General features: G+C 41.4%; 1 protein-coding gene across 1 annotated transcript; it reads left to right on the top strand.

Moving 5' to 3' along the window:
• The first annotated feature begins 19,787 nt into the window (after positions 1–19,787).
• midn (midnolin) lies at positions 19,788–53,236 on the top strand. Its single transcript, XM_084722894.1, has 8 exons — positions 19,788–20,189; positions 22,824–23,052; positions 25,037–25,124; positions 26,127–26,189; positions 37,831–38,388; positions 40,349–40,472; positions 41,348–41,671; positions 49,472–53,236. Exons 1-8 carry the CDS (start codon positions 20,114–20,116, stop codon positions 49,732–49,734), a joined length of 1,725 nt encoding a protein of 574 aa, XP_084579020.1. The 5' UTR covers positions 19,788–20,113; the 3' UTR covers positions 49,735–53,236.
• Positions 53,237–72,089: the final 18,853 nt, after the last annotated feature.

Here is a 72,089-nt window from a genome sequence, read left to right as displayed (position 1 = left end):
TGAATTATGGAGCCTTTTGTAAACAAAAAGAATACATTTTTTATATCATGATAATTAAAATTATTGAATCTTAAACCTTTTCAAGGACTCACCGGGGGAACTCTATTTGGGAACCACTGCATCAAACTTTGCAACAGAAACAACAAGACTCCAAAACAGAATTCAAATTACATGTGGCACACTTTGCAAGATGACTAGTGTTACTGTGCTTCCCTTTAACCTTCACCACTCAGGCTAATCCCTCTGTGCTTGGTGACACTTGCCTCCGTCCCCAGAGTGACTGACAACTCACTGTTGCTTCATAGTCACAAGCCTCTTCACTGAGGCACTGTAGGAAAATATGTCAACGAGCTAGTTTCCACCTACTGTAGGACACCTAAAGCAGGCAGAAATAACTTCCTGAACACGCATGGACCGGCTCAGACAGACAGGCCCTGGATTCCAGGCCTGAGGCCTTGTGTTGGTGGCCTTCAACAGCACCCATGGGTGGGGTAGGGCCCAACAAATGAGCTTATTATTTGAGGTGAGGTTGTATAAGGTACTTGTCTATAGACAGTTTATTTAGCACAGAAGATTCTGGTCAGTTCGGCCCCGGCTTGGAGAAGCAGCAGGAGTATTAGTATGGAAGCTAAGCAATGTACTGTTGTGAACAGGGTCAGCAAGGTCCACCTAAAAAAAAATCTAATCAGTTTAAGTGTACATTGATGTTAGAATATTTTCTCTGTTTTATTTTGCCCTCAGTCATCTATGACCTGCAGGCAACTGTTGTTATACAAGCCAAGCAAACTCCATGGCTGAAGTCAGTCGTTTCACCTTGCAGAACATGGAGTTGCTGATCTAACACTGCCTTGATCTGTTTGTTTCTGTTACTTTGTGACTTTGGTGTTTCAAAAGGTTAGTTCCACTTCACCAAAGTCACACAATAACACAAACAAAGAGGCATCATTAGACCGGCATCTCCATGGTTCTGCTAGCGAAAATTATTGATTTTGCCTATGGAGGTTTGGAGAGAGGAGTATTTGGCTAATATAACAGCAGTTTCCCAGAGTAAAGCTGTGATAATCTTGAAGTTTTTTAGGTTGACCTTTTTTGAGAGGCTAAAATACATTAACATTACATGTTGGATACTGATGTGTATCGTTTCTGAGATATACAGCAGATAATATGCTCCATACTCCTGTCTTCTCTAGAAAATGAGGAAATGCCCCTGTAGATTCCCCTGCTGGATTCCTCTCTCTGCTCCACCTTACTCCATCGTCTCCTCCTTTGATCCCCATATTTCCTCCACTTTGGATTTTCCCATCTTTTAGCATCTGGGACAGCACAGCCATGACACTGTCCCACATGTCAAATGTCCACAGTATAGGATTACACACAGAGTCATTTACGCTCCAGAGGAACAAAACTCAATTTCGCCCTATTTAACCAACAACCAGCGTGGCCCTGCTTTTGTCGGCTGTGTCGTAACATGCAGTGCAAACAGCTCTTCTTGCATGAGAGTGTGTTTCACATGAGTTCAGCCCAGGTCAGACGTTCTCTGAATGCAGCTACTGACTGATTCCACACGTGGAGGCTTCATATGTGGGTTTGTTCCATGACTCCAAATAGCCAAAGTACTGTTTGTACGGCAGTGAAAAGGTCAGATAGATGGATTCCAGCAGAGACACACCTCTACATACAGTAACTATTTACAGTCATCATGTTTATTCAAGGATGTAAGTTTCAAAGATTCAGCAAATACTCACAGATGTAATATGTGTCTGAGGAAAGGTGCCATTAAATGAGGAGAATCAATTTGATAACACACACACATTTGCCAATATGTTCAAGGTTATTGTTATATGTTTTGAGATATACTCTTTTTTGATTTCTTGCTGAAAGTTACAGTTGAGAAGATTGATACTACTGCGATGGTTGTGCAGTAAATATGTAGCCAGAGGAAATAGATGGTTAGCGTAGCTTAACACAAATGCTGGAAACAGGGAAACAGCTAGCCTGGATCTATTCACAGGACAGAGCCACCAATTGTTACATCTCATTTGTTTAATGTGTGTAAAAACTGAAGTGTACCATGGCATGTTATAGTATTACAGATGTTTATATGCTGGACTTTCTCTGGGCTAGCCGCAGTAATTCCCTGTGTCCAAATCTTTGCTGTTTGCCTGACAACCTCACAAAAAACTACAAAACTTTAGGAAGTCACTGTACATAAAAAGACTATAAAAACACAGCGTGTCATTTTTACACTTCAGTTTTTGAATGAATTAAACAAATTGGTTTAGACCTTTAGAAATGCTGATAGGTGAATTTTGTTCATTTTGCACACAGCCAGCCTTGCTTTTAAGAGTGAAAGATTAATTCCAAATGAATAGTATTCGGTTTAATATAAAGTTCTACATGCAGTTACTTTAATGATATTTCAGTCTGTAGGGGCTTATTGTCTGCCAGACTGCATTAGCATATTGCTCAGTTTAAGCATTATGCACATCAAGTCCATCGAAAAGATTTTTTAAATATTCTTATGACCCATAAACCAACACTTATCCATTTGGCAAACATTCAGTATTAATTTTAACACAATGTAAAGCGAATAAGCATAAAACAGGCAAACAAAAACAGATGTTCTTCACCACAATGCAGATGTCAAAGGAGCACAAGCTGGCTGTGGTTTTGTTGTCAGAGAAGTCAGTATTTAGCATGTTTCCTTAATCTCTGATTACATATTATAGCCATGTTATGTTAGTATTTTAAATACTAATTACATAATTCTCCTTTCAGTAACTACAAACTGAACAAATTTATGAAGAACTGTTTCTTAAAAATAACAACAACAACACATTTTACTGCAACAAATTCCCAGCATGACTGAAAACATGCCCGTCAGTATGTGTACATAATGTTACGTGACTAACCATCTAGTTAATGAGTATCCTGTCTGCTAACAATTCAGGGGTCAAGAATCATATTGATTGTTGTTGACATCACAGTGAACATTAGCAGTAAAAGTGACAGCAAGAGGGAAGCAACCACTAAATGCATTTGTATTGTCGGAGGCAAAGAGTAAAACGGGGAAACGTGAATGATCTTAGTCATTACCTCAACAAAGATCATAAAGGTCCCCTTCACAGAGTCATGATAATAAGGATTGCTTTGATCATATCTGGACTAAGACTTAATTTATAATTCTTACCAACTTTGACTGACAAAACATTTTACTTAGTGACATACCAGTTAATTATTGCCTCCACACCTGTTTCTTGTCTCAAATTGCCCTTTTAACTTGCCGCTGAACTTGGCACATCACAGCCAACTGTCCAAAATGTGCCTGATTACATCAAACTTTAATCCACATTCTTGCTTTTGTGTGACAAACACTGGTGAATGCTCAATAAACACATCCTTGACAAGCAGTCAACACCAGACGCGTCAGCTGGTACAGTATAAATAGACACAACTGACTAATTAACCGTGAACTCATAGTTGGCCGACTGGCTGTATCAAGTAACATCAAACAGAAAGAATAGACATGACTAAACATAGACAAGGCCAAAGCCTGCTGGAGGGAGCGAGTTGAGCTTAGTTATCATCTGGTTTATACTTCAGCACTCCAGACATGTTGATGAAGGTTAAAACAACGACGGTGATGGTGAGAGACGAGACTGGGATGACAAATAACTGGAGTCAGTTGAATATAAGCTGATGAGTTCGGTCTGTTGTTGTGGTGACTATTTTGAGGCTGAGCAGCTATTTTTAAAGGCCTGTGGTTCAAGATGTGCCATAGTGTCAGACATTCAATGCAGAAGGAAGTGTGAATAAAGCAAATAAAGGAGTGATGATGATTTAGTGCCTCTTTGTTAAAGTAACCTTCCTTTGGTACATTGTTGCTTTTAGCACTATTAATGTGATTATTTCAAGCCTAATATTTGTGTTTCTATGTCATTGCACCATATAGTTTTTACACACTATTAGGGTTACGCACTAATATAAGAGTCTACAGCTAGAGACTATGTGAGGCTCGACACGGCACTAATTTGAGCTAAATACTAACATCAGCTGGCTGCCATGCTCACCCACAATGTTAACATGTTCAAGTTTAGCAGTTGTAAGTTTAGCAGGTATAATATTTAGCAGGTTCACCATCTAGATATAGCTTGCTACCATTTTCTAATTAGCACTAAATACAAAATCCAGCTGAGGCTGATGGAAATGTCATTAGTTTTGCAGGTATTAGGTCACTGATGAAAGTATCAGACAAATTAAAATGACCTGATTCTGATGCCAGAAGTAATCTTAAGGGATCAACAAAGTTACAATTCATCCTGAGGGAGACGTTAAAGCTCTAATATGTGATATTTCCACACTAAAATGACTAAAGGCGCTGTACATAATTTATGTTGTATACTTTGTTGAGTTGCATATTTACATCATCCCAAATGTTTCCAACAATGTTCAAATGCAGAGGAATACAGTTTGTTTCCTGCTACCTTCTGCCAGCTTGTTGCTAGATGCCATAACATACAGTAAAACACAGGGTATGCCAGGCAAGGAAGTTAGCGAAAATGACTAGATTTCATGTGAATAAACTTGGCCCATGGACATGATGTCTGCCTGAGTCATGTCAGATATACTGGTTGGTTGTTTTAAAGTGAAGACAGGAACTCCCATGATCCTACACCACTTCACAATGTCATCAATCTACAACTTTTGACAGGGTTTTAATATGAGAGCGGGGTTAAGTGTCTGTACCATATTCCATCAATAATGTAAAGCTCATGCTAACACTGGAGGAAATTTCAGGGAGTCATGAAAAATGTTAGCATGCATTACCTGAGGAACATGACTGTACAAACATTTGTGTAAATCTACATAGTCTTTGTTAAATATTTTGCTGAATAAATTAAAATACTGACCTATCAGTGATGCAGGGGATCATCAAAGTCATTAGGTGCTGTCTCCTGGGGACCATGAAGGTCTGAATAGAATTTCATAGCAATCCATTCGATGGTTGTTCAGATATGTAGTTTGGAGCCAAAGTGAAATTGCCATCCCTTGATGCCACACAGCTAGCATTGCTAAATAGCTAAAGCTAAAGCATAGCTAAAGAGCAGCATGGATCTAAATTAAGTAGAAAGTGAAAAAACATGGCATGTCTGTTAGAAATGTGTGTTAGAGCACCACAACAATTCTCATGTTGATGGCATTCAGAATGAATAATTACAAATGACTTGGCTGTTTTGCACTGATTTGCTGCAAGAAAAAGACACAAAAAATAGTATAAAAATATCCCATAATGAGTCTAAAACATGAATTTATATGTCTGAATGATTTGTATATAATATGATTTGTTGGTCTGAGCTGAGAGAGGGATCCCTGCTTCATGGCTCTACCTAAGGTTTCTCCTATTTCTCCTTGTTAAAATTTTTCAAATATTTTTGTCACGCAAATCAAACATCTATAACACATGTGTCAAACACGGGCCAAGTCAGGCCGGACACCACATTTTATGTGGCCCACGAGAGTTGCAAAGTATATCATTTGTGCAACAGAATTTCATGCTGTGTTACGAAAGTACAGTGTCCATAAACTATACGACCCAGAATGCTTCTCATTTTTGTTCTCTGCACACTGAACTCTCCGAGCCACTAGACACCATTATTCCCTTGAGAAAGTCTCAGTATCATACAGCTGTTTCCAGTGGTGACACTCAGTCGAGTGGTTGTAACTAGTAACGTTAATAGTAGCAGCCTCGTAAAATGCAGTCATTTCATCTTTAAGTAAATATATGCTTTGGATTTGAACCATTATTGTACTTTTGATTTGATCATTTACTACCTATATCTACTTTGTATGTTTATTTTCTTTAAACATATATTTCAGGCTATGATAGCTGTGCACTTGAATGTCCTCTTGTCATTATTTTTCTACTTCTGCTTTCAGAGTTATAGTTATTAATTATTATGTTATTGCTAAAACCAATAACAAACAAATGCAATCATGTAATATCATAACAAGTATACACACACACACGTATATATATGTATAGATATGGATGTAGATAGATATGATAATGACAGCTTTTGAGCGGTGTCTGAGAGCAACAAGATATCCGTGGCGTGGGTGGTGGAGCTGTCACCACAGAACAAACGCTGCCTTGCTTGTGGCAGGGTTAAACTGAAGCCTCGCCTGTAATCATTAGTTATATAGATACAGAGGGTCAGTGCAGTCTTCCCTGTGTGACTCACTTTTACTTCATGCTATTCCGCCCATACACAGTAAATATTTAACTATGCATAATTGGCAGCATTCAGTTTTCAGTATCCAGATGCAGCTCTTCTCTGAAATGAAGGTGGCATTTTAATGTTTGAATTTTTTACAAGTGCTGGGAAAGTGGCGCGCTGGGGAAGGCCACGTTCATTTGCATGATATCACTTTTTTAGAAGAAACACTGAATGGAGGTTTCCCTGATTGAAACGGTTATGGAGCATATTTAAAATTTCAGGCCTCCAGTGAAGAGATAGCCGTCTGCTAGAGAGCAATCAGCCGAAAGTACGATGAACTCTCTTTTATGGAATTACTGCTGTTATCAAGAAGCACAAACAGAGAGACGGCAAAGGGGAAGAAAAAAGGGAAAGAATGAGGGGGTTGCGAAGCCTGGAAAGTTAGAGGAGGAGGGGGTGGGAAAAAAAAGAGGGCAAAGGGGGACAGTGGGGAGGAGGGGGAGAGAGAGAGAAAGAGTGAGATAGCAAGAGAGCGAAGTGGGGCGGCAGGGCTGGAGGGAGCCGGGAACGGATGACGTCGTCAGTGGGGACGGAGGGCTATTTTAAGAATGTGATAGGGAGAAGGCCGCTGCGCACTCCTCGGGGCTGACGTCACAGATGAGATCAGCTCACTGTACGACCTGCCAGCCCGATCATGTGACTCGTAATGACCTTCGCTATCAGTGATTAGATTACTGCATGTCAACTGTGGAGCAAAGACCTGCCGCAGTGGGGAGCAGATACACACTGCTGCAAAGACAAACAGCAGGAGAAAGTAAGAGAAAGCAAAAATAGAAAGAGCAAGAATGATCAAGAGAGCGCTGAGACGAGAGGTGGGGGTGGGGTTGGGGTGGGGGGGGTAAAAGCAGATGGAGAGATTGAAAAAAAACTAATTAAGCAACAGTGTGAGTGCAAAAGACCAAGGGTGGAGAAGAGAAAGACAACAGGAGAGATATAAAACAGAGGAATACCAGCCAAAATTGAATTAGCCTGCAGCTTCGGCCACCCCTAAGCCTAGGATGGAGGAGGATTAGTGGGCAGGGATTCTGGAGTGTGTGTGGGTGTGTGTGTGGAAGTATTCAACCGTGTGGGAGGAGAGCAGGGCGATTTGGCAAGTTCTGAACTTGCTTGCACCAACAAAGGAAATGCCTGCATCTGGTATTCATCACGGCGTACTGTATACACACACATACACACACTCACACAACTCGCTGCGATTATCTCCTATCTGTTTTCTCTCAGTGTAGAAGTGCTGGGAGTACTAGTGCACATCGTAACATGTTGCTCTTGAGCTGATGATTTGGTGTCCCCTCTACAAGCGCTGACCTCAAAGAGCAGAAATTCTACAACTGATACTACTCAGTGAATGGGCAGAGCTGTTGCAAAACTCGTATCTTTGTTTCACCAGAAGTAATACGCAAGAAGTCCATTCTGCATTGCCAAAACCACCTACCCAGCCACCCACACTTCCTGCCCTGAGTCTCTCTCTCCTCCTCCTGTTTTCTCCAGCCTTCTCTCGCTCGCTCTGCTCTCTTCTATTTTATACACTCTACACTGACACCTAACCTTTGTCGGACCACCAGTCCCTCTGGCTCTCCGCCGTGGGCTGTCAAACAGACAAATAAACAAACAGATAGAGCTAACACCCTCCCAGCTTGGCCGAGTTTCACAGCTATAAAGGTTCTTATCGTGCCCGGCTTGTGTCCTGTGGGTGGATTTCATTAGCTTATTTAGCACATTCAGCCCAGTTCCAGGCTGAGTCCTATTGTGGGCCTTTTTAGCGCGAGCAGACCGGCTCTGTAAAAGGCAGCAATTATCAGGTCCACTTTGTGGGGGTGTCGAATTTACACCATTTGGATTAGGCTGTGCAGTAAGTGGTTGACAGGCCTGGATCTGGGGTATGGGAGTACAGTGCAACGCCGCCAGCGTCCCATGAGTCGTGCAGCATCACGACACAAGTGAGACTGTGAACAAGACAAATGGTACATGGACAGAGTATGGAACGCGGTGTGAAGTATCCTGTTACAAGCGTGATAGGCTAAGGCATAATGGTACATCGTATTCTCATGTGTGGAGGCTCAAATCACAGTGGTGTGCTGATTCACATTACTATGCTACTACAAGCCAATGAGTATTTATAGATATTACATTAAGGAGCGGTTTGACAATTTGGAGAATACACTTACTTGCGTTCTTGCCAAGAGTTAGATGAGAACAGTGATATCAATGTCATGTCTGTATGCTAAATATCAAGGTGTCAAAGCCAACAAGATGAGAGTTGAACTTCCTTCATGCTGCACACACATACAACATATATACAGATAATTAGATAAATTCAGAGTAGAATAAGAATAAATATAAAACAAACCATATTTACAGTTTATATGCATATATACATGCACATATACAGCCAGAAAATATCTGTAATGAAGAGTTTGACTGTGTTTGCTTAGCTTAGCATTCAGGCTGGAAACAAATGAAAATGGCTCATCTGGCTCTATCCAAAATATAAAAAATATCACCGCCATCACCTCTAAAGGTCATTGCTTAACACTTAATGACTCCAGGAAGTCACTGCAGCCAGCCAAGTTGTTTTTTGTATGTTTTTTCAAATAAATAAGATGTATTTAATTAATATTAATTAGCAAGTTTTAGAGGTTGAGGCTTTTTAAACTTTGGATGGAACCAGGCTAGCTCTTTCTCCCTGCTTCCACTCATTACGCTAAGCTAAGCTAACCAGCTCCTCGCTCTTCATATCTAATGGGGATGAGAGTGGTATTGACAAGAGAGCAAATATATCTATTTTTTTATTTAAAATACTTAACTTTCGACCAAACAGTTGAAAGTCAGGGAATCAGGGTGTAGGTTCAGATGTGGACTCAACAGTCCCATGAAGCACAGCCGATACCTCCTGTTATGAATACAATACTTAATAGGGTGTAACGTTTTCTATTTTGAAATAAAGTTTATATCATTTAGTTTAGTTTATACATATTTTCTGTTGGTAAACAATGTTTTTTTTTTTTTTGTAGAGCTTCGGTAGAGACAAAACAGTTACCTAAATGTGTAAGCTAACACTAGCTAGCATGATCTATTGGCTTGTTTCTTAACAACGGCTGAAGAAAATACAAGCTCCTCTGAATATGTACAGTCACTCACTCCTGAGTACTGTAAGTGTTTGAACTTGAAAATGTTCAAATTATCTGATGGGACCACTCTTCAAACCAGTACACGCTCACTCAATGCATGGACGATCTGCCACAGGGTTAGGTGGTTGGATAAATGTATCAGCAACTGGCTTGAGAGTAACGTAGGCTGTTTATTTTCATGAATTCGTAGTCATTTTATTTTGCTCATTTCTGCATGAGTGACAGGCCCTGCTCTATGAGACATTCAGCAGCACAGTACGCGCCCTCCGAGACGGAGGACGAGACGAGAAAACAGCCTGTAGAGTCAGACTCAAGGCACTTAAAGCTAGTCTTAGTTCAGTAAAAGAGAGAAACTTCAGTGCAGGAGGTGATTGGCTCTATTCTGCTGTTTTATAAGGAAAACAGGTATGAGACTGTTTCCTTGTTTCTTGAAATTTTATGAGTTTATTTTGTTTACTTTGTCATCGCTCGCACACATCTCCCAGCTTCATTATATAACATTTAACCAGTTGTCTGGCAGGGGCAGCTGACGTGTGCTTAAACTTAAATTATGAGCCATTATTATTTGAGAACCCCTGCTCTGTAATATACTCTATAATTACAGTACAACTATACTACAGTAAAAAGACAGACAATTATTACATGGTTGAGTCACTGTCTGTAACAGGTGATTAAATCTATTAAGTTGAATCACATTGATCTGCATGTTACTAGTATCAAAACACTCACATACGGAGATATATGAATGACATTCTGATTACACACTCGAGACACAAAGTACGTCTCATTAACTTCAAGCGTCGCACTTAAATGTGTTGACTAAGGATGGAGTGACTAACATGTTCTTAATGTCACACAGACACAAAACACAGGACGTACTGTTACTCATCACTGTATACAAACACATACATGTACACACACACACACACACACACACTCAGCCATATGATGAATGTGTAATCTGTAGAGAATGAATGTGGTTAGTTTGATTGTGAAACAGTTGGAGTGTAGCCATTGTGCCTCTGGGCGCTTCTCAATCCACAGAGAGGCTGTTGCGTTTAGTCATCACTCACTCAGCAACTGGAAAACATAAACTTTACAGAATGTACCCAAGATGATGTCCGCACTTTATTTTACTTTACACTAATAAAACTTATGCAAGCCGTACTTTGTATTAGACAAAAACTAGAAATTATTATTAAACAGGAGTTATACCCTCATTGGACACCTATTAGTACACTAATAAGACATATTAAGCTGTACTTTGTATAAAATTATATATAATATGTTCATTATCAGACATTATAGACTTTTAACTAGACTCTTATTAGACTTTATTAGAGGATAATTAGGAACACATGACAACAGAACTGTACTGTAAACTAAAGTGCATTATTTTCCACTGTTAGACCTTAATTAGACTTTTTAGTTTACAGTACAATTCTGTTGGAATGTGTCCTTAATTAAGTCTAATACAGGTCTAACAGTAGGACACAAAACACTTTAATTTACAGTGCAGTTCTGCTGTAATGTGTCTCTAATTTCTCTCTAATTAAGTCTAATAAAAGTCTAATACTGTATAATAAAATTCTTCTAATTCTCTGCTTATTATGTCTTATTACTGTACTGTTGTACTGGTGTATGTATGACTGTGTTTGTTGACTGACTAATACAGGACATATTATTTCTAATTTTTGTCTAAAAGTACAGCTTGTTACAGCTTGTTATAAGTGTACTGTAAAATAAAGTGCGAGCAAAAGTTTTCAGGACAAAAGTCAGGGGAATGTCGTGACTCGCGACGCTGTAGATGGGGGTCTGGTTGCAAATGTCTGTGACTCGGATGTTCAGAAGTTACTGTACACTGTGACTAAATCATAGCCTGATGCGACACTTTCTTTTCTCGTCCCCTTGCCGTTGCACGTTTCGCACATTTTCTCTCTCTTCCTTTCTCAGGCCGTGGCACTGACACTCTCTCTCTGACACGTTGTCTTCTTTGGTGTGTAAAGCCGTGGAGCTCGAGATGTGTCATCAATCATCTGTGCTGTGAGCCGAGCGAGCAGCACTTCAAACGGGTCTCCTTCTGCAGGTGTGGGATCAGAGGCCCTGTCAACCCTTCCCACTCCCACTCAACTCCTCACCCCTCTGCTCTCTGATGACTCTTTTTCTTTTTCACCCTATGCTGTATTGCGGGTCCTTTTGAACTCCATCCCAAAAATTTAACACTGATCCCACTCCACATTTGCCACAACTATGACCAGATTTCTTCAAGCTGTGGATGCAACAAAATCCTAAGCACTAATTTGTATTTGTAGCAAAGCATACAAAGAAATGAGCATTTTAATTGATATTTATGAACATTTATGTCCTCAGCACACAACAGCATTTTAGAGATGCACTTGATTCAAACATATATTTATAAAGCACATTTCAACCAACCTATAGTCTTATTTATATTCTTGCATCTTAACACACTTATTTAGTTTTCTATATTTTTAGATATTACTTGTAGCATGATGCACTTTTTCAAACATATTATTACATACTTATTATTTCTGTGTATTCTCACACACAAATATATATATCTGTTCTTGAATGGAAGTAATGGTAACACAACCCCCCCAGTTATCAAGAAGGTATTTCTGATTTTCTGTTGTAGTGTCTGACTTGTATTTGTACACAAATCTCTTTGTCATAATATTCTCTATGCATTTGTCATATTACACACATCCACATACTGACTTGCACATGGGCAGACCTTGTCTGTGACATCATGTCTTAACACGTTTGCATGAATACATTAAACTCACTACAGTCACTGACGTAAAGCTGTGCGCAGGATCCTACATCATACAGCTGATGTTTCATCATCACCTGTGATCTGTTGTGTAGGACGTTATGTGTCATTCAGACCAAAGCAACAGCCAATGACTGAACTGTCTCTGCCCTGTTTGCTGATTGACAAAGACTTTGTGATGAAAGGTGAAATGAGGACATAAAAGAACATTTAGAAATACAAATGATTGGAATTAAATGAAAAATATTAACTTGTTGGTGTCCTTAAACATGTTGTAGGGAGTCTTCAGCAAAAGGAAGAATAGAACATTTTAACTTTAATCACATTTTTTATAAGTTGGAACAACAAGGGAAGAAATTGTGTTGGCTTAAGCCAAAATCCTCTCAAACTGGGGGTCTGTGGTCTAATGTGCATCTACTGGAGTACGGATGTCACAGAGCATTAGGGCCAAGCAAGAGAAAAAAAAAGGAGGAAGGTTTTTTTATTTTGTATTTCAAGAATGAAGTGAAAAGGTTGACAATAAAGTTGAAATGTCAAGAATGAAGGCAAACTTTTTGTTATTTTTAGTATTAGGCCCAAGAAAAAATAAATCAGAGAGGGAAGATTCTTTCTACATTTTGAGAATATAGTCGAAATGCTGTTTTCATTTTTATTCTCACAACGGTACTTTAAGGTTTAATTCATTTAGTCCTTCAATGTATTTCATTTTTATTCTCAACATTTTGACTTTATCCTCAAAATGCAAAATAAATAAAAAGTAAATAAATAAATAATAATTAAATCTGCCTCCCTCTGCTTTCGGGAAATCTCCCTCATGCTGTGTGTAAAGAACAAAATCAGATCACGGTTGCTCACAGAACGCTGCAAAAAGGCCAGTTATTGCCTGACTTCTTCATTAAAAACACAGCAATTTGTTTGTTTTGCAGCTCCAGAATTCTCTGACCTGTGGTGTTACATGCAAAAATAATGGTGCGTTTGCATAATGATGTCAAAACTGGCTAAAGCTGGTTAATATTTAACACCAATCAGAACTACATTCTGACATTACAGTCCCGTAATTATATTTTTAAATCATCGCTCCTCAGTGAGTTGCCTCATTGGAGGAACTCTGAGGGCATTTTCTAGTTAGCTATCTATCATTTTTGTAAGAAAGTGAAAATATTAAATAATACACATTTATTTTAGAAAAACTTTTGATGTAGTTAAATGACCCCCAAAATCATTACAATTCCTTTTGTTGTTTACAGACTATTATGACTACTACAACTGTACACACACAAGTATACACTCACAAATCTGTCACATCTCTTGTCTTATAACCTAGTTTCCCTTTATTGCTCACTACCAGGAACATGTTGCCTTTATTTCGGAATCTGGTTTAATGTCTACAATCACAATTCAATCTCGTTCACCAGTCCGTCTGTACAGTCCACTCAAATGTCTGAACGTCCACATAATTCAGAAACTTTATCCACTTACAATAACAGGCACTTAGGCTGTAGTCAATACCATCTCAAAGATAACATGTGAATCAAATTAGAGACACATAAAGATCTGGGCCTTATTTAGTCAGAACCCAGAGTAAAGGCCGGGATAGGAGCGGGTCAGTCCGAATCAATACCAGCACCCCAAGAAGAATGGACACTGCATGTCTGGATATTTGTGTCATTTGTTTGAATTTACAGCAGAATCACAATGGGACTAAAACTTTTCCAACACACACTAAGCAACCAAAACTGGGTGTTTTAAGACTTTTTAATGCCACTATTTGATTACATTTTTAGACCAATTATGCAAAAAAAAAAAGAAAGAAAAAAGTAAACTAAACATCAAATGTGAAAATATGGGTACAGCTAAGGTAACAGGAAGTCTGGTAGGGAAAGAAACAGAGTCTGTAAAAAGGCGTGGGAAGCTCACCTGGGCTTTTCTTCCTGCACTGAGATACATCTGCAGCTGAGACCAGCCTTTGTTTGGTATTTGATTTGATATGATGTTGTCACGAACGTAGCATACAACTTTGAGATACTGCTCAGGCATATCAGCCAAAAAAAACAAAGTATGTTCAAGCATAATGTAGACGTTTTAACATTTTTAATCCCTTTAATTCTTTAATTTCATGCTTGTCTATATAGATTCCAGTCACCTGCGTGTCTCCAACTGGGGAAGGTTTATCAATCTATCTTTTTTTTTTTCTTCTATGTGACTTGCAGAGTTTTGGAGATATCCGTTATAGAGATATCTGCTATCTCTCCGATATAATGGGACTGAATTGCACTCAGCTTGTGGTGGTTCAAAGATACATTTGAAAATTTCAAAACCAGTGCCTCTTTCCAGAAATCATGACCCAGTTACTCAAAATATTCCACAGACCTTGTTATGAGCAGTTCCTCATTTTCTTTCAAGTAGAAAGTAGTTCCAGTAGATTCTGTTTCAGAAACAAAGTATTTCCGACATGGAACTGCTAGAATTCAATAAATAAATATTTAAGGCCTTCCCAAACAGAATTGAAGACTATTTAATGCTTTTTAATTTTTTATCAGTAAATGTAAATTTGAAACTATTTTAAAGACTTTTTATGGACCTGTAGCCATCCTGATTAGGAAACCTGAGTACATTTTCTTCATGATGGTACATAAAATACGTGTCACTGATGGGTAAATAAGAACAAAATGATGACGTATCTTATATCAGAAAGGTTGCACATTAACTGACTGACTGAGTGTTTGAGTACACGTCCAATTATTTCAGTCACCCTCGCATCTGTCAAAAACAGAGACACTCCTTGTATGATGAGTTTTACAAGAATTAATTCACATTGTTTGTATCAGCATGCATGGTATGCAAGCATCTTTATGTGTCAGCTTCCTGCGGTAGCGTTTGTGAGCATAGTCTAGCAATGGCTGGTGAGGTGTGTCTGTCCCACTCACAGCCATTCAGGGTGAATCAGGAGGAAATGGTGGCAGGAGAACAACAGCGCAGGCTGAGTGTGTCGGGCATGGTTCATTTTTCTCCCGAGGCAGAGGGCGGCCCACTTGTGACTTTGATGGATAGGAATGCTGCTCACCCACACACACACACACACGCCCACACATGTCCCACACACTCAGTCTCTCACACAACAACTCGTGCGTTACTGCTCGCACATGGACACACATACGCAAAACTCGTAGACATGCACGCACACGGACAATCACACACAGGCTGCACTGTCCCACCAGATCTGATATCCAACGTGAAATGTTTACGACCCGCCCACACGGCCTTCCTCCCCTGTCAATAAACTCTTCCCAGAAGTGTGTGTGATGCATAATCATTTAGCTGCATATGGGGGCTGCTCTTGCATCCTCCATCACAGGCTTACCCATGTGCATCCTACTGCACCATGCAGCACACAGTGAAAAACACTGGGCTTTTGGGCTGCATGATGATAAATTTGTGCATTAACGCAATTCTTTTACTTAATCACATTGTGATTTGTCACATTAGCACAGATAGAATGAGGGGACATACTGTACTATCTACTGTGGATTAAAACAAATGACGTACTGAAAGGAGGTCTCTCGCTAAAATATACTCAACAAAAATATATATGCAACACTTTTTCATGAGTTGAAGTAAAAAATCTAAGACTTCTTCTATGCAGACAAAAGGTTAATCTTGTTCACAAGTTTGTTTAAGTCCATGTTAGTGAACACTCCGTCTTCACCAAGATAATTCATCCACCTAACAAGTGTGTCATATAGAGTCGCTGATTAAACAGCATCATTATTGCATACGTGTCTTGGACTGGTCACATTAAAATTACACGCTAAACTGGAATTACTGCCTCACAGTTGTATGTTTCGCTCAACCAAATTTGAAGAGATTCTGTTCAGGTGTTCCTGACATGTAGCATTCACAACAATGGGAGAGGCCCAATGACCTATGACGTCCAAAGGTCACTGTGCCTTCACGTCTGTCCTACTTTTTAAACACACAATAATGCCTCTGGCCACAGTTGTCGGTGGTGTGGAATCATAAAAGGTTATCTATTAGGCATTGCACTATGGCTAGTTCACATGGGGGTACAGATACCATTTCTCCCAGGAGGGCAAAGTCATATAATGCCCTACTCTGCCTCTGATTAGGTTACCGTGATATTCTTGGCCTAACCCTATCCAATCACTCCTCGCGTCTAAACCTGAGAACCAACCCAACTGATGAAGGTGACAAGTACTAATCAATCAGACTTTGCCCTGTAGCCCTATGTGAACATCCATATTTCAGTGCCTAATAAATGTCTTCTTTCAAGATAAAACTGCACATTTTGAAATGACCTTTTATTGTGACCAATCAAAGACACACCTGTGTAATAATCCTGCTGTTTAATCGGCATCTCTATATGCCACGCCTGTCAGGTGGTTATCCTGGCACTGACATGGATATGAACAAATTTGTGAACAACGTTTAAGAGGAATAAACCTTTTGTGTGCAAAGAAGGAGTCTGTCTCTTTTATTTTGTTGACTATGCATAGACAATGTCCAGATCAGTATTACAGTGTCGTGAGACTTTGTCAGAAAACATATCTGATTGTCAGGTCAACCACAAGGCCTACTTGGGGCAAACGAGGTCAGGGTGTTCCGCACGGACTGAGCTGTGTTGACAGCCAGACCTGCTGACGAGCACAGCCGAGCCGTCTCACGGCTGAAAGGAGAACTTGACTCTCAAGCGGCTGGAGTGACATTAGCTTCCACTCTGCACTAAAATCTCATCCACACAGATGGACGTAATGTGCTCCTGCCAGCATGACAAGCGTCAAAACAAGCTACGCAGCGAGCTAAATCAAAAGCGCAGCATTTGACTCAAACAAAGGGTTGCGTTTCAAGTAGAGGAGGGAGTTTAACCAACTCCTTTCACTTTGTTCCACTGAGTCAGCATCTCTCAAAGAGAATGAAAGAGATGGGAGACAGATAAAGAGACAGGGGGAGCAGTTGGGGCCGGGCGAAGACAAGCACCTTTGTCTGCTCGTTCAGTCTCTGTGAGATGTTTCTTTGGAACACACTTTGATTTCCCTATCTCTCTCTCTCTCTCACACACACACGCACACACACATACACACACACAAAGATGATTCAGTTCTCAGACACTGTGATAACATGCTGGTGGGGCACAGCGTCCCCTGCACAGTGGGGAGGAGCGTGTCTCTGTAATCAGACAGACAGTCTGTGCTGGTCCTGAGGCTGGAAGGAGGGACAGTTCTTGGCTGCTGTAAGTTTGAACTCTCAGAGGCAGAGTCAGGTCTTTTTTTTTCTTTGACATATTGCACAACATCTCTGCTGTCCTTGAAGTGAACCATATTGTGATTACTATCACATATCTGAGCTACAAGGACGTAATCACTGCACAGGCACATTATAATAGCCTGTCCTGCCCTACAGGATGTCACAATCAGTGATGGAAGGTACATTTACTCAAGTACTCAAGGGTGTTTGTACTTAGGTAGATCAATGTTTTGCTGCTTTAACTTTTAACACCACTAAATTCATTTGAACGCTATAGTAACACAATACTTTTTTAGATTAAAATGTCACAAAATGATAACGTAAAAGTTTACAATAAAGGTACAAATCATATTCTTAGGTAATACACGACTCATGATCATCTAATGCGTGAATGAATGCAGGATGTATCACGAATTTTTGTTGCTCACCACTAACGAATGATGAGGTCACTTACAACTTTATGTGACTAGTTCACTCTAAATAGACCGTCAGTTAACAAATGTTCACAGTTATTTCATACATTAATTGATGCAGGATCAAATTCCAGTTATATAAAGGTTTATTTCAGAACCATGTGTTTGCTCAGAGCCTGTCTAAAAGCGGAACAGCACCCATTCTCATAGAGATATGAAGCTTTTTAATCAAACTGGTTGTCAGATGCAAACATTTATATAATAAACATAAATACAGTTACATAACCAAAATTTTATGTAACTGAAATCCAGCTAACCTGATGCATGTCAATAAATGTATGATGTAACTGTAAATTAACATTCCTTAACTGATTATATATCAAGTTAGATCTAATCACATGCCGTCATACTGACTACTGAGCATTTGTTAGTGGTGAGCAACAGGATTTCATGATACATCCTGCATTAATTCATGCATTATGTCATCATACATCATGCATTAATTAAAGCATTACTCAAGTACATGATTTGTAACCGTATTATAAAGTGTTACCTATAAACTAGAACCTGACTGATATATTGTGTTCAACTGATATCATTGGCCCGATATTGACCTATCAGCTACATTGGTCTATATCAGCGTAAATGTTTTCTGACATGTGCCTATATGGAAACTTACTCTTCTTTTAACAGAACATAATGCAGATTGTTTTTATTTGTTAGCTTTACAGGCGGCAATCTGGATATATTATTTGATCCTTTTTCTTAATTCAGGTTTAACATATACATATTTTGTTTGTGTTCTTTTATTCATAATTATTATAATACCAGTTAAAAATGTACCGTTCCGGTGCCCTGATATCATTTTGGACAATAAAGTTTCTTGTTAAACTGTAAAATATCTTGCCTCTGTTACATATCTTTGTCACAACTGTTAACCACTTTTCAGGGATCACTGCAAAAAATGTGTTAAAAAAGCATATATTCTAGATTCTGTATATGACATTATATATCAAAAAAATATTGGCTGATATATGCATATCAAAATATTTCTATGCCTCAATTTCGGCATCAGCATCACAAATTCAGTGTGACCATGCTATGAATTAAACTTATGAAAGAAAACGGGAAAAGATGCATTTTTTAAATTATTATTATTGTATGGTAATGTGTATTAAGAGGTTAGAACCTCGACCAGCTGCAAAATGATGCTTAAATGTATCTGTAATAATAAAATAACAATATACCCAAATAGTATGAACATGGTGCTCTTCTTTCACGTTTAATACTTAAACTACATTTAACTGACGATATTTTTTTAAACACTTCAATCCATACTTTAATTGTAATAGAGTATATTTCATATTGTGATATCTCTACTATAAGAGAATGAGTTCTTTCACTATGGTCAAAAAGCACAAAAATGCAGTAATGCGTGAAACTTTAAGTATCAAGATTGGCTTTACTAGCAAAATAATAGTGATTATGCTTCTTGTCTGACAGGTGTCCGTAAAATTCCAGGAACCTAAACATCAGAAATGTATTTACACCTGAAACACAGAGGTAAGTCCTGCCGGTAAAGTTTTTGTTTATCGGTGTACGTGCGCTCGTATCCATGGAGCCTGTTTACCTGCTCTGTTGCCCAGTGACATTTTTCTCTATGTCGTCAAAGACTGGCAGGCAACACCCTTCATATCGCCAAAGCATTCATTTCATTAACTTTTTGTTAAGGTGGTAACCCACAGACAGAGATGTTTTGTTTGTCTTTAGGTTTCCACCACCGTTAAAAAGCCCCTCTCTGCTGCCCAGAGAGCCTCGGCGTTGATACGGTCGGATATCTTTATCTGCTGCGGCTTTGCGTAGGCACATTCTTTCCCACAGCCGAGGACACGCTGGACACAGAGGCGGGTACAGCGACGCAAGGCCACCTTAAAGCACATGCTGACATAACAAGAAGACTGCACTCTCCACCCATATCCGAGAAGAGTCTGTAAAGAGGTGTCTCACCTTCCCAACTACACTCTTAGTAGCAAGGAAGACGCCGGTGTGGTTACAACACGCCGAAAGGGATCTTAGGACACAAACTTGCAGCTCCTTATTGGTCAGCTGGTGCGTAACGTGGCGCGCTGGACAGACGCGTACGGGCCTGTCAGAGAATTTACTGAGAAAACCTTGTGGATATTCACGTGATTTGGATTTATATACGATTTTCCTTGCCACTGTTTGGGTTTAATTTACATGCCAAAGCTGGGGAAACAGATTGGAACACAGCAGACTTCAGCGCGAAGCTTTACGGTTTTCGCAACTATAATTGGTAAGTTAAATTTAAATATCAAGTTCAAGTTTTAACTTATTTTAAACACGTGAGCTGTGATGTTGCTTTTAGACACGGGCTTGTATTGTGTTGCTGCTGGGTTAGGGGAAATTGATTGGAGACAAGTGGTCAATCACGGATCGATAAAAGCATGTTGTGTAGTGATTGGATGAGCCACCTTCCATGTAAATTCCGTGGACATGATTGACTTAATAAGGCCAGTATCGACGACAGGAGAATGTCACTGCTACTGTAAATTATAATTAGCAGCTGACAGCAAGTCGTTGCTGCTATTGTCTGTGTAGAAGCACAATAACAACCTTATTAAATGACACCGTAGTGGTGACAACTGTGATAAGAGTAGAATAAGCACATTTTAGAGTTGAGCTTAGAGGAAAAACAAGTGAATTCGTGTTTTTTGTTAAGTAAATGCTTGCTGTAATGATCTACTATTGTTTGACGAGAGTAAACTATGAATCACTTAAAAGTTTTGATTGTAAATTCTCTTTCTTAGCCACTGGGTGGCGACCGAGTATCTCCTTTGTAATGTTAAAGCCCCTACTTGCGTTGGAAGAATGTGAAGAGGTGAAGATGCCTGCATGGTGTTTTAAGAATTCAAAATCTCTCTTTCCTCTAGTTAGTTTTCTCACCTGACCACATATTTATTGGTCACATCAGACTCTAAAACACGAAGTTGCCCAGCGCCACAACTGCATTTAGGAACGTATCAAGTCATATCTCATATACATCATTTGCTTTTACACTTTGCATTTGCTTTTTTTTTTTTTGTTACTGGCATGTGTTGTACTGCTGTTATCGCGAGTTAACTGGCATCCTTCTTCCTGAAGAGAATACCCCCGTCCAGGGTGTAATTATTTGCATACTATTCGCGATCCCTTTAATGGTTTCTGCATGCTGCTGAGGTCAGGGGAAAGAGGTTGGCGTCAGCACTATTAATGTCAGTGCAGCCCATCTGATAACTTAGATTTAACAGTGTAGAGTGTAACCACTGGCCTTTAAAATAGCTACATCCTCACTAGTGCGGTTGATTACTGGGCTACTGTAACAGAAAAGACAGTGAAGCCTGATCAAAACACTTACAGAGCTGCAACGATCGGTCAACTAATACATGAGTTGTCAACTATTAAATTAATCGCTTTTCATAATCAATTAATCTTTTTGAGTCTTTTTTTTTTTTTTTTTTAGAAAAAATGTGAATATTTTCTAGTTTCTTTAATCCTCTATGACAGTAAACTATTTTTTCTTTTGTGTTCTAGTTGTCAATAACTAATCGATTAGTTATTAAAGTGATATACAGATCATTGTTATTTGCTGCCCTACCGTAGAATATGATGCTCCTGAATATATCTTTGGACATTCATACAGTTGCTGCTGCTGTTTTAATGTTATTTTGAGCTTGTTGCATAGTTCCCACCCACTATTTTTTTTAGTGATATGTGACCCAGCACGTATTAAAACGGTCTCTTTGTTTGGGCAGATATGCCTGCCTTAGATAAAATAAAAGAAAGGCGTTAACAGGACAGCCGGTTCTCATCGATAAACATCGTTTAGTTTAATTTTATTTAGAGAGGGACTGTGCAAATTAATAAACACACATGGTGAAAATGTCAGCATTAGTCAAAATGCTATGTTTTCATCTGTAGTCCCTGGTCGAGTTGTGAGGATGCTTCTTAACACACGGAAGAACAAAAAGGAGATGATCTATAGATAAATGTGATAGCAAAAAGTAAACCACTTAAATCGAGCTCTCTTCAAAGCCTCCGATGACCTTTAAAGTTCCGCGGACCTCAGTTTAAGCACCGTTGCTGTAAGCTACTGTGGTATATGGGCACATATTTTGCTCTATGCTGTAATTTATTATGAATGGCCTAAACTCGCCTGCCCTCCACGTGGGTGTGGATCTCTCCTCGCTATTGGCTGAGCTCGACAGCGTCCTGAACTAGCTCCGCTCTGATTGGCCGGACCGCCTCGGGTCTGTGGGCGTATTATCGATGGTGGAAGTGGGATACTTTGTGACACTGTTCATTGTCGATATTTCACCGGAGCTGCCGTGGGTATGAGCGCGCAGCGAGCGGAGAGCCTCTCACTACTAGCCGTATGAGGCTCTGCAGCTCACGGACTGTGTTGTTTTCTCACATAAAGCTTGCAGAAGCTCACGAAACACCGACAGGAATTGGAATTTATTTTCTTTTTTAATTAGAACTCGCAGTTTTTTTTTTTGTTTTAAAGGTGCGTAAACGAGCGTCCATGGCATTTTTTGCTGACATACTTGCGTTTCTGCGTGGCATTTGCCCATCTATGTAGCATTTAGGGAGACTTTGAAGAGGGCAACAAAGAAAACAGCTCAAACAAAGAGAAAAGCCTTATGTAGTTGACTTTCCTGGGGGACTATTCTCATGATATCGACCGGAGAGGAGACGGACTGGGTTTTATTTTGAAGGAGGCACCGAGAGAAAGAGAGAAAGCTCTCTGAATGCTGCCTTTGATTCGCGAGCAGAACACGGGACGGTAGCCGCAGCAAGCAGCGACGGATCTGCCGCCTCACCATCCTCCTCACCCTCTTCTTCACCCCCGGCTCTGCTCGTCTTGCCCCCCCCCCTTCTCTGACCACAGGTTATCGGATGGACCAGCATCCCAGCGCCCGGAGCTGCACCAGTCGTGGGGCTTCGTCCTGCGAGGCCGTCCCGACGGAGCCCTCCATGAATCTGTACATCCACTCCACCACCGGCACACGCTTCGAGCTCTCCCTGCCCCTGGAGGAGACCGTGGAGGGACTGAAGAGGAGGCTGTCGCAGAAACTCAAAGTACCAAAAGAAAGACTCGCTCTGCTGCACAAAGAAACGTGAGTATATAGCCTTTTATTAAGTGCTGCAGCCTTTCTATATATGGAAAAGAATCGTATTAACATTCATGTGCCCTAAAAATCCAGCCTGTATTTGTACTACACACTGACATCATGAGCCGTAATGTCTAGACTACTCCGCACTTTAAAAATTGTGAGTTTAGGTGCGTTCACCCTGCGGGCCTGCACTGATACGTTTTAATCTATACCGTCTTTGAATTTATGCGTGGCTGAGCCCTCTGGAGCTTCAGAGACAACCTTGGCTGCTCTGGTCATCAATACATTCAAGGAAACCACTGACCATCAGGACGCGCGGTATTGGAATTACGCATAGGGGACGCACCGGTCACTGGAACAGTATTGACGGGGCGATGTGCAGACTTGCATTGATTCATGGCTCCTTCATTATAAATACCGAAGCAGCCTGACTGAATAACTAATGCTGTGGGAATCAAACACGTTAAACATTGATGAGCAAAGTCACGCAGACTTGGTGGCCTGTAATTTATTTACTTTACTGCTGCATAAGCATAGTATATTATTAATCTTTGACATGGAAGGTGGATAGATCCTGTAGTTGGATGAGCCTGCTAGTGTTATGGTAATAAAACTGCAGCAATTAATCAATTGGTTGTCAACAATTACATTAATCCACAGTTGTTTTGTTAATCTGAATGAGTCTTTTTCTAAGGAAAAAGTAAAAACTGTCTGATTTCAGCTTCTTAAATGTCACCATTTTATGGTTTCTTTAGTCCTCTATGACAGTAAACTAAAGATCTTTGGGTTGTGGGCAAAACAAGACATTTCATGATGTCATCTTCGGGAAACACCCAATTTTATACATGATATTTTATAGACCAAACAACTAGGCAGTAATCGACAGATGAATCGACAATGAACGTGATTGTTAGTTGCAGCACTACATGGTAATGGTCAGCATATTTGGAAGCAGCTAATTGGTTTCACTGGATTTCGTGTTGTGAGGTATCAGCCAGCCGGTTTCTATAACAGCACATCAGGGCAGCGCCACATGGGCGAGGGAATAGTTAAAACCTTTATTATTTAAAACTAACCACTGCCTTGAGTATTAGGTGCTACCCAAATGAATCAGACTCAGGTTAAATGAGCTAACAATAGTGCAGGTGGTGTTATGCAAAAACGAGGAGGGAGGCTTTATTGCATGCAAACAGTCAGCATTGTTTTTCTGCCCCCCATCTCCTCCCACCCATTGTAATCACCCAATAAATCACATCATCCCTTAAAACCTGAAACCCCCTCTTTTTAATCCCCTCCTGCTCCTCATACTGTAGACCTACAGCAAGTCGGTGCTGAGGGCCTTTGTTCAGCTGCATGAGGGGTGAGATTTGGGTCATGCCTGTACAGCAGCACGCTGTCCTGAACATCCTCCACTGAACTAAAAGGAGACAGGGAGTCAGACAATTGGATGTGAGTGGTTTTAGTGCATCGTGACTTGCAGGAAAAGACAATTCCCTCATTGTGGAGCAGACTCTCCTGCTCTGCACCAAACCACTAAACAGTGAAGTCCTGGAAATGTGTTATCTATCACATGGTTCAACTTTCTTCAGATAGCTGCTATCATTTTCTACAGTTCATTGTCAATAATAGCTGCTTGTCATACTATTTATCTTCCCTTATAACTATTGCGGTTTTGAATTCAGCTTGGAGTTTCTGCTCCTCATTTGTACAACTCAAAAATGCCAAAAGAAAATACTTACCTCCACTTAAGCAAGTGGCAGTGGTGCCAGATATCCACTGCGAGCAGTTGTCAAGCTCCACTATACTCGAAATTGAAATATGACAGCCCAATCAATACTTCTCTTTCATGGAGCTTTTCACCCACGGCTCTTTTTCCAAACTAGTTTTGAAGTCTGTCTGCCCCCCCTGGCTGAAGGCTGTTTGTGTGTCTGAAGAGAGAAGATATTGTCAGCACGGTCTAATTATCTTGTTCTCTCTCACCCTGCAGGCGACTAAGTTCAGGCAAACTCCAGGATCTAGGCATCTCTGATGGGAGCAAGTTAACGCTTGTACCAACAGTCGAAGCTGGATTAATGGTAAGAATTATCTGACTGGGATGTTGTTTTAGTTTGGATCCCCAATATACTCTATATTACTAGTGCTGGACAATATGGATTTAAACTAAAACCTCAATATACGTTATATCAATATAGACATTTTCTCTAAAATTACATGCCATACATTATCAAATAGTGCAAACAAATGATGATCTTACAGAATATGATGCACTGCTGTAAATGAAAGTAGCCAACGGCATATAAAGTAATGAGCCCAACCTTAAACAACTATAGTACAGCAGTCAAATGCAACATACATTATATAAATGCAACATACATTCATACATTAATTCAGCATTAATATTAATCCAGAAACATCAGATATAATAGTAAAACACTGACAGGGAGCATTTTACTGCACACATTGTTGTGTACGACTTACTCAAGCCAGACTGATATATGGGTCAGCCGATATTGGCCTAGGACATCTATATCCATTTATATATCTATATTGGTATTGGTGTATATGTTGTCTAATATTTTTTCATGAAACATAATGCAACATTTTGCATTTTCTTTATTTTTTTACAGGTATAGGCAGCATTTTATGTATACATGATTGTTTTTTGTTATCCAGTTCTATTTGTGTGTTTTTTTTAATCTATAATTATTTATAATTATAAAAATACCAGTAAAAGTTTACTCTTTCAGTGCCCTAATGTCATTTTGTAATGTATGTGTACATACATTAAATATTGGCTACATTGATATTGGATTTTTTTCAATCCCTAATATCTGTATTTGCATATCAGTCGGACTCTGATGCTTACATAGTTTAATTAAGGATCAGAATGCAGTACTTTTACTTGTAGTGGAGTTTTTGGCAATATGGACAATGGACTGATGATCAATAATCATCAGTAATTTTGATGTAAAGTGGGTAAAGGCACCACAGCCCTCTATGAGCATTACATATTCTGCATGTCTGCACACTTTTGTACATTTAATCAGATTTTTAATAATTTTTTTCTCTCTGTGCAGTCTCAAGCATCAAGACCAGAACAGTCCGTAATGCAAGCCTTGGAGAGTTTAACAGAAACTCAGGTAAGAGGCTGTTTCTCTGCAATAATGTGATTGTATCAGTCTTACTATCCTATCATGGTTGGAATCTAAACTGAGCTATGAGCCCTTTGTGTGTGTGTGTGTGTGTGTGTGTGTGTGTGTGTGTGTGTGTGTGTGTGTGTGTGTGTGTGAGTGTGTGTATGCATGGGGAATATGAGAGGTTGTTGCCTTGGTTAAGCACAGAGCAACACCCAGATATGACAGATACAGAGAGAAAGAGATGAGATGAGCAGGCTGCACAAGCCTCTTTGCTTGTCTAATCTCAGCCTCTTAAACAAGCCAAGCCAAGCTAGACATCCAGTGTGAGCTGTTAGGATATAATAAGCAGCAACACCCTCCTGTATCCTAGTAACATCTGTGATAACGTGTGTGTGAGTGTGCGCGCGCGCACCTGCACGTCACTGCAGGAAGCCAGGGCGAACACCATACGAGAAAGGCTTATTTGTGAGCTGCTGAGAGGACCAGCACATAACACTCACTTCCACCTCTCTGTTTATACCTTTATCTGTGATCTCTTCCCACTCCTTCTGTATTTCATGCTCTAACACACACTCACAGGCACAGACAAGTTTCCAGGAAGTGTGCTGTAGCCGCATGGAGATTGAGTGAAGTCTCACTCACTCATAAATAGAGTGCTGGATCATCAGATGGCAGCCTTCTCACTAAGTATTAGCATACGGTTCCTGGAAGCCTTGCATGCATACACACGCAGAGTGGGGCCTACACCCCGTACTTACAGTGAAACAGCTCTGCAGCCTGCCAAAATACAGTATGCATTTGAGTCATTGTGGCGTGACTCACCAAAATATGATCAATAGTGAGAGTAAAGTGAAAAAGGCAGATAGTTCTCCGCGGCGTCCGCAGAGCGGGCGCGAGCGAGAAGACAGGCGATAAGCCTGAATGCACACAGACAACAGTGTGACGTATGAAACACTCTGCAGCTGACTGACTGACTCAGATCAACTTCCTTTTGCAGCGTTGGGTAACACTGAGATGTACGTAAGTGCATCAGTGATGCGCTGCTGACTGATGTCAAAACAGTACAAGATGGTGAAACTGGGCACTGATGTAAGGACTTGTGTGTGTCAGTCATGCAGCGGTTAGATACTTAAGAATTTTGGGTTGCATTTTAATTTTCAGTGTACTGATAAGCTGTAACAAGACATACTTTGCATGAATTTAGACAAAATAATGTGCTTTTTATAAAGCAATATTTATTTATTTAGACACCATGCACTCAGTGTTACACTAATAATATGATACATGCCATACTTTGTATCAAATTAGACAGTTAGTAGACAGTATCGGCCCCTTTATTAGACCCTTATTAGACTTAATTTGAGGGTAATTAGGGACACATGAACTGTACTGTAAACTAAGAGGATTGCTTCCTTAAATAGGGAAGTAGCTGTGATGTCACTTTAGTTTACAGTACAGTTCTGCTGTAATGTCACCCTAATTACCCTCTAATAAAGTCTAATAAGAGTCTAATATAGGGTCTAATACTGTCTAATAAGGAACATATAATTTGTAGTTTTCTTATAGGGTAATTTGTTGCATATTACAATATATTATATTATATAATATATGTAATAATATAACATATTATACATATTTACTAGCCAATGAAATATTTCTACATTTTGTCTAACTAAATACAAAGTACAGCTTAGTATGTCCTATACTGTAAAATAAAGTGTGACTGAATTTTGTCAAAAGAACAATGCTGTATAGTCACATTTTTTTTGTCAGAGGATGTAGGCTGTTCGAAGATAGCAGTTCGGTATGGCTTCATTCCCTGCTGATAATTTTATGGTGGAAATCCTGGCCTCGTCGCGTGTGTGAACTCAGCATGCGTCTCGTAGCGCTGACAGCAGATGACTGCATGTGTGTAGGTGTGTGTAAGTGAATGTGCGCGTGTCTGTTACTGGATGTGTGTATGTCAGAGTGGTAGTGGTGGGCTGGAAGCAAGCCTTGCCCATCATGTGGTACGCCTTTGCTGGGCAGCCATGAGTGACTGTCATTTTCACCAGAGGCAGATGATAATTCGACCGGCGAGCCAGAAGAGCAGATTTCTCACTCTTCCTTCCTGCGTCCCTATTACTCTTAGATTCAGTTATGAGTCAGATGGTTGCAAGAATTACTGTCGCATTCATATTTATTGTGACAGGACTGTAATCCTGCAGTGGGAATAGAAGGAATAAAGGGCACAAATCGGGGTAAAAGGTTAAAAAAAAAAGGGCCTAAAGCTGCTTTAGTGTGTTTTTATCCAGAGAAATTGATTCCTCTTTATAATTCATGAAGCGGAATGGAATGATATAGATTGCAGAGAGATTAAGGATCTGAGTAAGATTAGAAAATAGGAACACAAAAGCTTTCCCTCATTTCCTCTCTCCCCCTTAACTCTGGGGCTATCAAAAATCAATCAATGCACTTAGCTCTTAAAAATGTCTGACATGATAACTGATATGTCCATACACCCAAAAATAGCCTCAGGGAGATATAGGGAGGATGTTAGCCGGAAAAGCGGGTATGAACCCCTTTCCACCCACCTGTATTTTGGCCAGTTGAGGTCTCATGTCCAGATTTTTTTCCAGGAAGTGTGTGTATTCATGGAAAACGGACATCATGTCTCCTTCTTTATCAGGATTCAGGGGGAGTTCGCCGCTAGCAGCTAGCTGGCCAGCCAACCAAGCAGAACATGACAGCTTCCAGGGCTGTTTCAGACTTTTGTGGAGCAAGTTAGATAGAAAATGTTTTATGGAAATGGAGCCCCGGCAATTATCGAAATGGGTTTTCTTTTTCCTTCGCTCCCGTCTCCCCCTTTTCCTTCCTTCTCCCGCTCGTGTTTCAGCTTAACAGCTCTCTCAGGGCCCTATAATTTAAATGTGCTGTGGTCTGCAAGTCCAAGCTAGCTGCCTCAGTTTGACCGTGATGGCTGGCTTCTTTAGCAAGGACAATCCTGGCTGCCTTAATTCCTCCTCTGGCATCTCACTTCAGACTTTTTGCATGACATCTAAGCGGTATTAAGCCACTGCCTCCTGACAGCCCATCAAAATACAGTTGCCTGCGCTACTCTCCTCTCATTTTGCCTGCTAAATAGAGGTTGTGTGTACAGCTTACATATGCAGCCATGCAAGGACACACACACATGCACATACACTAGAATTGAAAGGATATATTTAAGAGGATTTCTGCTTAGAGAATGAGAAAATGTCTGATCCTGGTAGTAAAATGAATGTATACTTAGAAGACAAGCAGTGAAAGGGAAATGAAACCAATATTCATGATTTCTGGGCATATGAAAGCAGTGACATCAGCTCTCCATCTATTGATCTTGACAAAAAGATTATAAGGATTATATGTCCCTCTCAGCACACGGGGACTATTTGCTCATTGATGCACATTGATGTTAGAATAAAAGCCAACCAGGCAGGCAGGCATCACCCTTACCATCCCCCTCGTTGCCCTTCCCCCCATGCAGCCACCTCTTTGTTCCTGTCTTAAAGCATGAGCACCAAACCTGCCCAGCTGACAGGCCCCTCAAACACACAACAATGATTGAGGGTCACTCTTTAAGTTTGGCTTCCCCCCCAGCCCCACCACGACCCCCTTTCATCCTCCTTACATCCATAGGCGTCAGCCATACCCTATTGAGTGCAGCAGCTACAGTGGTGTTGCGTACTGGTTTCAAAATCAATGCACGGCCCAGCTGGAGCGACGCTCAGTGGGCTGCAGATTGACAAATTTTTGCCTTGAACACTAACACAGATTGCTTTGGGAGGAGGCCGTGTGTTGCCATTCCATATGTCCCCGTGGAATACGCTGTTACATATCTGCTCTACTTTTCTTGCTCCCGCCTGAAAAGCACCTCCTGTCCTCACCCCCCCCCCCCATCTCCTCCTCTTCCTCTAGGAACGATATGGCACAGTTTTGTCATTGTGTCTAGAGGCGGACAGACGCAAACTAGTAAGATCTAACAATCTGTGGGGAGTCACCTCCAGGTCACCCTCACCTCATTTCTTCTGCTCTGAATCCCTCAGGGGGTGGCACAGTGGGCCAGACAGGTGGGAAAGAAAAGAAAAGGAGAGTTATTTTGTAACATGACAAGTCGATGTGCAAGTTCTGTAGTTTTGAGGTAATGGGGAGGGGGATAACATATGCTTGGGTAATGGGAGAGCCTAATGTAGAGCCACAACATTTAGTCAGTTAATTGCTTAGTTTGCAACCATCGAATTAATCACCTACTATTTTGATAACCATTTGATAGGGTTGGGTATTGTTAAAAAAAGTGTGATACCAGTACCAGTATCAGTACCTTGTTTTCAATACCATTTCCTGAACAATACTTTTATGATACAAAATCTGTTTTAACAAAAGAAAACAAACACTTATTTGAAAGGAATACGCTGGCCAAAGAACTAGTGGTTAAAAAAGTATATTGTCTGTTCAAAATGGCTCTCTGATTTCAGCTCCAGCTTCAGGTGGCTATCTTCTGGTTTCTTTACTCACCTATGACACTAAATGTTTGTATACAACCCAAATATCCATGGGTTGTGGACATTTGAGGACATCACCTTGGACAGTGATCAACATTTTTCATCATTTTCTGACATTTTCTAGACCAAACAACTAATCGAATAATCAAAAAAAGTTGATTGCTTGAAGCTCTTGTCTAAAGAAAGAAAGTAAATCACAACAAAAGACGACAAACCTTGTTGAAGAATGGTGTGTGAATATGGACGATCAACTGTGTACATGTGCATGCCTATGTGTCCGTACATGACTGTGTGTAAAACAACTCAATACACCTGGTCAATATGTTTCTTTTTCTAGTCGTGCATCCTGTAGACCACGTTATCTCGATGCTAGTTAATCAGCAGGATTGACACTACTGGAAATCATTGAAGTGTAATTGTATTGAGCATTTGGGAGTGCAAGGAATTGAAAAATTAGTCAGTTTGTTGGTCAATATGAGGAGATCCTCCCCCTTTTTATAGCACACACTACCCCCTCTGTCCTTCCCACTGCCATTGAAATGAAGGCTTTTTATATGCATGCAGTATAAGAGATGCAGTCTTTGCTCTTTAGAATGGTAATTTGCTTTTTTGTTACCTAAATGAAAGCTACAGAAATTAATTTGTTGCTGGATGCGTAAATCAAATTGTGTATGGAATAAAAGACAATGCTGATCTAAAGGCCCATTCAGTCCCTGCTCATGTAAATCCTGGCCTTGAAAATTGCATTAATAAGCTGATCACGCAGTATTTTTTGCACCTGTGTAATCCCTTTTGTGATGCTTAAATGTACAGCGGGAGGGAGGTGCAGGGATGGGTGGAGGGAATCAAGGTGTGTTGTGGTGCAATCAAGGGAGAGATGGATTTTGCAGGGGATTTCATTGTCCTATTGTGTATATGCATCTGCTCGCATATGTGTGTGTGCATGTGCCAACATCCATTTTTAATGCGCGCGTCTTTTGTGCGTTCCCTCATTCGGTGGCCAGGGGAGTCTTATTTCTCCATATTTGAGTCGTGACCGTCATTGTTTGCCATTCCCTGGTGACGCTGAGCTTTTGTGATTCAAGTAGCAGGCATCGTGACTAGTGGGGCTAGTGTGTGGGAGGATGGAGGCCAGGAATGTCACGTCTGATAGCCACCACCAAGTCTAATGAAGTCAATTAGACATATGCTGCTGGTGAAACAGAGAGGCAGGGGTCAAAAGAGCCAGGTCGATTCGCAGAGTCATACAAAAAGCATATACTGAAGGAAAAGGGAAGTTCTCCTAAAGCCAGGCTCACACAATTTTACTACCTGATTTGCCAAACAATAAACTGATTATCAAAATAGTTGGCAATTAGTTGAATAGTTGCTCTACATATTTCTTCCTTCATTGCTTGCTCCTCTCTTGCCTTTCCATTTGCTGTAACCAATTACTTTATCTCAGAAAGATGAGATACTGTTCTCTAAGTCTTCTTTTGTTGGTGGTGAGGATGTTGCTTTTGCAAGTACCCACAAATTTGTCTTGCTGGCTACGTCGCTAAGTGATGCCCTCCTCCACCGACACAGTTTCCTGATTAGATGGTATTAATGAGCAGGTATGAAAGGCATTCGGTCGAGTGAGAGGAGTGTGAGCAACAATTGGAGCTAATGCACGAGGGCTGTGGATTGAGAGGCTTGTGAATCGGCTCAGTGTAGCCGAGCTGACCAGTTGTTGGCACAGTCGTGAGTGTGAGGAGTGGCTTTAGCTGGAACCTGATCATCCTGAACTTTGCCATTCTGATCTCTCTTTTCACTCAGCCGATCAAATTCGGTGATGGCCACCTGGTCCTCTCTTTGCTCATCTCAGCCTCTTCTGTTTCTTATCAGGCAGCATTACAGACTCCTATCTTTTAAATGGGGCCTTTGAAGAGCCCCCCGGCTGCTTTTTTAGGATTTGGGGCATGATGCAAGTCATTGATTTTTTTTTTTCCTCCTTCTTTCTTTTGAGAGCCTGTTATTGCATCTTTAGCCGATGTGTGTCTGCACAGAGGCTATCAATAGTGTCCTGGTGTGATCAAAACGTCTTGGTCAATAGGTGGGTTAATAAGCAGGTTTTTGAACCGTACCTTTCACCTAGCGGATCGACAGGTGAGCCAGAGCCAGAATGGCTGGAGGAGACGGCTTCCTCCTCTCAAGGCATCCCCTACTCTCCACCCTCCTGTCCCGCCCTCCAATCCTCTATCCTCTTTTCTCTGGCACAAAGCTGCTCAGTTGTTCATGAATGTCAGCTCAGTGCTGCCAGCGCTCTCTATCTTTCCCTCTCTCCCTCCTCCAGTCTCTCAGCCTCTCTGTTCCTCCCTCACTCCTTATCTTCCTCCCTTAGTTCGCTTAGTGTGCAAAGGAAGAACGACTGCAAATGAGTTCCTTGAACCACAGGGACCCCAATAAATAAAACTGTCAGCCAGAGATGTCGAAAGAAAAAAAAAAAAGAGGGAAGGAGCCAGAGGCACACTCTCACTGAATATTTCATCACCCACCACCACCACCACCACCATCACCACTCTGACACCCTACCCCCATCACTTGCATCCCCCATCCCCCCTCACCATCCCTGCTCATGCCCCCCCACCACCACCTATTTTTTTCCTCCATCTTTTCTACACCCCTCCTCCCCCTGGCTGCCCCTTATCATATTCTCCCCTATCACTGCATAGCAACCAAAGCCTCCTGCTAAACAAAATACTACCTTCTGGACCCCGACAACTGAAACAAAATGGTTGATGGGGTCAGTTGTTAAAGAGGAGCGGTGATGGCATATTAAGTGGAGCAACTCTTTATCAACACCTGTGTGCCTCTGAATAGACTGCCCTGACATTGCCCATGCAGTTCCTATTGAATATAATCACTAGCAGGCACACACCTTTTTCTTCAGGCATGAGCTCCTCTTCTCTTTGCATACCACAATGAACAATGAATGGCTGGTTTCTCTCTCCCTGTCTGCCTTAACACAACAAAAGTGGGGCCCTCTCCACTCCCCTCGCCTCGCGTCTCTCACAACAAACCACTACAGACCAGCCATAAGAAAGCTTGCCTCTCTTGCAGGCTAATTTGAAGCCTGCCATGTGGTATTGGGAGCTCAGTAGGAGTACATGAATTTCATCTCGGTGGTTTGGAATAATCCACACTAGTTATTATAAGGGTAATCAAGCCTCTTCTCTGGTTTCTCCTGCTGCCACTCACTGCCGGCCCTTTTCTCTCACTTTCTCTCACATGTGACTGATAAAGCCAAGGCCCTGTTCAGACTTGACGTTAAATGGCATCTTGGAAATGGATATAAACACAGCTATGGTTGCTCTCAAAATGGACACTCAATGGGACTGTATGTAGACAGATTCTCCCAGGTTGATTTGACTTCTACAAACAATGCTGACCAAGTTTAGAAGTTACAGATCTCGTGATACATGTTATGCTTCCCAAAACCGATTCCAATACCTGGGCTGCCCCTTGAAAGATCCTCAGTCAGAGCTTTTAGAGACCCCTCAGTCGACAGAGACGAGAGACAAGTTGAACAGTCGTTGTTCTCCTTTGTCAGTGCACATTACAATAAGAGGACAAAACAGATAGAAGCTTACAAAACTGCACAGAGAGAATATTTGAGTGAGGAATTAGTATAGTTAAGGGGAATCAAATATGTTACAGATATGTTATATTAGCTGGGTTGTTGGCGCAAGACAGTTTTGGCTGTTGTTTTTTAGCTGCGTCATTGTAAAACTAATGAAATTAATTGTGATGGAAACGGAAAAAGGTGATAGAAATGGAGTGCAAGTGATGCACTGTCTGCAACGAAGGAGATGTTGTGGTGTACTGGGATTTTATACCTGAACTTTATGCAGGAGGACACACACTTTTACCTCTGGAATCTGCTCTTTTCACGTCACAGATGATGAAGGAAGGCATTAAAACTGGGGAAACATGCTCATGTAGGTATAGGAGTTTAATATTGTGCTGAACTAAAAAAAATTGAACAAATGGTGGAATCTTCATATTGAACAGCCAAATCCAATTCCACTGCAAAAATTCAGTCGGGTAGAGCCATAGATGCGATAGCAGATTACCAATAAACCTTAATGGATATGACATTATTACTGTTTTTGTTTTATGACCTGGCTAAGGTTAAAAAAAATATGTACGCTACTGAAAGTAGCAGGGTCCTGTTTCAGACTAACAAATTATGTTATATCGGAGTGGTGCATAGACTATGTACATAGACATAGTGCATTTCAGGCTGCATTGGAGGCATTTCCAATACTGGTATCAGCACTGATAGAAGTACCACATAGCCACTGCAGTCCTCTCCTCTCCTCCAGCTGTGTGGCTGAGCACAAATGCACATTTTTCTGTTCAGCAGCAGTTGCAGTTTCTTCACAGATAAAATCAAACGTGAACTGGGAAGTGAAATCCGATCACAAGCAGTCGCTCGAGACCGATTCTGATGCCAGGTGTGAACTGTAACCTGTCTCAGCTGGATGTTGACACAGTCTGGGTATATGTGGATACAAGATTGGAGGACTGAAAAGTGCCGTAGACAAACAGATACTCACTTCTCTCAGGGGTGTTCCCTCCCCCCTCCATCTTCCTCCCTCCCTTTAACAAAATACTGGGTTGATGGTCTCCCTCAGGGCCTCTGACTTTGTCTGTTTGTGTGTGTGCGTTGTGGGTTGGCAAACTGCCGACTCATTTTCTTGACAGCTGTCAGTCACAGACACTGTCAGCGCCTCCTCCCCCATCTTTTTCTCTTTTCTCTCTTTCCCCCCCACCCACTTTTGGGAGTCCGCCTCCCCCCCGAGGTCTCAGACAGACACACACATCTTGTCTATCGGGTGACCTTTTGTACACGGAGTTTCTTCACGCCCTCTCAGGTAGCACCCTGCCCTGTTCTCCTCCTCACTTCACACCCCACCCTGTTGAGCTTATTGTCTTTACCACAACGGGGTAATCATGGTGGGTGTGGACTCAACCATCAACAAGCATTAGCGGTTGAGTTTACATTTGGAAAAAGGCTGAGTTTCTGTTTGCCCTGAGGTCCCCTTTTATGCTGATTTGTGCTGCCTTTGCTGTTGATTATTTACATGTTGAAATGCAGAAATCAGCTCATCCCAACCCCCCTCGTCCTTTCACCTGCCTCTCCTCTGCCTCCGTCCTCTTTTCCACACCATGTCAATACCAATGTGCAAAGGTCACCCTGGCAACAGAGAGGCAGCGGTCGATAGAGAAATAAATAAGCAGAAGAAAAGGGAGAGAAGTGATGGAGGGCAGAGCCTGGTGATTCACAGGGTTAACTACAGGCCAACATCTCACAAGCACACTCCAAAGGCTGCGGGGTCTAGGGGGAGTGAGACCTCTGCTCTCTTTTGCTGTCTTTGTATGTACGTCTCTATCACTTCTTGTTTTCTGTGCTTTGTCATTATTCTTTCGCTCCATCTCCCATCCTCTTTGTGCTCTCTCTCCTCCTCTTGAAGCTAGCTTTTCGGTGCTGCTGCTTCTGTCTTCCTGTCCCCCTCCCCTCCCTCACTGCCGTCCCCCCTCTGGGGACTGAAAGCACACAGGCTGTAGGGGTTGTTGAAACCTTTTTGGACAGAGGCGTCACTTTGTGTTTGCCAGCACTGCTTGTTTCTGTTTGCTTCTATTCGGGGAGAACCTGAGATGTCATTACTGCTGAGTCTTCAAGACCCAAAGAAGCTTTCTGACCCTCAAATGACTCTCTCGCTAGAAATTACACACACTTGCATGCTCCTACACTCACGCACGGACTTCAGCAGTGAGTGGCGACAGAACCACAGGCATGCAGGACAGGGACAAGAGAACTTTTGTGTTTTGGTGTGAATCCTCCAGCCAAGTCGTGACAACGCTGCTATCCAGTGTGTATTTGTGTGCGTCCATCCGGGCCACGGGTGGGTCAGTGAAGGCCTCCACACTTGGCTCCTGTTAGCCGTTGCCAGAGCTCCAAAAATGGGCAGCCCTTCCAGATCCGCTGAGGACAATCGTCCATTCTGTCTTTGAGAGGCAGGCGGGGTGTATTTCCTGGACGTGGGACTGATTTTTCAGGCCCCGGGCCAGACAGAAGGGTGGCCTCTGTCTCTGAGCTGAATGACACTGCTGACTAAGAACGGACTGAGGGGGCAGTGGGAGGCAAAGTGAGAGTGGGCTCTATTTGTGTGTATTTTCCAATAGGTCTCCTCATCCAGCGCTCCCCAGCAGATGTAAATAGGCCAGTGTTACAGAATAGTGATTGATTGCATGATGGGCTAATGTGGTGCGTCTGTGTCTCTATGAGAGGGGGAGCTCAAAGCTCTGTTGTGTGCATTTCAACTGCCATCCATGGTGCAAACTGTTCATTTACAATGGAGGAAGTCAATATGCATGGGGGAGTTTTTCTCTTTGTGAAACACTTTGGCTTTCAGTACATCATCTTGATGCAGATCTAGTTTACAAATATATCCTTAACAATAGATCATGTGTATATTGTTAAAAGGAAAATATTGGCCCTATTCATGTGGATGCCAGTCAGTATTAATGGTAAATGTAGTTAAGCAATAAATTCCTCAGTGTGTGCTGTGTTGAAGGAGAAAGCTGAGTTCTCCTGCTGGAAAACCTGCTGTGCTGTCACAGTGATGTAGTGAGTGTTAAGGAAGAACTACAGGATATTGCAGCTTGGATGTCTGGTCTTCACCTTTTGGTAACCAGAGAGCATGCTAGATGAGTGTTTTTGTCACTCGACGCAGTGTTTTGGCCAACAAAGTAATAGCTATAGGCTGGGGTGGTGATACACAACAACATGGGCATGGATATCATGAGTTCACAGAGATTGCAGTCTGGTACATGTAGGCACTGCCAGCATGGCTCCACGAGCTGGAGAATTCAGCTTTCTTAGTCAGTATAGCATGCATTGAGGAATTTATTGCTTCAGGGGTATCATGATTTTAAAAATCCACAATCCAATTTTACGTTAAGTAAAACCTTAAGTCCACATGAAAAGTACCAAATTTTCCCTTTCAGTTTTGTATTTTGGCAAAGTTTTCTTGGTGACTTTTCTGTTTAAAAGTAAAGAAATTTAATGACTCAACTTCTCTTCTGTCTACCTGCAGGTCAGTGACTTCCTGTCCGGTCGCTCCCCCCTCACCCTGGCACTGCGTGTTGGCGATCACATGATGTTTGTCCAGCTCCAGCTGGCGGCGCAGCAGTCCGGCGGTCCCCAGCTCCAGCACAGACACCTCATCACCCGGGGCAACGCAGAGACTGCAATGGGACAGCCCACAGGACAGCCCCGTGTTCCCCACCCTCACCCGCACACCCACCACCACCCCCATCATCCGCACAGTAGTCACCCCAGCTCTCACTTGTCCCAGCCTCACCTGGTCCCTTCCTCCCCCTCTTCCCCGGGCTCCCCTTCCTTCCCACTGCCCTCCACACACCACCAGCCGCTCCCGTCCATGTACCACCAGTCGCCCTCTTCTGCTCACTGTAGCCCCCCTACTCCTCCTCCTCCGCCCCACTCCCCTCGCCCTGCCCACATCCCTGGAGGTCTTTTTCGCTCTCCGGCTCATCACCATCATCACCACCACCACTACCACCAGCCTTCCTCAGGCCAACCCAGCCATGACGTTGGCCAGGCCAGCCCTGTAGCCCCGGTCCTCTGCCCTGAGGTAAATATTGTTAGTCATCCATATTGTTTTTGTACCACTGTTATGCACAGTTAGGAGATGAGCATGATTATTTTAGTTATGGATCAATCGTTAAGTCTACAAAATGTCAAAAAAATGTGAAAAATGCTCATCACAGTTTCCGTGACGTGTCCTGTGTCATGTTAATGAAATGACAAAAAACCAGCAAATCTTTACATTTAAGAGGCTGGAACCAGCAAATGTGAAAAAATAACTGAAACGTCCATTAATTATTGAAGCTCTACAAGCATGCATCTAAAATGTCTCATGATGATATATGATAATATATGGTGCTACAAATAAAAGTTTAGATGCTAAAATATCTCAACTTTACATAACTGATGTCATGAAAGGCACGTAGCCCTCTTATGAATGAACAATGGCGGTGATGGGTTATGACCATTTGACCCGAGCGTCATACACAACTAAATCAGCCTCAATTAAACTGATTAGATTAGTGGGATATCCCAGCAGCATGAGGGCGAACCCGTGGTTTACTCAGGTCTGGAGAAGGTTTGCATGTGATAATGTGTGTGTGTGCTTCCAAACCACAGTGCACTTAGTCATCACTGGAGTGCAGCCTGCTTCCCAACACATACAAAGAGGCCAGCGCACACACACAGACACGCACACACGTACACACACACATAAACACATAAACCAGAATGGGCGCAGCATCCATATGACCTCATCCTGCCCACTGAGACTTACGGGGAAAAGATGAAAAGCTTGAAAGAAAAAGATTCAAAGAGAAGCAGACTTAATGAATCGGAGGTGGTTTCTCATGTGATCATTAACCTCAGTGTTGTCTGCCATTTATCATTAACTTTTACAACCATTTATTTAACTTCGGATAACCCTAAAAAAAACAGCTGCACACGCATGCACAAACACACTCGCTCGTCCCCACCAACCAAATTTGCTGTTTATACTTTCTCTGCCCTCCCCGAGCTCCAGCCTATGGAAAGTGAATAAGAACCAGATGTCAGTGGACTATGTGGGGGAGATGGTTCACAACAAGAAAAACAGAAAGACAGGCCAGTTTAGTACTGAGAAAACGGAAATGGCTATTCCTCATCAGGTTTTCACATGTGTAACACACAAACACAAACTCGCACACAAACACAGAAACCTTTGCCTGGGTTTCGATTTCACTTTCAGATGTCAGTCAAGTGATCCGAGTTGAGTTGAAGCACTGGGGTTGGCCAAGTTTAACCCTTCTCAGTTTGGAGGTAAAAAGATGTCCTGGGTCTTTTGAGGCGACAGGATGGCAGAAAGCTCAGGTTTCCTGCTTTCTGGGGTTTCTTATATCCATCAGCCTTTACTGCATAGGTTACTTACATAGTGCAAATACTATTTACAACATCCTAAGTAAAGGACACTGACAGACAGAAATTATATACTGTATGTTTAAGGGGTAAAGGTCAGACCATGACGTCCACATTTCACAGCTCACAAGTTATGCATGTGTCATTTCATGTATATGTTAACACAACGTGGAATGTGAACTTCTCATACAGATTGTGTACAGATGTGTTCTTTTCACCTCGCTTTTCCATCGACGTAGAGGTGTCACGATACCAGAATGTTAAACTTTGACACAATAATATAAAAAACGATACTCGACATCTCTTTCAATACCATGATAAAAAGAAAAATAAGTCCTAGGCACACAAAATAGGATGTAGGATAGGATGTTTTGCTTTTTTTAAATGCTGGTAAAAAAAGTCCCTCAACACTATCTGGTTTTGCTGCAAGATACATTTCATGCAGGACAATAAAGACTGAACTAAGGTCTTGAATGAGCACTAAGATAATTTTTTTTATAGCATTGTTACTTTCGAAACTATAATTAACTATTCAGAAAGTACTGAACTTATCCATACTTTTGACAACTTTAGCCCAAAGCCTCACTTTAAGCTGTATAATATTCTTCCACCAGGCTAACTGCAGCACCAACAGCCCCAACAGTGGCACCAGTCCCTCAACACGCTCCCGTAAACCTGGCGCCATCATTGAGAGCTTTGTCAACCACGCTCCCGGAGTCTTCTCAGGGACTTTTTCAGGTGAGAGGACACTGAGCTGCCATTAAGATTTATTGCTCTAAGCGATACTCATGCACACAGTGAGATCCAGCTGAAAGCCCCTTTTATGAGAACTTGCATGCTTCTCAAAAAATACCCAGAAAATTAAACACAGGCTCCTCTGTCTGGTCTCGGGGTCTGTTGTGGGCATGTGTGTGTAGGAATGATCTTAAATGCTTTGACTTTTCTGTGTTTTAATGAAAACTCAATAGATATCCTTGTTCAGTTTAAGACAATTTATAGAGAAAAACCATCATCGGCTGTATTTGAGTTTGTTTAAATTTCCTATGTGTGTTCTTGAGAAAGTATAGTTGAATTTTTGTGTTATCTGTGAAAAGCAAAAAGACCATCTGTATTTATTTTTTATTGTTATTTAGAAAGGGTCGGGTAGTATAAGATCTTTCTTCTTCCTGCTCCTTTTTCAGTCATAAGACTGTCATTATATATGAAAATATTCATGACGGCCAGTGTCAAAACCAACTACATAGGACAGTATACTGTAATATTAAAACATAAAGCTAAACCATTTCTTTAAGTTTGATAACGTCATAACAAAGACCCAGACAGGTTACATCATCTTGATTGATGTCATGTTGTCATAACAAAGACCTCTCAAACAAGGTCGACTTTCCATTAAAAGTGACATGACTGACCAACAGTCATAAACATTGATAAAGACTCCTTCGTGTTCATTACAGTGATCATGGCATGGTTATGACAGTGCAATGACAGTCTTATGCACACCCATCACATTAAGTGTTACTAAAATTACACATTAAATTTAGGGAAATAAACAAAGTGAAACTAAGCCAAAATTAAATGAATACTCTTTTCATCATCCCTGCTCCCACTCTCAGGCACTTTGCACCCTAACTGCCAGGACAGCAATGGGCGTCCCCGACGAGATATTGGTACCATCCTGCAGATCCTCAACGACCTCCTGAGCGCCACACGCCACTACCAGGGCATGCCCCCCTCTCTCACCCAGCTCCGCTACCAGACCCAGTGCAGTTCACCCACCTCCCCCTCACCCTCGCCGCCCCCTTCCCCCCCGGTTGCTGGCATGACGGGCCTCTCTGCCAAAGCTACCTCTGTGCCCGCCAGCAGCCCCAGCAGCCCTCCACCAACTCTTCATCCACTGGTGCAGTGCCAGAGCCAGATCCGCATGTGCAAACCCCCTGGTGAGTGACTCTACACCGCACTCCCTCTGCTCATGCAAGCATGTCATGAACACAAACACAAACACACACATACACATTAAGTTATTGTGCAGTGCTTGAAGCAGATGTTCCTGGAGTTACGACAGCTTTGGAGGAGTGTGTGTTCTTGCATATGTTTTTGTATGTTAAATAACTGCAGTCTAGTCTGTCATTTTACTGAGCTCTGCTCTAACATTGAAACCTGCTAAAAAATTCATTGTCATCTTTGTCTTCTGTGTTTCTATTCTCATTGCACATCATGGTTAGCTATCAACCCTGTTGGGATGATTTTGCATCATTGTTTTGTTCAAGCACACATTTTTGTCTTTAAAATACTGACAAAGCAAGAACAGAAAAGTCAGATTAAAGAACAAAAACAGTTGTGCACGTATCTCTCCTGGGTTTTGAGGCAGAGGAGGAAGAGGAAGACATGAGAGGAGGAAGGGGGGTCTTCTTAGTAATGCAATACAAGCTTCTCCAGGCCTGTTCAGTCAGGCTTCACTTGTCAGGCTGTGGAGTCTTTGTTTTTTTGCACCAAGGAGATAGGTTTACCCCTTCAAGCCTCGGCTGGGCTATGTTTAGATTAGATTAGGCTTTGGGTGGTTTAACCTCCCTCTTAAAGAAGGGCTGCAGCTGGGGCATGTATGGGCTGGGGCTGGACGACAAACCTCCACATACCCATGCCCAAGGGCTGGGCCTGGGCAGGTGCTGGAGTTCAGATGATACCGTTTAGGGACTGGGGGTTGAGTGTTTTAAAAACCTCCTTTCCGTGCAGAGACACAGGATGTGGATTGTCAGACAGATGTCCAGGACAGATAACATTCAGTCAATGTTGTAAGGTTAGACTGGCTGTGCTGAGAGAAACAGCATTGTCCTCCACTGCCTCCTTATCTCCCATGGAGGAAATCGAGCTAGTCTTTGGTGAGCTGCTGGTAAATTTTGTTGAATAGTCTGGTAGGGAGGGTCCTGGAGTACAGTGATTAATGTTTAATGTTTTCTTTTGTTTGAAAAAGCAAGAGCGTACATTTCTATTGTCACACTCAGGCTTTGTCCCCTGTTTCGTGACCTTCTGTTGGAGACAGAATGGAGTCCTTTAGTTGCAGCAACTGAATACAGATTGACCGGGAATGTCCAGTATTCCTGTGCGTCACCCTGGGTGCCCTTACAAGTGTTCAGTGAACAGTTGGAATAACACAGGCTTATTTTCCTAACTCAGGGAAGACCTTCCCTTCACTGCCCCCACCTACATATCCCCCCTCTCCTAAGTACCCCCCCCCACACACACTATTGTCATCTTTGTCTGCACTCAGCAGCCCACGCTGCTGTTTCCCCCATTTGCTGTCCAAAAACAGCCTTGTCTGTAAAATCCATCTCTCATCTCGTCTTCCTCCCTCTCTTTCCATGTCTGTGTTGTGCATCAATACATTGTCTGTGCTCATTTGGCCTTTAAATAGATAGATTTATTCCGAAAAGCAGCTCTGAAAAGAATTTGCTTTGTGAAGTAGAGACCAGTGAGAGGAGGAGGAGGATGCGGAAGAGGGGAGGGGGTTGTTAAAACCACAACACTAAGCCTCCATTCATCATATGGGTGTTTATATCCTGTCCATCAGTCTACCAACTGCCCACTGATTAACCAACGGCAGAGTAAGAAAAAAAAAAAGAATAGCCTGTCTGATGTCCTTTTCCAACTTTCCTGCCTCCGTCCAACTTCCTGCTCGCAGTGTACACTTCCAGAAAGTGATGTGAATGGGTAACCCATCCCAACTGAGCACAGTTAAGCTCGCTGAGACAATGAACGCGCTGGTGTGTTTGTGCGGACGGAGGCTGCGTGTCTGCTTTTGTATCCCGTTCTACTTGGTGTCCTAAGGAAGCCGATGACTAAGCGCTCTCAGGCAGTCTTATCAGCCGACACCTGATGGAAGACTTACTGGACTTAACACTGCAGCTTAACACTGCTTCACAGAAACCTGCCTTCATTCAGCTACAGGAATAACCTGCACTTCCAATCTGCCAGAGTGTGTATGTGTGTGTGTGCGCAGTCAAAGTCTAGGTTGAAACGGCCTCTTGAAAATGTCACATAGCTTGGCTGTCTCCGGAGAGCCTTTACCCTTTCCACTGCAAGTTCATGTGCGAGAGGGAGAAGACGAGCGTAAATAAAAAGCTTGAACATACACACATGCGCACACACTCGGCCACAAACGCCTGGTTAAAGGGCGACTCAGCTCGAGCGACTAGCTTGGTTTCAAGGCTGTGCTGTGGAGTACTGCTGAGTGTGGGGATTTGTCAGGAGGGCTTTGGGATGGCCTGGCAGGCTGATTGTTAGCTAAATTCCTTTACTGAGTAGGGTGGACCTCCCCAGCACCCCCTGCCTCCAGCTCTTCAGCCCCCTACCCAGCCAAACCTATTGTATAGGGGCCAGGGACAGGGGCTGCACACAGGGCACCAGGCTGAGCCATTGTGGGGCAGAGGAGGGGAGGGCTATGGGATTATAGGCCTGCCTTTTAGTCTCACTCCCACTGCAGCTGCTTTAGTTCAACACAGACCCACAGAGAGGGGCAAAGCATGGGCAACGTTAGCCCTGAAAGCTTCCCTGGTTCCCCCTTTCCTCTCTTGTGTGCCTTCCGCATCTCGTCGCCCCCTCCTGCCTGCTTTTCGATTTGCCAGGTCATGTTAGCTTTGTGCTGGCTGGGACTGGGCAACCCAAAGGAGGAGTGAGGGAAAGAGACCGAGAGAAAGTTCCCCCGCCCGTAACCTCGTTGAGTCCTGTGCACACACACAGGGGTTTGGCGTGACACACACATGTACCGGTAACTCAGCGAACGCCCCAGCCACGTAGCGCAGCACGGCACAGAGCTATCTAGCAAAGGCAGCCAAGCACATCAGGTGCCCTTTCATTGTCGACAAGGAGAGCGCGAGGGAGAGAGAGAATGCAAATGAAGTCTAAAAGTCATTGAAGAGCCTGTGTCCCTGCAGGGCTGTCAATGCCCTTTCACTGGCTGTCAAAACACTCATATTAGCTGCGATTTGATTGGTCACTTCAGTCTGTGGCTGATTAGTTGGTCTGTTTTTTTCTTGCGTTGACCTCAATAGCTTGTTTCTGTCCAGATAGGTCAAGTTTTCAAGGTTTATGGCTGACGCGCCCCCCCCCCCCCCCCCTTAGTGGGATGTATGGATTTGCTGCTTTTCTACATAATTTCTGATAGTAGATAAAGAGTCTTTGGGTTTTGGACTGTTGGTTGGACAGAATAAGCAATTTGAATATGTCACTTTAGGCTCTGGAAAATTTTTCTTTCTTTTTTTTCAGATTTTATGGATTAAACACTCAACTGATTATAGTTGAAAACAGGGCTGCAAGTAACTCTTACTTTCACTTTGAATTTTCAACTATTGTCTCAATCAATTGATACATTGTTTTTTAAAATTGTTGCCCACAATCCAAATATGTTCAGTTTACTGTCATTAAGGAGTAAAGAAACCAGAAAATATTTGCATTTAAGAAGCTGACTGATTAATCAAAGTAGTTGGTGATTGATTTAATAATCAATTCATAATCAACTGATCATTGTAGCTCTGTGTGAAAATGATCAGTGGATTAATGGATAATAAAAACAATCATTAGTTGTAGCTCTAATGGAGATGTTTACCTGTTGACATTAAGCTGATAAATGGTGCCTAAATGTTTGACTTTGATAGGTCAGATAGATGGAGTGATTGGTCTGGTTCTACTTTTGTCAATCTTCTAATAGTCACAACGTGATTAATGTTGAGTGGTAAATTCGTAATATTTTCCAATATAATGGGGAAATGTTGAGCCTGTAGCTAGTGGTCTCATACCAATGTCAAGATAATACTGTCATATAATAAACATGATGTCGTATTATAAACTCGTAGATTGGAGAAAGAGTATCGTTAGAGGAAACCATGGCTGACTTTGCTGCAATGTGATTTTCTTTCCTCTTCCTCCTCTCTTTTTCTCTTCCTCTCCATCCACCCCTCCTTCTCTCCGCCGGCTCCCTGGATGCTGAGCAAACACAATGTTCTCTCTGCAAGATCACAAGACTTATCAAGGCAAACAAACAAACAACAGCACTAAGACAACTGCAAATGAAGGCCAATCTTTATACAATCAATAGAAGGAGAAGCTCCTTTAATCTCCCTGTGCGTCCTGCACACTGCAGCCCTCCTCCCTTTTTTTCTCTCTATACCTCCATCCTCTGCCTCTCCTCCTACACCACTCCACCCACTCCTCCCACCCTCCCTCCCGTGCTGCTCCCTATCTCAGTCCTTGCTGTGTGTTGCTGGGCTGGGCTCAAAGGCAAGGAAAACTGACTGACGCATCGATTATTCATAGATCACCCCTTCTTTCTCTCTGCCTCTGTCTGTTTTCCTCTGCAGTGCTCTGTGTGTTTACAGGGCCTGTGTCAAAGTCTTCAGAGAGCAGAGTTTGGGGATGGAAAAATGTGCTGCTCGGGTCGGGGATTGAGTTTTGGTGTGATTGGCAGCCAGTGGAGTGGTAAAAAAAGAGACAGCAGGAAAAAGCGACTGGCGTTAACTTCCTCACTGTGCCCTTGACCTCTCTTCTGTTTGATATCTTCCACCGTGTGTTTCTAAGAAAAGATCTGATGTTGCTTTATCTGTCTTTTCTGTGTCACCGAGGGTTGTCTCTCTCCCATTCATATCGTATGTATTTCGACTTCTCTCTGGGTCCTCCAAGGTTATTGTGCTCACGTCAAACCCTAGTCTCTGCAGCCAGGCTCCAGGCCAGCCTATGTGTGTATCTGTGTGTGTGTATAGTCTGTCCTTCTTAGCCAGCCCTAATAATAGCCCTACTGTCATAAACATAGTCTGGAGATCCTTGCGGCCAGCTGTGTCCGGCCCAGCCGCCCAGGGCTCCGGTAGTGACGCTGATGAATGGCCACACACACACATATACACACACACACACACACACACATACATGCACACACAAAGTTTAGTGTAGCTCCAAGCACATTCTCAGAGCTCCTGCCAAGCCAAAGGCCAAGACCTACAGCACCATAAAACTGCCCTTTAAACCGTGTGTGCATTTGTTCTTATATACTGTCGTCTTAGTACATGTACATCCTTTTTTGGGCTGGATATCGTTCGATACCAGGACTGGTACGATACCTTGGATGCGATAATGGTTCCTGAGCGACACTATTTTAAATAACAAATCCATTTTAACAAAAACAGAAACAGAAATTGGTGGAAAACAACATCCTTGAATATCTTTTTTCTTTTGCAAATCAAGATATTCAGTTTACTGTCATAAAGTAGCTGAAAAATTTTGCATTTTTAGATACTTCGACCTTTCAATATCACTGAAGAAATTCGGTGCCATAAAAGTGTTGAAGTTTGGTACCCGGCCCTAGTCTTTAGAGAGACAGATTATTAGTGAGTGGACTTGCCTGGTAAAATGTAGACAGAATTCAAACTGAGACACTGAGAATTTGTACCAGACAAACAGATTTTGTAAGTAGGCATGTGTTGGCTGCGTGCCGTTTCATTGTGTACAGCCATATTTCGACACAGCCGAGGGGCGGTTTCGCTGTTGGCTAGTAAGAGCAGAGGGAATAAGGGGAAGAGGGAGGACCGGAGGGGGAACAAAGCCTTGCGGCACCGTATATGAATGTCACATGGAGCTGAGGCAGCGGAACAATGGCTCTAATGTAGGAGAAGCCCCCCCCCCTTTTTAGTATACCCCCTGTTCTCTGAGGATGACTCGCTGCCCTTCCACACACACACACATATCAGGACGGAGCATATTGGCAGGAAGTGGAAAAACCCCAGTCTGTCTTTTCTGTTAACCATTCACATCCTTTCTGCACTCAAAATGCATCATAGTGGCTGCTTGACGGCAGTTGAGTTCTTTAGCATGCACTGGCAGACTGTGGTGAATATTTATAGCTGGAAAAAGGGGCTCTGCGCTGCTCGATCCGATAAGCAAATGAGGGAAAGAGGTAAATTAAGCCCACACAGAGTCCGGAATTCATTCCGATGGGGGGGAAGAGCAGAGGAGGGCACAATCGATTCAGAAAACTGCCACCTACGGCTGATCCTTTACCCTCTTCCTCTGTCCTTTTTTTCCCTCTCTCTATCCCCCTCTAGCCCCTGGGGGAGGAATTCCTTAACCCACACCGCCACCCCCCTCTCGCCTCCTGCTTCCCCTTCTTCACACTGCCCCACCTTGCTGTCTCTGGGGAGACGTGGGGCAAGAGCTGGAGGAGGGAGGAGAAGAAGAAGAAGAAGGAGGAGGGGGGGGGGGGGGGGGGGGCTCTGTGTATGTGTGTGAGGGGTGAAAGAGAGAGAAGGGGGGTGGTTGGGTCAATGAGCTGAGAGTGGGAAGCTACAGCCATAATAAAGAAAAAAAAAAAATAGCAGAAAAAACCCAATCTCTCCCTGTCTCTCTCTCCGCTTACAATTTCCATTCGCTTGCATTTTCTATTGAAAGCCAATAGCGTTGTCCTGGGCCCGAGATGGATGGCTGCACTAGAGCTAAGGTTTAATCAATAGGTCTTTTTAATTTGCCATCGATCCACGTTAAAAGCTACTGCGGCTGTTGCTGCTGCCACTGTGTGTGTGCGTGCGTGCATGCACCCGTGAGTGTGTGTATATCTACGTGCACGAGTCTCCACGTTGTGTATTTGTGTGAATACATGATGTACTCGAATGCGGATTTGAGTGTCTCTCTGTGTGTGTTTGTGTGTGTGCAGCAGAGGCAGAGATGGCCGCTGTGCTTCAGTTTATTGACATTCTAGCCCATTATTTAATTATTTAATTCCCAGACAGATACTAATGGAGCTGGCTAATAGATTGCGGTTGCTTTCCTTTCCTTCCAAGCCCCTGAATATACGCATAAATTGAATTAGGCTTGACTCGGGCCACTGTAGGAAAGCATTCACAGTGCGATGCGAGGCCTCTCCCCCGAGACTGTATTCTCCTATAGGCACATCAACAGCTAGAAATGCACTTAGTAGCACATCCAGCCACTGAGGCATGCCATCTGCAGTTATGTGTGCAGACATCACGGGCACCTATCAAGAACGTGTCGTTTCCAGCTTGAGTTTGTGTGTTGTTGGCCTTGCTTTTGGTTCTCAAGGAGATTCAGGTCTAAAGAAGGTCTCCCCACTCAGCGATAAGGGGATGAAATGGCACTGAGGGGGCTAATGATGCTCAGTGGGGGAGGTTAAGCTGCAAATTCCACATTGTGCACATGGTTTGTGTGTGTGTGTGTCTGTGTGTGTCAGAGTCAATGGAAAGATCCTAGCATGTCCTAGCATTATCATCAAGGCTGTGTTGCTTTATCTGCTGCCAGCTAAACACACACACTAAAGCACACAGACATGTATTGACATTCCTCTCAGTCCTACACTGTAAAACTGGACTATTTGTTTTAATTACAATTTTTAATTTCATTTGACTGAATTTGGAAAGACAAGTTGAGGTAATTTTGGAATGATTCAAGACATATAAACTTGTTCAATAAGTTTAAAATATAAAGTTGAACCAACAAATCTTTATATTTACATCTTAAGTTAGTTAATGTTAGCAAAACACTTGCTAACTGGCTAGCTAATCTACATCAGTCATTAGCTAGCAACATTTTGTCTATTTCGTTATGTTGATGAACAAAGATTAGTTGATTTCACTAAACTCCTGTATGATAAGTGTCAATTCTCTGCAGTGTGAATAAACTAGTCAACATGCAAAAAGAGAAATATCTGACTGACCGTCTTTCCCTCCTCTGTTCCTCGTCTCCAGGTGACCGCATCCGTCAGACCGAGAACCGTGCAACCCGCTGTAAGGTGGAACGCCTGCAGCTGTTGATGCAGCAGAAGCGCCTGCGCAGGAAGGCCAGGAGGGACCAGCGCGCCCCTTATCAGTGGCTGCCCAACCGGAAAGCCGGACGCAGCAACAGCAACAGCAGCATGTCCAGCGAGGGCTCCCTGGACCTGGACTTTGACGATTCAGTGTGGAAGCCCGATGTCAAGGCCGACTTGAAGTCAGAGTTCGTCATGGCCTGAACGAAGACGTGCAAAGCATTGCTTGGGATTTACTTTGAGATATATTTTGAGGGAGTGGATTGGCAGGTTGACTGCGCAAAGAGGAAAGTTGGCGTCTGTCACATGAAAAAAAAAAGCTCCCTGCAGACTTTAATCCCATTCTGTCGTTCACAGTTGACCTTGTGAAAAACAGCAACAATAGCAACAGAACTTACTTTGGATGCTTGGATTTGGACAGGCAACAACCAGACTTAAACAGTGTACAAGACTTTTTATGGTATGATTTCAGAGACTGTACCTGAACTTGAGCATAGCAGAATTCAGTGGGTGGTGGCGGTGGTGGTATTTTCAGATTTTGTTTTCTAAGATTTTGTTTTTTTTAAAGCGCACTCTGGACAGCAATGAAGAGATCCACACTGGACTTACTATTAACAAGACAGGAGCACCAGAGGCCTCAGTGTTTCCTAAATCACAAGGATGGCAAAACTGCCGAACTATGGATTACTCCAACGGGCATTCTTATTGATCTCAAAACTCACCAACCAGAGTCTAGTTTTTACCTGTTACGGGGTGGTTAAACTTTTTTTTTTTTGTTCATTTTGAAACATATTATATTTTATAAACAAAAAATATGTAGCATTGTTCACAAAGCATTCAGGTTTTCATATAACAGTTCAAAGTAGTTGTTGATTTGCACATTTTCTTGATTTATAACAGCTGGTCAAAGTGTGCAAGAGGGATGAGGAGGAGGAGGAGGAGGTGGGGCCTGAAATAGAATAAAGAAAAAAAAATGAATATGGAAGTATTGATATCAAACTCAGTGACATAGGGTATCGATAGGAATGATTAATGAATAAACAAAATGAATTACTATTAACAGAAAGTGCTTTAGAGGATTTTAAAATCTTTAAAATGTATATGGATTAAAAAAAAAAATCTATTTTTTATTTCTCTTCCTATCTGCTGTTTTCAAAAAACGGCAGCCCTCTGTGGCTTTAGTCAAGTCGTTGACTACCAACAATTATCCATTCAATCATTCATTAGCTCATTCGTGAATTATTATAGTCATCTTAGCCACAACAAATGACACGGAAAGATCAATTTCACCCAGCCCGCCTTCATGTCTTACAGACCTGAATGGACTTGTGGAGGGTTTGTATTAGTTTGTGTACATAAATGTGACAATTGGCAAAGGTTTATGAGGGTGTGTGTATGTTTGACTTTAGTGTAAACTGATTTAGAGTATCCCATGTTTTTGTCCAACTTGTCTTCTCCCAAACAACCCCTTTAGTTTCTCCAAATCCTGAAGATCAGTTGCAGTGAATGCATGGGTCACTACGTTATATCACAACAGGATAAAATTCTAAGTTGGTTCCCAGTTCTAAGCCCATTTGATGTGTACCTTTACCACAAGTCCTCATAATAATAATAATAATAATGACTTTATTTTTTTATTGGCAAAGAGTTAGAAGAAGAAGAAGTGGGATCTGTATCCAGCATCATTTTCTAGTGCCTCCACCAGTGCATCCATTGACATATCAGGTTAGGCCTTTCACAGTTCCGCTGCTACACACGGGGACTTCAGATGAATAAAAAAACGAAACAGGCGAGAGGGAGAAAGTGACTTTTCTTTGCATGCAGAAGTGTGACTTACACTGATCTTTTTTCTATTGATGGAAGATTAAAAAAAAGAAACTGGTGCTGTGGGAATGAAGGTTAACAACATGCATGAAATTTGTGAAGAAAATAAACAATGCTGCTTTTGTTGGTTAGGTTTTTGTAACTTTTTACTTTTCAATGTTAGAACAACGGTGTCCTGCTAAAGTATTAACGACGCAAAACCAAAACAGATGAAGTTGAAGTGTGGACTCGCGTCTTGCTCAGCACTGAACATTCCTGTTGTGTGACAATGATGATGAGCGAAGAGCAACTGACTCTCTCTGTCTCTACTCTCCGAACGCCGGTTTTTCTCCCCAAACGCTGGTTTTTTACCCCCCATGACTCTCAAGGACCCAGACAGCCTACGAACTGTTTAGCCACCTCCCCCTCCTACCCAGCCTGAACACCAACTGAGGCTCGCATGGACGTACTCTCGCAGGGAAACCATCAAGACCAGCGGATTTTACAGTACTGTCCGTCAAAAACCTACCAGAGAGAAGCGTCCGGTTTGTCTCTTTATCTGTCTGTCTGTCTGATCGAGCGACCACCCTACCACAATTGCACTCCCAGAGATTGCAGTGAGAGATTACCTTTTTGGTGAACCTCATCTTTTTTTTAAGTGGCCTTACCTTTCACTAAAAAAATGAGACACTTGGGGACAATGGGGGCGGGAATGTTCTTTTTTTGGTTTTAAACTTTCTGTGTGCATCGTTGTCGGACTTGTTGTCATCAAGGCGCCATTTTTTGTCACTGAGGACACTGGGCATCTGTTGTTTAGTGCTTTTAGCTGGTGGAGTCTCTATTATGTCAAGGCTTCTGTGCCTTAAAAATGTTGCCCTTGCTGTGTCAGTGTCAGATTTAAGCTTGTTTTCCTTGGTTGGTACACAGGACTGTAGTACTCGCAGCCATGAGAGTCGTAGATTTTTAGGGGTAAAGCTTGTTTGAGTGAATCAAAAAGTCGGTGTTGTTCCTCAAATACTGTCTTTGTCCCGTTTCTTCATTGTGTTACCATGCTTGTTGGTCTCTGTTGTCCAAACCTCACATCCCTCTTAAACTCAGTCCTCCCACCAACAAGCTGCAAAAAGCTACAAATCTGTATAACTTAAGTTAACTGAGGACGTTTTCACCACAGTACTTAGATGGCAAGAGAAAACAGCCCTGAGTCAGAGTAAGAAAGGTCCTGTGAGGACTCCAGACTACATGCACTTCCTCTCTCCTTGGATACAACATTATTATTAAAGGACAATTTATCCCCTGCCCCTCCCAAATTTTATTTAATTTCTTTTTTTGTATATGTATGAACTATACTCTGTGTGTGCCTCACTTCTGTGTGAAAACTCAAAAAGATGAAACAAAACAAAAAAGATGACAAAAGCATTACAGAGAGGATAAAAAACAGTATGTTGGTGGAATTCTGATCACGTCATTTAAGTTGCCTGTTCTTTCTTGTAGCCAACTATTGAAAATAACAGGATTCAAGAATACAATTTACAATGTTCTAGCTCTAGACCGGTGTAGCACATGTGTGACTGTATTAATTTATGAAACCAAAATGGTAACTGTGAATTATGTATTTCTTTGTGCATTTTTTTTTTTAAAAAGCGGGGGAGAAGGTTGTCGGGACACAGCAGCAGCCGATGCTCGTGTCCGAAAAAACGTTTTGTTTTTGGTGGAATATAATGGAAACAAAAACACGTTTCCGAAAAAGAAAAAAAAAAAGAAAAAAATGGAAAAAAAAGAGAAAAAAAATGAAAAAATATATGAATATATTTTTTTTCTTAAGCAATACATTTCAGTGTGACTTGTGATAGAACATTTTCTTTTTTTAGGTAATAAATAAATAAAAAACAAAATGAGTACGTCAGGTTGTCTCCATGAGTATTTATTACTAACCCATTCAATAACATTGAGTGAAAACTGTTCTTCTGTCTAATATTTCATGTAAGAATCTATTTCATGAGGTCACATGATACGAGTGCAATAAGAAAAACTAGAAAACCTTGGAATTTCATTGATAAAATATTGCCTTACACTATATCGAAAGGTAATGTAATTGACGATTGGACTGAACCATCTCGGCTGTTAGGGGGTTGTACAAGGCCTATAAAGGGATTACTATGGTCCTAGCACATAGAGAGGGCCTAAGTGTGAAGTTATTGACAGTTTTTTTCTGGAGCTCAGTTGCCATCCAGACATTTTGTCCCTTACACTGATCTGATCCTGATATGAGTACATTAAAGGCATACTACACAGGATTTTCTAAAAAAAAAACAAAACAAACAAACAAACAAAAAAAACGTATAGACATATAAAATTAATCCATCTCAATCTTTACTTACCACTACTACCAACTACCTACCAACCACTAGAAGAGTGTGGTGGTGTCTGTTTTTTCTTATTTTTGCATTATCTTGCTGTGGTCAGGACGTTGCTGGGCTTGAGTGATTCTGGAGAAAGGTGGTTGAGTCCTTCCTCTCCCCGTCTGCTCCATGGGACATGTCTTCACTTGTAAAATTATCTTTTAAATGGAAAAATATGTGTAATTTGTGGTACAATTTCTGCCATGTTGGTAAACCGGAATGGGCAGGATTTTTCTCCACTCTACGAGACTCAAGAACTCAGCTATCATTTACAAACAGCACCCAGCAAATTCTGCATATTCTACCTTTAATGTCGAGTCCAATTAAATACTTACATCGTGTTTCCCTTTATGTTTTTTCCTACACAATACATCAGCACAGACTTACTGAAGTTCAGGTGCTGTTTAGACTTTTGTTAACCTCCAAAATGTTACAGAAAAGACCCAGGTACCAAGGGTTTTTTTTGTGTGTGGGTGGAAGGAGACTGAAAGTGAGGCAGGCGTTTCTGTGAGAGAGCCAACAGAAATGTTCTCCACATCTGTGATTGCAGCCCGGCTCGAGATGAGACAGAATATGGAAGTGGAGTGACAGATTGGAGAAGGAGAGAGAGAGCTGTGCCTCATGTGAAGCCCGCTTCCTGACACATGTACTCACAGCAAAAGGTGTTTTGAAGCGGCACTTGTAGCGCCCCGCTTTTGTAACCAGCGAGGCTGAGAACAGAGCTTGACTCGGAGCATCAAGAAATAGCTGAAAGAGGATTGAACATGAAAGGGCAAACCTACTGTATGTCAAAGCGTGGCTCAGGCGGGCGCCAATAACACGGCGTGCACACTGTGAGAAGCAGCAACATACAAGTAGCATGATGACAGACTGCTGCTGCGTGTTGTAGTCAGGTAGACTGACATATTCCACATCTCTTAACAAGGCAAAAAATAATCTAACATAATCAGTTCACACACATTGAGTTTGCTTTATTGTAAAAAGTTTTGTTCTTAAGCAAGTTGCAATAAAAGAAACGTGAAGTTGTTTAGCAGCGAGTCTTGAATTCTCAACTTGCACAATGTAGTGTAATGTATATCCATGAGCTGAATGTCTGTTTACTTTCTTGAAAGCTATAGTAACGTTACTTTGTCCTATAAACTTAACAGTTTTCATGGTTAAATTACTTTCTTCACTTCACAGTTAGCTTGGTCTATATTGTAGTATTTACCATTCATTTATGTGGTTTTGAACATTTTGATATTCACCTCAGTTTCTAAGAGAAACATTAGCTATGGTAGCTAGTAGCATGGTAACTAGCATCATCATCTTCATTCAAATTCGACAGAAACAAAAATCAACCTCGCCAAAAACGTCTTTGCTTGTTTTTCCATTACCCTTACAATCACCATGTCTGGTTGCTTGGTCAAATTATGCCCTTAATCCACCACATCAGATGTGAAAATATCACCCTGAGAAAAGTAGGAGGGAAGTCGGACATTTGAGAAGCAGTGGGGAGAAACAGCGCGGACAGACATTTGCATTTACTTCGGTGAATTATGAGCTTATTTTGACCAAACCAGAGTTGGTGATTGGTGGAACAGTGGAAAGATAAGCCACTTGACCTTGATTTTGATTCTGGTGAGCGTGAATGACAATGACAATGCTAGTTAGCAAGCTAATGTTATTTATCTAAGACGCCAAGGTTTTAAAATGCTCAAAAACACTACGAAACGAATGATAAATACTATTAACAATATGTATAAGCTAACGGTGAAAAGTGATATAACTGGAATGAAAAATAACGTTAGCGCTAACAGGAAGTAAACAGAACCAGTTCACAGACACAGACATGTCACACTACATTGTGCAAGAAATGAATGAGATTTAGCATTTAGCACACATTGTTGGTAACTCCACATTAAAAACCCATGAGCTCCTGCTAGAGAGGCCAGATGCCTCATGTTGTTTACACCTTCATTCTGATAATGTCCAAGGACTAGAAATATGTCCCTCGGTCTCTTCTCATGCCTGGCCTCCCTTCCTCTTTCTGCAGAGACGATTCTGGTAATGAAAGCCTCCTACACAGCGGCCTTCTGCACATAAGCAAACACACCTCCGCTCTGTCCGTGGCCTGTGGTGAACACAGGGCCAGCAAAGTTTGATAAGTGAAGCCTGATGAAAGGCAGAATATCGACGAGAGCTCGTTCATTGATCAGCCAATGGTCATGCATTTCCCTGAAACCGCAGGGATAGATAGAGCAGAATGCTAAATATGGAGCAAAGTAAGCAGTTTTATCAGCTTCCGTCCCGCTAAGATAAACCCAAACTCTCTCAGGTTAATTCAACACCTGTCAGTTTGTTATTCAGCCTGGTGAAATGTTGGGTAGCAGCTTCTGTCCACAGTCACATTGATTAGATTTAAACACTGAAAGCTTTTTTGGCGTTGAGCTACATACAACCATATCTGAAGTGGAATCTCAACACAGATATGGACTGAAATGTGAAGATTAAATGTAGAATTATCCACAGAGATGAACAGAGATTGGGAACACCAGCCTGCTAAAAAAAATATTATACAAACAGAACTATTTCTGACTTCTGACTGACTGGCTCAAAGTTCATTTGTTTCTACTGATGACATAAGTCTTTAAATATGGGCATACATTTAAAAAAAAAAGGCTCAGTTGTCTCATCAGACACTGTAGATTTCAGCATTACCCAAAGAGGAGCAAATAATGCATTTACTGGGGACTACTTTCATCTGCGGATTAATACACATATGGTGCTCTAATGAGTATTTATGGCCGCAGGACAGTGTATGAGAGACTGACTCAAATTGCACCAATCAAAAGTGAAAACATCTTGGACGTATTTTTCAACTGACAAAATTGTGACAGGATTAATTGATCGATTAATTAAGAAAAAGATGGACAGATTCATCGAGAACGAAAATAATTGTTAGTTGCAGCCTGCTGATAATAAGAAAATTATAGAATAGCAAAAGCCTTAGCCTTCAAGTATGTATGCGTTTGTGTTTGTTCTGCTATCTCGATTAATGATCATTGAAAACTGACAATAAAATATGGTAGAAAAAGAGAAAGAACTAAACTTCCTAATGCTGGTATGCCTGTTTTATGAGTTGCTTCTCTTCCATTTGTCAGTTAGGTAAAACTCAAACAAAACAAACCACAAGCGAGAATGTTGACATATATTTTATTGCAGGTGTACATAACAGACTGCTCTCACACTGATTGTGATTCTGTGCTTTTTGACTGTTCACGGCTTTACTTTTTACTGGATACAACATGAGCAAGAGGAACAGCAGCACACTGATAAATTCTCAAAGCTTCCAGTCATACTGCAACTATCAAGAAGCTCTTCTGAGAAGTCACTGCCTATTTCTGACTGCATCTGACTGTCAGTCTCAGCCTCCACACTTATCCGCTGCTTTCTGCAAGCTTGCTGTCTGTGGATGTAACTGTCTTCAGAGACAGAGAAGAACAGAGAGAGAGAGAGAGAGAGAGACAGAGGCAGGCAGACAGACAGAGAGAGGCTCAGCTGCCACCGCAAACTGAAACCCTGTGGCTCTGGGATCGAGAGGAGTTCCGCAGAGTTGGGGTTTCACACGATGTTGTGTGATCTAAGATAAGACGCACTCAGCTGTATCCTCCCATCACTTAAAAACACACACACACACACACATATATATCTACACACACACAAGCATAACGGAAAATAGCCCAGGATGTCACGCTGCACAAAAGCCAGTATCATTTACCTTCTAAGTAATAATGAAAGTTCATTGCTTGTTTTAGCATCTGCTTTGTGTGTCTATGGACTGTGTGTGTTGTGTGCATGTGCTTGTAAACGTTTTAAAACCACCGAAAGATAACTAAGGTATTTTTGTAAGAAGTACAACAAAAAAATAGATGAATGTAATTACTGTAAAAACGTGTTTTCCCCTTAAATCTGAAAACCACAGACAAACATTACCTTTCAAAAGAAACCTTCTGTTTTACATGATTCTGACTTTTGCTACTTAAATGAAACACTTCAAGGTGTTAAAGAAATAGTTTGATGTTATGGGAAATACGCTTATATGCTTTGATATCCCACTCATATCTGTGTGCTACATATGAAGCTACAGCCAGGAGACAGTTATCTTATTTTAGCACAAAGACGGGAAATGGCAAAACAACGTGCATGACTCTGTTCTGTGGTAACAAAATATGCTTTCCATTAGCAATTTCACCAGTTAACACATCATATCTCATTTATTTAAAAAAAAAACACAGACACAAATTAAAAACTATGCTAACTAACTATGCTTACTTCTATAAATTGCCTTAAGGCTCATTTATGTTTAACATTAGATATGCATATGGATACGCATGGAGACTTCTGTCAATAGCATTCATTATGTCCGTATGTGTGTGCATTTTCTGCAAATTTATACACATGCACCAAAGGGAGTGGAACAGATAACACATTATATCTCATTTGTTTGATTCATAAACTAAGTGAACAAACTGCTGGCAGTAGACTAGCCTCCAACAAAATGTTAGACTTTTCCTTTAAAGATATAACATGCAACATTTCGGTATTAAAATATCTGAACACTCTAGATATATTTTGTTTATTATATTTGTTAAGTTGTGTATTTACGTTAACCCAAATGTGTCCAGCAATGTTCAAACTGCAGAGTAATTTGTAACTTCAACACTATATAACGCAATCCGTAATGCTACATCATAATGTCATTAAACTAAGTCTTTTGTTTTAAAAGTGAGAGAGATCTCTAGCCACAGAACTTACATATTGTATGTTTAAAGAAATAGTTTTAGACATTTAGTTATTGACATTTTTGGGAAATATGCTTATTTGTTTTCTTGCATAGAGTTAGATGATGAGATCAACACCCGTCTCATGTCTGCATGCTGAATCAGAAGTTACAGCCAGGACATGGTTAGCTTAGCTTAGCACAAAGATTAGAAGTGGGTAAACAGCTAGCCTGGCTAACCAGCTGCTAGCAGTAGGGTGCTTCTGTAAATCTGTAAATCAACTTATCTAACTCTCTACAAGAGAGCAATTACATATAGTTGTTATTACTGTAGCATAAGAATAAAACAATATAATAATAAATATGAAGTGTATAGAGAGTTTGCAAAAAGAAGTGCCTAAAAAAGTAAGATAAATAAAAAAGAAGAGTAGTATTGGCAATGACAATGAAGACAAATTGTTTAGTGCATCGTCTGCTTTATGTCAATTTTTTTTTACTTATGATGTGTAGAGGATATAGACAGTGAAAACAGCCATTGGATGAGTGTATGTCAAGGCTAAAAAGTGCTTTTAATTTTCACATGTTGTTGTTCCTTAAAACCTATCCATTCTTCTTTCTCTCCCTACATTCTGTTTTCATGCAGTTTGGTCTCTTATTTAAGTACATGCTTTTATCATTTTACATAAGGACAACAAACAACATCTTTGCTCTAATGAAAGCCCCATCTGCACAAGAGAGTAATGAAGCAAACGCACTGAAGATGCACTTTCTTCAGATCGGGGCATAAACATCAGAGCTCGGCCTTACAGCCTCCTCCTCCTCTGTAAGACCCAGGGCTGTTCGCATGGTCAGCAGGGACCTTGTTGTCTTTTGTCTATTTTTGTTTGTTCCCTGCACAGTTGAAAGAGAAGAATGGCTTTCTGTTTGAAACATTACCTGATGGATATTTATGCAGCTGTGAGGCTGTGAAGAGAACCTTTGATATCTTTTTCAGGCTACACACACACACACACACACACACACACACACACACATACACATACACACAATTCCTCTGTGAAACCCTGAACAAGCCATCTTTGGGCCACTGCAGGACAAGTGAACACACACATGCACACATTAAACTCAGAGGTGTTCAGCTGTCTATCCCCATTGATGTGGAGCTGACCTCGGAGCTTGACCCCAAGACCCTGGGGGAAATGGCACAGGGGTCATGGTTAAAATAAACCCTGCAAACTGGGTAAACAGGACGTGTACACCCACCCAGACATATGGCACTCACTAATCAAACACCGCGGAGCTGGGAGAGAAAGAAATGGAAATCATCTCTGCGGAGGCTACGAGCACGCAGTATTAGTACAAACCTGCTGTACTGTAATATAAATGGATCAAGCTGCTTAGCAACAAAACCAGCTCCCGGAGCTCGGAGAGAGTTCTCTCATCAAATGTACAGTAATTTATTTTAAGATTACAACAAATACTTCTGAGAGGGAATTGGAAATGTCAAGGTATTACACAGAGTGAGTGGAGTTCCCTGTCACCAATCACAGACGAACGTTCTGCGCAGATGATGAAACGGTTCAGAGCGATCGTTCTCTTATCAGACGCAGACCCACTGTACACTGAGCTGTGAACTTGCATGTAAGGAAAGCGGCTTTGGACATTGTGTGCTTCAAGCCAAATCTTTTTTTTTTTTTCAGTCTTGGAAGCTGGCAGATATAAGAATATTACAAAGCAATGCATTATTTTATCTTGCGCTGTGAGTAAAGGTTAGCTTGACATTTTGGTTCACTTCATTCATACATCCTGACATTACTGACTTTGGCTCAGAAGGCTTACTTTCAAAATGTATTCAGATACAGTTACTAATTACCTGTTAAAAATGTAATCCGTAACCTAATCCAAGTATCATAATGTGAAAGTAAACTACTTTCCATTACTTTTTGTTTACTTCAGTACCAAATATGATGTTTGTTTAGCTATTCCTTCCTTTGTTATGTGCAAATATATTTTTTAGAATATCAGCATAGTTATGCACATGTAAATGCTCTGTTTTAAGCATGCTATTCACACATCACACTCAAACTTAAACTAAAAACCACCATGAACTTACTGAGGACCTTGTGTTTTTCCCCCACACACCGGTCACCAGCATCGTCACCTACAGTTCCAAAATATTTTTTCAATAGTAGTACTAGTAATGTGGACAGGGTAGCTAACTTTTTTTTAAACTTTTTAATTGCTTTTACCTGTTACAGCAAATGTTTATTTAAATTAGATGTCCAGTCTTGAATGATGACAGTGTTTTCATAACAGTAAGAGGCAGGATCTTCTTCCTTTTTTCTGATATAAAGACAAAATAATGTTTAAATGTCATTAATTAATTCACAGATTAATCTGAAAAATACTCGACAGATTAATCAACAATGAAAATAACTGTTAGTTGCAGACCCCCAATAAATACACACACTGGATCTGTAAACTTCAGAGTTCATTGCTGACCTCGGAAATGGCAGGTGACAAAACAGCGTGTCACCTCAAGGTCCATTTAGTAGCTGTTCTGGAGTTTCTGATCACTTCAGCAGATAGAGTTGAGCCCAGCTGTCATGCTGTTGTAAACTGGAGAGATTTTCAGTTGTAAACTCATGACAATTTGGCCAACTCCATCTGCTATCATGTGTTATGACAGAAGCTCCAGAACAGCTACTATATGGACCATGAGGGTTTTTTTGTTAGTGTTTCAGCTGCTTTTGAAATTGAAGCAGAAATGTATTTTGTTCTGAACATAATAACCCTAATAATTTGGGATAAAAGAAAATTCTAGTTTCACATTATAATTGGGGATCATTATTGTATTAGTGTAATATTGCAGGAGTGCTGGCCATTTACACACAAGCCTCATACACACTATAAGTGTTGCTGGTTCTCACAGATTTACCACTCAGGAGGTTTCTGGCAACTGTCGTATGTCAAATGTTCTTTTTGTTGGCGTCCTCCACCTCCACCTCCCTCTCTCTCACTCTTTCCTCTGAGTAGAAGATCAGGTACCTTTCAGCAGTTGCTCCAGTGACCTTTAGCAGCTGTGGGGGTGAAATTGGCTGAGCTTCCTTCACCTCATCCTAGTTCTGCCGCTCTTTCTCGTTCTCCCTCCCTGCTTCATGTATGAATGTGTGCTGCTCTGACTTACAGAACTGCCATCGCGAATTCATGATCTTTTCAAATTGGCACAAGGTTGGTTTTATAACCTTGGAGCTTTACATGAAAATGATTGTAGACTGGACCACGTTGAAGCAAACCGGAAAAAAGTGACCTGTGTCCATGTCTTTGCTTTTACACATTATTTTAGCTCAAATACAGACGTCAGTTCTGTCCAATCTACAGTATAATTACATATTTAGAAACTATAAAATACAGCGTGCAGTAATCCAGACAGCAAACAGCAATCCAGGGCTGTTAAAGGGATAGTTTGGATTATGCTGGATTAGGTATTTGTCGATAGTCAGTGTATTACCTACAGTAGATGTCGGTTGACATGCCTCCAGTTAAAGGAAGCAGAGAGTGAAACAGCCCAGAACCTAAACAATGAATTGCTGTGGACGGGACCAGCAACAAAAGGTATTTTAACCACTTTAAAAAAAAGGGTCCACCTAAAAAAATCGATATCAGTCAAGTATACGCTACATTTAGAATATTTTTATCACTTTACTTTTCCATCAGACAGTCTTTTCTAACTGGAAATCGCCATTATATAAAACAAATATCACTCTCTCCAAAGCCACAAGTCTCTTTTGGCAGAATCAATAATTTTATCTTGCAGAACACTGGAGTAATTGGTCTGCTGCTATTAGTTTGTTTTTGTTATTGTGTGACTTAGGTTAATCTGAACTAACCTTTTAAAAAACCGAAATATCAAAACAGACAGTTTGATATTTGATACAGAAAACGTTGTCTGATGGCAAAATGAAATGATGAAAATATTGTAAATATGATGTAAACAAACTTATATTGATTGTAACAGGTGAAAATTGACTAAAAAAAAAACTTGCTGACCCTGTCCACAGCATTCCATTGCTTCCATGCTGGTACTACCCTGCAAAAACAAACACACTGACCAGCATCTACTGCAGCTGATACACTGACTGTCGATAAGTATCTCCTACACCCCACTTCATATAATCCAAATTATCCCTTTAATGTGGAGCTGGCCTTGGCAGTCCAACATTAACAAGGTACAAACCTGCTCTCATCTATAACATGGCACAGTTTGGAGTCTCCAGAGCCTCACCTACAGTAGATGCTCAGGCCTGTAGCCTAATTAGGCCTGAGTCTGAGTTAATTGTGAGAGGTGTAGTGTTGCTGCTCCATGCTGACCATGCTTCCTGTACAAATGATGTGATTCCTCGTGCTAAGCACTCAATGAAAAGGGCAGGCCAGCGGTTTGGATGCTCTCCAACAGGTATTTATGGCAGCCAGAGCATGCAGGGCATGAGGGCAGCTGGAAGGGAGGGAGAATAGCATGAAAGACTGAATGCAAGGCAGATAAATGTACATTTTTGCACCGTCCTCCCTGCCTTCCCTGCTCACCTCCTCGATCCCTCTCATCCCACTTATTCAGCTACCCTTCCATCCATCCACCCTTGGCCCCCTATAAGTGAATGTGGCGCTGTGAGTTATGGAATGGCTTTACAGTGTGCTGAAACAGCTGAGGTCATGGATACAGGCCGGGTGTATGCAGCCCTGTGTGCTGAATGTAAATGAGCTGGCCTTTCTGCAGCGAGCCGTGCGTGATCTTGTCTGCTCCTCCCTGCAAGACGCCAGGCAGGGCAGGGATCCTGCTAATCAGCCCAAAGTATGTGGGACAGTAGTCAGTGTTTAGAAGAGGACAGAGATTCTTTTGAGGGAGCCAACCCAGCTCCTCTTAAACACAAAAACAAGAATGCTTTTTGACAGCCATCTCTTTCTCTCTTAGTCGTAGGGCTCTCTCAGTATTTCCCCCTCTTTCTTGTCGCCTTGCAGAGCATGCAGCGAGGAAACACCGGCTGTATGCGTGGGTTTAACATAGTTTCCACTGAGAAAAGGTGAATTTCAAACCTCCCCCAAAAAGAGAGACAACCTCAAGGGCGCAGATCTCATTACAACCTAGAGGGGAACCGTGGGGAGAGAAATTCAGCCCCTGACTCAGCCTGTGAGGTAAAATTATTGTTTTTTTAATCAATGGAGTCTGGTGGCTTTGAAAAGAGCAGGTTGCATGGACAGTGAACCGACACAAGCGCACTATTAACAGAACATATTTTGACAAGCAACAACAAGTCCTACACTGCAGGTTGATCCGTTGTTTAGAACTGTCTGACCACTGAGCAGGACACATAATTGAAACCTTCAAAAGTGGTGTGTTCATGTGTGAATTAATTAAAAGTGTAGTCTGCTTCACAAAAATATATACTACCTTTAGAAATAAATTATTGGGGGCTCTGTGTTTTTCAAAAGTTTGGGGGAGGGAGACTTGTCCCCTTTGACCCCCTCAGGATCTGCGCCCAACGACAAGCTCTTCTGCAACAGTGACGGAAAAATTGTTGGTAGAAGGAGAATAGCTCTGATAATGTTTGTTTGTTTGTTCGGTTGCTCTCATGCCATGCGGTGTGTAGTGTTTAAAAGCCCTGGCATAATTAACATTAAGATCAAATAACAGACTCAAATCTAACCTGCTTTATGCTTTCTCCTTTGTTCCACAGTCCTTTTAAATCTCATGTCAAGTAGCATACACATTTACATTCCATTTAACTGTAAGTGGAGATAATTGTGTGCAAATGGGCGAAATGTTGAATGCCTGATAAGGAGCATGGCTCTGTGTATGTGTGTTTGTGTATGTGTGTGCTGGGGCTTGTGCATGCACGTGTGCACTGGGTGTGTGTGTGTGTGGATGCCGTTAATGGTGTTTATTTGACTTTGGGGGAAGCCCTGTGCCCATTGTTCATAAAACCCCATATATGGTAATGTAAACAGAGAGCTTCGTAACTCCTCTGGAGCGTGCACACAAAAATGAATGAACACAGGAAGACCCACTCTGGCAGGAAGTGGCAGCTGCTGCCATGGTAACAAACTGAAACCCGAAGCAGCGAGGGAGAGAGAGAGACTCGTCTTTCTCACTTGTCTTGACGTCATTTCTAGTACGCTACGACTAAAAGGCAGCAGCTGCACAGCACACACACACAGCAAACAAAGATACTGCAGGGAACTTTTGAATGCGTACAGAAAAATGACAAGACACACGATAAGTATTTTGGCAGTGTTTTTTTTGTCCTTTCAAGAAAATCACTGTGCTGGAAAATCCCCATATGTTCACCACTATCAAGGACAATGATTTAAAAGCAGCAGTGACAGCATTAACAATAATAATAGCATATTATCAAAAGTGTGACTGATGAATATGCTAATGCTTTCTGTGTTAATGCCAAATTAGCAATATGCTCGCAACACATTTTTATACTCTAGCACTATTGCTTTTACAGCTTAGCGGTGTGTGAAACGAGTGCAGTTTTATTGTTGACACAACCACTGGTTTAGTGAATCTGTGCTTCTCAGTTTTGGCCGGGAATGCAAACCAGCACGATGCCAACAGGACTTCACCAAAATGATAGAGAGAATGTGGGAGCAATCAGATAATTTTGTGAAATTATGGTGTGTGGCTTCAGAGGACGAAATACGACGGAACAAAGCAATTATCACCACCAGCTGGAAGGGTGTTGAAGACGGTGCAAACTGGGAAATGGAGGAGGACTGCAGGCAGGGATGCATAGATGCATTAGGGAATGAGCAAAAAAAAAAGAAAAAAAAAAAAAGAAGCCAGAAGCATGCATGTCATGCTGTCAGATTTTTAGGTCATGGCTCAAATAGAGTATGTCATACCCCATGATGCCTTCAGGGCTGAAGCAGTTAACTTATTCCTTTATTAACGGTCTCTGGAAGAAAGCTAAAATAGCAAGAACTACCCTTAAAGTAGCTTTTCTTCCCTTCATTAAATGTGTTTTGCTTCTATTGATCACTCTGTTGACCCATTTAGGTTCAACAGTCATTGTGGCACCAAACATAAAACATTTAAATACAAAACAGTGCCCAGTTGCTTAAAACCAGTTAGGCTGAGGTTGCCTTAGGAAAAAATGAGTTAAATCACCATAAGGATTTCCTGAGGATTTTAAAAGCAAAAACCTTTTCATCTTTAACCCTACTTAGGTATTCCCTTATGTGCTGCTAGAACGATCTCAGTGACCATTTTTCTGGTTGCACAAATGAATTTATGGTGACTGAAGATGAGGAGGAGATACCAAGATGCATTTTTCAGGGCAGGGAAAAGTCAGTGGATGCTTTGAGCAACATTAAACTTGTTAGAGAGTGCAGATAAGATAAGATAAGATAAATGATAATAAACATAACTCTGGCTCCTGTCGATGCTTGGCTCTCTTCTTTCTCGCTGTCACAGTAATTTTCATATTTCTACATTGCATGACATTATACTTCATATAAGGTTTGTTTCACAGCAGATTTCTCACACTGACACGAACAGTTGTCTTTCTTCTTGCCAACATATACTGTATGTTGTGGCTGGGGCAAATTTATTTTGGATTATGTGATATTCTTCAAGAAGAAAAACATTTTCATTTTCTTGGCTTCTCAGCTTAATATGTGAATTCTATCACTTGGGGTCTCTTGCATTAAAACAATCATAAAAGATGTAGTTTGACAACATTGTGAGGTAACATGGCATCGGATATGGAAAGTAATTAAGTACAAATACTTTATTACTGTACTTAAGTAGATTTTTCAAGTATCTGTTCTTTAATTAGTGTTTTTTTTTTAATTTTTAACAGAAATATTTGTACTTTGTATCCCTTACATTTTCAAAAACAGGCTTGTTACTTAAATTTTAATGCAAGATGAAAACAACATAAAAAGATGAAAACTAAAAGACTTGACAATACATAACATAGCGACACATAACACAAAAATTACTTGAAAATGTGGTAACACTAAAAAAAAAAAAAATAACAATACTAAACAAGACTAAAAAAAGATGCAACAAGACAAAAATGCTGTAACAATACAAAAATGACCTAACAAGATGTAATAGTATGTAATGATGTAAAACACTTAACAAGATGAAAACAAGAGAAAAGAAGTAACAGGAATGACGTACCACAACGAAACATACAAGAGGCAGGCTCGACCACCTAAAAAAGATGAGGCTCAGTTAGCTGTGCACAGAGACAGTCAGTGGAAATGTCTTTTTCCTTTTTATGTGCTTTTATGCACTTCTCCTTGAGTACAGAATGCATGTACTTTTGCCTCCTCTGCTTGGGATCATGGCAGTTGCTGTCTTTACTGTTAAACAACCACCATTGTTAATGAAAATCTATCTCTATGACTCAGGCAGAGATCCTTTTCACAGGCAAAGTGATGTTAAATTTTATTCATGTTGCTTTTAGTCACGTTTGCTGACTTCCTTTGTCACTCTGATGTGTTATAACAACTAGCAGCTAGCAAGGAAATGCACTATAACCTATTACTTTTGGCATTTAAAAAAAGGAAATGTTATGTATTATAGCTTTAAGGTGGTTTATGCAACCGGGCACAGGGACATTTCAAGCCTACTAAAATGGCCTCACACTATCCAGGCAGGTGATTTGTTGTCAGCCAGAGAGAAAAGTGTCTTGGGCTAAGAAACTTACTCCCTCACGGCCTGGTTCATCTTTCCCTCCCCTTTTTCCCTCTCGCCGCCTAATTAGAAACTCTGCATCCATACAGATTTACCCAGCTCTGTTGTACAACAGCCCCTCACTCATTAGCCACAGCCTTATCCTTTTGTAATTAGCTGTTGCTTCTTAATGCTGCTGCTGTATATTAGAATTGAGGTTTAAAGAAAAGGGGGTCAGATTTCGTTTGGCCCTCAAGGCTAAATCCATAGACAACAAACCTCTTTTAAAACGGGGTAGTGGGGGGAACACAAGTGTGCGTCTGTGAGTGTTGATGTGGGGGTGCTCATAATGAATAAGGCACGTGCAAGAGGATAGGGGGCTTAAGAGGAGGTGTGTATGCATGCAGATAGGGACGGGCTGGGGTAAAGCCTGAGCCCAGCACCACCCACACTGAGCCTGTGTAGTTGTGTATGACGGGAGACACACACCTACAGACAAACATCTTTTTTTGTCCCCCACCTTCTCCAACTCCCCCCATCATCCCTCTTTTTTTTTTCCTACAATACTCTGAGAGGCGAGGGACAGGTGCTGGTGCCTCCTGGGTTTTAAGCTCCTCAGAAATTGTATTCCACTCATTAACCCCTTCACACACACACACACACACACACACACACACACACACACACACACACACACACACACACACACACACACACACACAATGATGGAAACTGGATGGATTGTTATTCCATGTCTGTCAGTGGTTATGATTTATGATGGTAAAATCTCTCGGAAGAGCCATACGTTGAAACATCTGTGTCTGTGGCAGTGAGTTTTCTGGGGTGTCAGCAGTTATGTTGCCAAATTGTGCTTTTGTTGGAACCATTTTACTCAATCTGTTAGGTCAGTGATAGTCAAAAGACAGTACTATGTAGGTTAAGAACATTTATGTTGTATATGTATATATGTATATATTGTGTATATTATTGAATCAGAAAACCAAATTCAAGCCAGGATCACTGCTGACACTGAGGTCCTCAGTATTGTTCCTGGAAATGTAGGCGATTTTGACATTAGAAGTTTCTGGTTTACAATTATATATAAATTACATGTGGTGTTTTTTCTGACTCTGATAGTTCAGGCCAACTATCTTTAATTGCGACTGTTTGTTGGCAGTAAAATATAAAGGTAGTGGCAGTGATACATTTTTTTGCACTTTTATTTATTCTTAGTAATGTCATCTAGACCACCAAGTAAGGAGATAAAAACATAAACAGGTAAATAATAGAAAAAACAAACAAATAATGATTTATTTTTTTTGACAAGAGTGGTGTTTAGATATATTTACACTAAAGGCTTAGAAGCCTATTTAACAGCTAACAAAGTCGATGACAAGTGATGTTGTTGACTTTAAAAGGTTTAATTCAGTGCATCAGCAACCATATCTCCCACAAAATATGATTATGAATGGCTCATTTCCTTCCAGAATATGTTTCTGAAGAAATGTCATTGCTAGATTACATTCAATAGCAATGTTTCTTCACATCCAGGAAATATGACTTACACTGAGATCACAAGGAGTAGATTGATGTGGACGGTTGAGCAAGTACATTCATTTCTTTTCAGTACTGAATGGTTATAACAATGTCAATTTTTTCGTTTTTTTCAATTATTTAGCAAATATTAACATCTTACCTTAAACCTAACAACGTCTGGACACAGGTAAGAAACCCTAACCTCCCATTTTAAATCATGTGTTTTGAAATAGGTATTTAAAACTCAGCAATAGGGTGTTTTTAGTATTTAAAGGGATAGTTCAGATTATTTAATGTGGGATTGTATGAGATATTTATTTACAGCCAGTGTTTTAGCTGCAGTAGATGCCATTCGGCACACCCCCAGTTTGGAGAAGCACAGACGGGCACAAGCACTGAAACTAAAGTATGTACTGCTGTGGGCAGGGCTAGCAACAAAGTTTAAGTGTATGCTACTTTCACCGCTTTACTTTGCCATCAGACAGCCTTTTTCTGACAGGAAACTGCTGTTACATTAACCAGATCTCTCCAAAACAACCAAACTCCATGGATGAAATTAATAATTTTACACAGGAGTTGCTGGTCTTCACCACGATCTATTAGTTTGCTCATGTTATTGTGTAACTTTGGTGTTAGTTCAGATTAACACAGTCATACAAACACGCTCACAGATCGAAGATGATTTGGAGAGACTGATATTTGGCTTATATAACAGCGGTTTGTCTGTCTGTCTGACGGCAAAGTAAAACTGTGAAAATATTCCAAATATAGAGAACACTTTTTTAGATGGGCCTTTTACTTTGTTAACTAGCTAAAATACATACCTGTAGTTGCTCACCCTGTCCACAGCAGTAGATTGCTCAGCTTCTATACTGGTGCCCCTCTTTGCAGCTGCTGTAGCTAAAATACTGACTATGACCTTATCCCATACAATTACAATTTACGGTAAATAATCTGAACTATCCTTTTAACCATGATCACGATCTTTCGCTAACCAAAGACTTTGAGTAGTCCAAATATAGTCAAACCAACATTCATCATGCTTTAGTTGAGAAAACAAATGAAATACATTGCACTGACAGTGAACAGTTTGTAGATTTATAAATATAAATGTTTTCCTTGAGATGCTGATAAAAAATACTTTTTTTTTTTTTGTTATTTGTAAATGAAGTCTTTTTTAGGAAGTCGGGGTTGGCAGGGTTTTAAAAATCAGTGTTTGAATGAAATACAGTCATTGTCATCTTTATGTCTCCATTAATGATGTCATGCATGTGTCAGGCTGTCCAGTAACAAAGGAGCCGTGAGTGACACATCACCAGCCCTCCAGTAGATACCACTGAGTGTGATCCAATTGTCCATGGTGGGATCAGTGGATCATCCGGGACCCTCCTGCTATGCCGCCCCCCTCCCGCCTCCCCCAAAACAGTGTGGGGCCTCTGGTACAACAGGGGGCCGATGATCAATAGGGATTTTGTGTGTTTGATTGTCTGTGTGTGTGTGTGTGTGTGTCTGCAGTGGTCGTTTGGTGTCTGTTTCCCAGTCTCTATGTGTGTGCGTGTTTTTTCCATCTGTGTGTGTGTTTAAGTGATGTGGGGGGGGGGGGTTGTCTTTTAGTTCAGTGCTATGGTTGTGACTGATAGGGTGGCGGGCCCCAGCGTGTGGGGGCCCAGGGGAGCGGCTCTGTATTGGCGGACTCTGTAGAGAGGCTTTCTGTTCCCCCATCGATCCCAACATGTCAATTAGACAGATTCAAATGAATGTGCCCTCAACCTCAGCAGGCCGGCCGTATGCAGAGCCTCCCGTGTAAGCGACACCCACACATCAGCCCCCGTGTCACCGGAGCCGGGCCGATACCGAAGGGCCTTCTGGGTTAAAATTGACTGAGAGCTTTTCCGCTGCACAGATTGTTTTTCACTTTGACCCCGGCCTTCGCCTGTGAGTCGTCAGACAATGTGTGACACTGCAGACATCATGTAGGTAAATTACCTTTTATGGCCCTAACTTTCCTTTTGGTTTCTCTGAAAACCAACCGCGTTTACAAAAATGAAAGCAGGAGAACAGTGTGCCCCGAGCTTGTTTTTGTTTTGAGAGAAAATGATCATTTTCTGAATAATAGTGTGAAACTGAGGTTGTTTGGGCTGGTGAAAATAACTTCAGAAAAAGTTCACAGAGGTGTTTCTGCTGAAAAAGGGGTTATTTTAACCGCTGGTTTCAACCGTTAGTGTGCAAAGGAGATTTTTATCTTAGTTTCTCATGCTTGATTAGTTGATGTTCATGGAGCAGAAACTTGTAGATGACTTCACATAGATCCATATATTAATATTGGTAAAAGAATCATACAGCAAAATATATTAAACACATGGACTTATGAATCTCACTTAATACATTAAAAGCAATAGTTAAAAAAAAATTTGGGAATTACCTAGATGAGGTCTTTTATGTCTGCAGAGTTTATATGTAGCTATGGCCACCAGCCATTTAGCTTAGTACAAAGACCAGAGAAAGGGATGAAGGCTTTTGTCCATATAGCATGTTTATTCAATTGTTCTCACTGAAAAGAGAGCGTATGTGGCAGAATCCTCTGACTTTCTTGTGCAGCCACTCTAAGTGCTTCAAGTTGAAAATCTATCAACTTTTCAGAGTGGCTTTTTTGCTTAAATAAATAAAGGAGAAAAGATAAATCTGAATCTAAGAATAGGAACATAAGTCTGATAAGTTCAGTGGTTTCATTTATCTTCCCTCTTAGTTTTCCTCATTTCCCTAAACCTCTGCTAATGTCAACCATAATATCAAAGCCATGTGCAATGATTTTTTCTGGCAATGCATGTACACTTCATCCCAGTGCCATGCCAGCACTTTTCTGCCAAAAAAAACAAAAAAAACAACAACAACAAAAACTCAAAAAAACATTAAATGGACGTGAGGCCTAAATCAGCTAGCCTGGTTCTATCTGGAGGTAACAAAATCTATCTATAGAAACCTCTAAAGCTCATTAATTAACACCTTATATCTTGTTGTTAAATCAGGACAAAATCTGAAAGTGTAAAGACGACAATTTGGCGCTTTACAGGGGGTTATGTACCAGGCGTTTTCTTGGCAGCGACCAGTAACTACCTGAAGTCTCCACTGGTTGCTTGGCAACTACCCCTTGCCAATAAATAGTTACATAACCCCGCAAAAAACGCAGAATTGTTGTTTTTACACTTTTTGTATGGCTTAAACGACAATATAGTACAGTGTGTTAATTAATGAGCTTTAGAGATGCTAGTAGGTGGAATTTGTTAGCCAGGCTAAAGGTTTTTCTTGGTGTGCTAAGCTAAGCTAACGAGGTGCTGGCTGTAGCCTTATATTGGGATAAACAGTCCTGGAG

Source organism: Lutjanus erythropterus, chromosome 7 (genome assembly GCF_056507025.1).
Source record: "Lutjanus erythropterus isolate fLutEry1 chromosome 7, fLutEry1.hap2, whole genome shotgun sequence".
NCBI classification, from domain to species: domain Eukaryota; kingdom Metazoa; phylum Chordata; class Actinopteri; order Lutjaniformes; family Lutjanidae; genus Lutjanus; species Lutjanus erythropterus.
The sequence above is the reverse complement of the archived record's forward strand: the minus strand, read 5'-3'. Positions and strand labels throughout refer to the sequence as shown.

Excerpts from the sequence above, each read along its gene's own strand:
- midn (XM_084722894.1), top strand. The coding sequence starts at position 20,114 with ATGCCAAAGCTGGGGAAACAGATTGGAACACAGCAGACTTCAGCGCGA. Across the intron at positions 25,125-26,126 it reads CAGTCGAAGCTGGATTAATG|TCTCAAGCATCAAGACCAGA; the intron begins GTAAGAATTATC and ends CTCTCTGTGCAG. Across the intron at positions 40,473-41,347 it reads CTTCTCAGGGACTTTTTCAG|GCACTTTGCACCCTAACTGC; the intron begins GTGAGAGGACAC and ends TCCCACTCTCAG.